The sequence below is a fragment of the Stegostoma tigrinum genome, chromosome 3, assembly GCF_030684315.1.
Source record: "Stegostoma tigrinum isolate sSteTig4 chromosome 3, sSteTig4.hap1, whole genome shotgun sequence".
NCBI classification, from domain to species: Eukaryota; Metazoa; Chordata; class Chondrichthyes; order Orectolobiformes; family Stegostomatidae; genus Stegostoma; species Stegostoma tigrinum.
Window position 1 is genome coordinate 63,839,049 of NC_081356.1, and position 60,948 is coordinate 63,899,996.

Consider the following 60,948-nt stretch of genomic DNA (forward strand, 5'->3'; position numbering starts at 1 on the left):
TAAGTACTCCTTTTTACCACTAACATTTAACCTCAAACCATTGGCCTCGTGTGTTTGTGGGTGGCGTGGTGGCTCAGCAGTTAACACTGCTGCCTCACAGTGCAGGGACCTGGGATCAATCCCAGCCTCAGGTAATCGTCTGTGTGGAGCTTGCATATTCTTCCCATGTCTGTGTGGGGTTGCTCTGGTTTCCTACGACAGGTTAAGTGCATTGGCCAAGTTAAATTGTTCATTGTGCCCAGGGATGTGCAGGCTAGGTACGTTAGCCACAAGAAATGCAGAATTACATGGATAGGGTATTGGGGTGGGTCTGGGAGTGATGTCCTTTGGAGGGTAGGTGTGGATGTAATGGGCCCAATGGTCTGCTTCCACACTGTAGTGACTTAATGATTCAATGCTCTTGCTCCACTTCCCCACAAAGTAAGACGAGGAATTGAAATTCTCATACTTCATATCTACTGTTCTCTGATCAAGGGATGAATGTGACAGATGAAAAGACAAATGGAGAACAATGCTGGAGACAATCAAATGAAAAGATTTCTATCGCTCTAGAGTAGAAATTTCTCTTTCAGTAGGTTCTGGTATTAATACTTGTTGAGACATTAGATTGTTGAAGTGCTGTCAAGTTCATCTTGAGGACTCTATAGGAGATGATTATGCCATCATGGACAATACATTAAAATGCTGATGCAGGATCAATAGAAATTTCCTGTGTGGTGCTCTGATTTTCAGATCTATTTCAATCTGCAGGTGATCTCTGTCATTAGTAAGGAAATGAAGATTACTGCTTTCTCTATCTAGATTACTTTCTGAAATTTAGACCACCATTCATCAGCATTAAGTTTTCTTTTAGCCAATCATTCACTGTGATCTTGGAGTTCTGAATATTTCACCAAAAAAAAATTTTCCCGTTCACGGGACAAGGGCATCACTGGCTAGGCAGCATTTGGTTGCCCATCCCTAATTGCCCAGAGAGCTGTTAAGAGTCAACGACATTGCTTGTGGGTCTGGATCACATGTAGGCCAGACCGTGTAAAGATGGCAATTTTCGTCCCTAAAGAACATTAGTGAATCAGATGGGTTTTTCCCAACAATCAATTCATGATCATCATTTGACTCTTAATTCCAGATATTTATTGAATTCAAATTCCACTATGGTGGGATTCTAACCCGGGGCCATAGAACATTATCTGGGTCTCTGGAGTAACATTCCAGTGATACTACTACTAGGCCATCGCCTCCCCGAGTTTTTAACCTATAATTCAAATACATAATAAGAAATGTCACAAACAATCAAGTATTGAAACAATGATTTAAACTTTACTGTATGTAGCAGCCAAAATAAGACCCCTCAAGTACGCAAGTTAAACCTCACAGTTTGGCTATTACCTGATTAATGGTGGAATTTGGCCAGGATTCCAACCAACAGTGATCTGTCTCTAGCAAGTGTCCAGTGTTCAATTTTTATGCTGTGTTGATCTTCCAAGTTTTGCTATTGACTTGTTCTGGTATTGGATTCTGATACAATTTTCTCTCTTCCAAGTTTGCAATGTGACATTGTGATGATTCAATGTATTTTTACATCCCCAACATTGATTACTCTTCTGGAATATGCAAGAACTGGATTAGTTTCATTTGACATCATGTTCAGCGCAACATCATGGGCAGAAGGACCAGTTTGTGAGCTGTTCTGTTCTATGCCCTATGCTCTATGAAATGCAACATAGTTAGTGTTGTACCCAGCCTGGCTATTAAGCTTAATTAACATCCAGTGTACTGATTATATCTTTAACTTGAGAAGTTAATTATTTAATTAACCGCTTTATAGCACTGATTCCTAGATCATTAACTGTGGAAATGCCTGCGCCATAAATGCCTGCAGGATCTCCAATCAAACTTCTGCGCTTCCTGTTTTTCACCTTAATAGTGCAGACTCTTGACTAAACAGCCTTTTTACCAATTCATTATTAATGTTAGGTAAAGGTTTCGAAGAAGACAATGGTGGCTGAGAGATTAAGAATAACTGAGTACAAATGCACGATGGACATTTTCATATAACACTTTGTACTTTACATAATTGTGCCTCCTCCTGGTCCTATTTTTCTTACAGGACACTCTACAAGGCTTTCAGTCACTTGTGAAGTGTGATCGGACATTCTGCGTATAGCATTAATACAAAAAGGGATTCTGGGTAATCCAAGATGGAGGACATGAAAAAGTTGTGGTTGTAAGTGTTGCTCCTTTATTGAGATACTTTCGGTGTTGGAGCTGAATTCTTCAAATTCTTGAAGCAGTAATTACTGTTGTGTATGCTGTTATATAGTTTTAGAACTTAGAAAAAAGAGATCAAAACAATGGCTCTTTAAGAAAGGAGGAAGGGGGAGCAAGTACGGATCATGAGAGAGTTGAAAAAATGGAGCAGTGAACCTGCACAGCTGTTAGCCTCTGCTTTTTAGTTTCAAGTATCTCTAGACACAGTTTGTCCTATGAAAAGTAAACAAACAGTGAAATTCACAGCTGACCTTGGAAAAATCTATGTGCGGGAGCTCACAGCAGGGGAGTAGGAAAGTGGCCATTTTTTTGAAAAGTGTAACCTTACTTTTTTTGTAAATCAACAATAGGGAGTAGAATTTTTTTGTTTTATGAGATCTATCTCTTGATGATACCTTAAAAATATAAAACATAGGCACTAAGTTATCCTGGAGCACTGTTTTTAGAACATTAAGACTGGGCTATTTTCAAGGTTTGTAGATTGTTAAGGTGCAATGGTGGCCTTTAGTAGAGTGTGTGCACTTCCTGTCAGATGTGGGAGATTACGGAGAGTTTTTGTGTTACTGATTATTATATCTGCAGGAAGCATGTTTGGTTGCAAATCCCATCCGATCACATGTATTGGTTGGAGCAGCAGTTAAAGACAATGAGAGATTTACAGGTGCTAGGGGATGTGATGAATGCCAGCTGCAGGAAGGGAGATAAACTGCACATACAGTCAGGTGAATGGATTACCTCTAGGAAAGGTAGGAGAGGTAAGCAGGTAGGCTCCTTTGGCTATCTCCATCTCAAACAAGTATGCTATTTTGGAAAAGGCAGGGGGTGATGGACTGTCTGGGGAATGTAACACTGACAGCCAGGCTTCTGGTACCAAGACTGCTTCTACTGTAATGGGGGGTATGCCAGGTTCCAAGCGATTGATTATAATAGCAGACTCTCTAGTCAGAAGTTCATACAGATGTTTCTGCAGTCAACAACAGAATGTTGTGTTACCTCCCTGGTGCCAGGATCAAGGATATCTCAGAGAGGGTGCCAACTATTCTCAAAGTGGGGGAGGGACCAACAGGAAGCCATTGTACACATTGGAACTAACAACACATGAAGAGAAAAAGACATGATTCTGAGGAGAGAATGTAGGAAATTAGGCAGGAATTTAAAAAGTAGGTTCTTGAGGGTACTAATATCTGGATTACTTCTGGTGCCATGAGCTAGTGAGGGTAGGAATAGGAGGATAGAGCAGATGAATGTGTGGCTGAGGATTTGGTATGGGGAGAAGGGTTCACATTTTTGGATCATTGGAATCTCTTCTGGAGTAGAAGTAACCTGTATAAGAAGTATGGATTGTACTTGAACTGGAAAGGGACTAATACACTGGTGAGGAGATTTTCTAGAGCTGCTGGGGAGGATTTAAAATATTGAGGATTTGGGGGGTTGGTGGTGGGACCCAGGGAGAGAGTGAGAAAAGGGATCAGTCTGAGATGGGTGCAGTTGGGAAAAGCAACGGGTCAAACAGTCAGGATAGGCAGAAACAAAGCAGAGACTGAGGTAGGACTGATAAATCAAACTGCAATTATTTCAATGCAAGAGGCTTAACATGTAACGCAGATGAACTCTGGGCATGGTTGGGAACATAGGACTAGGAGATCAAGTGATTACAGAGAATGGCTCAGAGATGGACCGGATTGGTAGCTTTATGTTCCAGAGTACAGAAGGTTTGGAAGGATAGAAAAAGAGGCAAGAGAGGAAGGGGTGTGGTGTTTTTCATTAGGGACAATACTATAGCTTAGGATATTCCTAGAAATACGTCCAAGGAAATTATTTGGGAAGGACTGAGATTAGAGAAAGGGATGATTACCTTGTTGGATTGTACTATAGAGCCCCAGTAGTCAGTGGGAAATTGAGAAAAAAAATTATAAGGAGACCCCCATTATCTGTAAGAATAATTGGGTGGTAATGGTAGAAGATTTTAATTTTCCAAACATAGACTGGGACTGCTATAGTGTTAAGAGCTTGGATGGAGAGGAATTGTTGTGTGTACAAGAAAATTTTCTGATTCAGTATGTGGATATATCTACTTCAGAAGGTGCAAAACTTGACCTACTCTTGGGAAATAAGGCGGGGCAGATGACTCGGGTATCAGTAGGTGAACACTTTGGGGCCAGTGACCATAATTCTATTAGTTTTAAAATAGTGATGGAAAAGGATAGGCCTGATCTAATAGTTAAAGTTCTAAATTGGAGGAAGGGAAATTTTGACGCTATTAGACAAGAACTTTTAAAAGTTGATTTGGCGACAGATATTCCTAGGTAAAGAGTTGGCTGGAAAATGGGAAACCTTCAAAAATGAAATAAGAGTCGACCGATGTTGTGTTCCTGTTAGTGTGAAGGGCAAGGTGGCAAGTGTAGGAAATGCTGGATGAGTGGAGAAATTGAAGTTCTGATCAAAAAAATAGAAGAAGCATTTGTTAGGTATAAATAGCAGGGAATGAGTGAATCCTTAGAGTATAAAGGCAGTAGAAGGGTACTTCAGAGGCACATGAGATTGTTTTGACAAATAGGGTTAAGGAGAATCCAAAGGGATTCTATAAATACATTTTGGACAAAGAATAACTAGGGAGAAAATAGTACCTTAAAGATCAGCAAAGTCGCCTATGTGTTGAACCACAGGAGATGGGGAAGATGCTACCTGAGTATTTTGCATCAGTGTTTACTGTGGAGAAGGATATGAAAGCTGGAGAACTTTGAGAAATAAATAGGGACAACTTGAAAAATGTCCATACTACATAGGAGGTGGTGCTGGACATCTTAAAACTCTTTAAAGTGGATAAATCCCCAGGTCCTGACCAGGTGTACCCTAGAACTCTGTGGGAAACAAGGGAAGTCATTGCTGGGCCCCTTGCTGAGATATTTGAACCATCAATAGCCACAGATGAGATACCGGAAGACCAGAGATTGGCTAATGTGGTACGACTTTTTAAGAAGGGTGAAATAAGAGGAATATGGGTCAAATGCTGGCAAACAGGACTAGATTAATTTATGATATCTGGTTGGCATAGGTGAGTTGGACTGAAGGGCCTGTTTCCATGCTGTATAGCTCTATGACCCTATAACTCTAAATGGACTAGACTTCCATAATGAATGTAAAATTAATGCATGAAGTTATGAGTGGAAGCATCTTCCAACATTGTCAGTCTGCACATATCAGCGTTTGGTCAGATACTCACAGTGCGTCCACCTTCTGGGCACCGGATCCTGAATGTTGACTTTGTCCTTCATTTGCAAAAGCCAACAATACAATTCCAACAGTTAGCTTCATAATTTATGTTAAGCTCAAAAATCAAAGACCAAGGTAACTTTTGCTTTTATTTACAGTTTTACCTTATGAATATCTTTAATCTGAATTTTGTTCTTCCTTTTTTTTTCTCATCGGGCTTGCTGCGTGTGAAATATTCAATATGGACACTTCAACCAATTCATTACTAGAAAAGTCGTTTACCAAGATGGTCTTACTTTATCAGAAAAAGGAGGTAGTTCAAACTTAGTTTTATTCCACTTTACTCACCCACTCTCTCTCTAGAGTTTGTCACCAGGAAATGGGAATTAATTGGTTTGAGGTCCGCTTTTGCTAAATTTCCATTCCTGTCCTTCTAAGTTGTATCAATAAAGCACATCACACATCTCTGACACTACAGGAGATAGATCTTAGCCCTTCTCATGGCTGACTCTTGAAGTTACCCCACATTTAACTGACCTAGCTTCAAATTCAACCACTTGTTTTTCTCACTTTTCAAAACGCATGGTATACAGGCTAATTCCTGTGCAATTGCCTGTATTCTCATTTGTGTCGTTGAATTTTCAGTAAATCTTTATCTTTCCTTTGGGCTTGTACCAGACTGGTATGGGTAAATACTGGAAACTTTTATCTGAGTATGGCAGAGGGGTGCCTGAGTCGGGATTATGATCATACTCCCTGCACGGAACTGAATAACATGCAGTTTTGTCCTCAACCAATCCCCAATCAGAATCATCCCATTCATTCCCCAGTCTCTGTACCTGTCCCAAAGCACAGTGAAACCAGTTGGAAAGCTGAGACTTTAAGGCGTCAGTCTCTTGTTGGCATTTAGAATAATCAGCATCCTGCACTTCCTGGTCAAGCTGTGCTTGATGCTGTAATTTAGCTGATGCCTGGAGATCTTTGCATTTACTTTCCAGTTCATAAGTCTTAATTTTTGACTCCTGAACTTGCCCCTGTGCCTTCTCAGCATTTCTTGTTCACTGTGTCAACTTGAGTTGAGTGGCAGGACTTATAGAGCATAGAACATAGAACATTACAGCGCAGTATAGGCCCTTCAGCCCTCAATGTTGTGCTGACCTGTGAAACCAATCTGAAGCCCATCTAACCTGCAATATTCCATTATCATCCATATGTTTATCCAATGACCGTTTAAATGCCGTTAAACTTGGCAAGTCTACTACTGTTGCAGGCAGGGCATTCCACATCCTTACTACTCTCTGAGTAAAGAAGATAATGGTAGGGCCCTGGGGAGTGTTGCCAAACAAAAAGACCTAGGGATGCAGGTGTATGGTTCTTTGAAAGTGTAGATGCAGGTAGATAGGGTACTGAGGAAGGCATTTGGCACACTTACTCTTTTGGTCAGTGCATTGAGTCTGAGTTGGGATCTCATGTTGCAGCTTAACAGCACATTGGTGAGGCCAATTTTCAAATAAGTGATCAATTCTGGTCACCCTTCTATAGGAAGGGTATTGTTAAATTTGAAAGGATTCAAAAAAAATACCCCCAAGGATGTTGTCATGATTGGAGGGTTTGAGGTATACGGAGGGGCTGAATAAGCTGGGACTATTTTCCCTAGAGCATCAAAAGCTGAAGGGTGCCCTCTTAGAGGTTTATAAAATCATAAGGGGCATGGATAGGGTGAATAGCCAAAATGTTCTTTCCAGGGTGGAGGAGTTCAAAATCACAGGGCTTAGGGTTAAGGTAAGAGGAGAAAGACTTAAAAGGGACCTGAGGGACAACTTTTCATGCAGAGGGAAATGCACATATGGAACAAGCTGCCAGAGGAAGTGATGGAGGCTGGTACAATTACACCATTTAAAATGCATCTGGATGGTTATATGAATAGGAAGGCTTTAGAGAAATATGGGCCACATGTTGGCAAATGGGACCAGATCAGTTTAAGATATCTGGTCAACATGTACAAGATGGGCCAAAGAATCTGTTTCCATGCTCTACAACTTTATGATTGTGTGACTTATGGTTTTAATAGCTTGAGACATAAGCTACCCTTTCTCGATTGGCAATCTCTAGGGATTTATACTTTACCTTCAACATTTTGTTTTCCAACTGGAAAATTGGCTTTTTGTGATGGGAAACCTCTGGTGTATCAAGTTTCTGTTTTAGCTGTGCATTTTCTGACTTCAACTCACTTATCTCAACATTTCTCTGCTTTAACACATACTTCACACACAAAATATCTGCAAAAAGGTAACAAATTTCCATCCTGGTTGGATGCACACTTTCTTATGAACTTCCTGACTGACTATTAACAAATGATCTGGTGTCTCAAGGCTCTTAACTTCATAAATTTCCCAATTCTCTATCCAATTTCTTATTCAAGTACTCCTTAACCAATTTTTCCCATTCAGATTGATTGTCTGCTCCGGTTTCAAAGATAAGTTCCAAAGCCCAATTCAATAATACCAAAATAAAAATCTTCCATATAAATCTGAAAATTGCTGCCTCTATTCTCAACCATCCTGACCATCGAGCAGGGCAGATGCTCTTTTAAATTGGGCCCAGGCAGGATTTCTGAGAATACAAAGCTGGTAAGTTTGACTTCGGAGTAACTTAAAGTCACATCTTATCAAAGCCCACAGAGGGACATCAAATGTTATGGAAAATTCACCATAAGTTACCTTTAATTCAGATACTTAGTAAGAAATTTCACAAACAATCAAGGACTGAATCAATGATTTAAACTTTATTGTATGTAGTAACCAAAACAAGACCCCTCAAGTTTAAGCCTCACAATCCCACTTGGCCATTACCCAATTAATGACTGAATCTGGCCAGGATTCCAAACAACAGCAATCTGCCTCTAGAAAGTGTCCAAGGTTCAATCCTTGTGATGTTTTCAACTTCAAAGTTCTGCTACTGACTTGTTTTGGTTTTGGATTCTTATAATTATACAATCTTCTCCCTTTCAAGTTTGCAGTGTGACATTATGATGATTCAATACATTCTTTCATCTTCAACATTAATTACTCTTCTGGAGATCTCAAGTCTGCAGAGTTCCTTCTTATCAGAAGCAGCTTCCCTGTTCCTTGTTCCATTTGGAGTTAGCTGCCTGTTTATAATACAGCTTTTCCTGCAATTAATCCCGTTACTTCAAAATATTACTTGTGCAGGTAGTCTCAACTGACCATTTGTCATGAGGCAGCAGATTATCAAACAATGTTATTTCTTGTCTGCCAGGAAGCAGCTTGTTTATGTTGCTTCTTACTGGAGATGATTAATTCACATGTTGAATCTAATTTCTTTATAATTATTTCTCTTTGCTCCTCATCTCAAGAAACATTTTATTTCAGAAAGAGTTACTGCTGATTTTTCCAATCCATGAATTTAATAAAGTTGCCAAGTTTACATTGTCGCAGTCATAATCCTATGGAGTTAACCTGTTTTGTAGGATAGCAAATTGAGTATTCAGCTTCTTTCCCCTCACTTGAGGTATGGTGGCCCTCAAGTTAAACTCAATCCTAGGTATCTGTCTTTCTAATAAGACAGCAAACCTAAGGTCTGCTGGAGTAATAGCAACTGTACCCATCAGCAACTTTAATGATGATACTTTACAATGGAGTGGATGGACCAGTAATTTGACAAGCCTGTATAAATGTTAACACCTCTTAAAAACACCATTATGTAAGGAATCCCTCATGTAGCAAATATTTCACACAAGACCCAAACAACTGCAAATGTGATGGTGGTGTATAACTTTTATTTACTGCTAACAAAAATAGTCAACAGCAATTAGGTAAGATCATCTGTCTGTCCTTGATTATTTCCACAGCAAATCTAGAACAGCCAGATTTTCTTCAATAACCAGCAAATCTTCTGCGGTTGTGAAATGCTACCCACACTTTAAGCAGATCATTGTTGAGCCTTTTCCCATTCTTTGACAGCAAGGAGCAGTTACACATTCTTGCTCATTCTTCCATTTGTAGTTGTTTGAGTCTATTTTGGCTTCTGTACACTACAACATTGTGGCAGGGGCAGATCATACAATGCAATTTCATAAACAAATTCGTCATGAAAATTCATCTCCAACATTGATTACTCTTCTGGAGATCTCAAGCCTGTAGCTTTCTTTTTTATCAGAAGCCGCTTGTAAAGTTGTCAACAGTCACTCTCAAGAATGTATTCATTGCCATTTGTAGCTTTGCCCATACACAGCTTGTCTCATCAGCAAACTTTATAAGGCAGAATTTGAACCTCTGGATCTATGGATGCATCCTCGTCAACTCTTTCGCATCTAACAGAAATACCAATTGTCAATATTCCATCTCTATGAACTCTTGCAGGCCTAAGATGTAACCTAGAAATTTCTCACAAGCCCAAGTAACTAAGACAGCCTCCTTCGAAATGACTGCTGAATGTGCTTCTGTCTGACAATGTTCTGAAGGTAAAATACACAAAGTTCTGACACCCATCTGGTGTGAGCAGCACTGCTTCTAACACTACACCTGAACTTTCAGCAATGTAATGGTCTGGAAGGATGCATTGTAGTGAGTTAACATCAACATGTCCTTGATCTTTCGGAAAGAATCCTCCTGATGTTGGTTCCAAAACCAGTCTTGAATTTTAGTGAGGAGTTGTCTTATGATTTCAGCCATTTGAGACAAATGAGGCAGAAAATTTCGCCAACTGTTTTACCTTTCTTAAAAGACTTCACATGTCATGAACTGATTTAAAGTGTGAAACTCCTGAACAGCCTTTGTTTCCATGGGTTTACCATTATTCTGTTATTGTTTACAATATTTCCCAAATAGTGAACAGATCTCAGAAAATTTGCATTTGTTTTTGAGGATGAGCCCTTCAGCCTGTAGACTTTATGAACATTATGGTTATAGTCCTTGATCTCTCACCATCTTTGAGGCACTTGATTCTTGCTAAACATTGCACCATATTGGATATAATGCATTGAAAAAGCATTTGGGGCTAGGGAAAAATCAAATGGCAATGTGTTGAAGCACAGTTTTCGAAATGGAGTGACAAATCCAGTATACAGTAGTGAATGCCCATCCAATGACAATTATCTAAACCTCTTTTCAACATTGAGTTTTCTCTCCTGTTAGAAAATTGGCCACATTCTCACTTACTGTAGATATCGGGTGTATTTCTCACCTCATCACCTTGTTGAGCTGTGTAAAGATCAATATTAATCTTTATGATCCCATAGCTGAATACAAGTTAATCAATTTTGACACCAGGTAAAATGATACACATTCTAGTCATTTCTTCAAGTTGCTTCTGAACTTGTTTTATTTTTGGTGTATGGAAACATCATGGCTCAGCATCTTTCTTTAATACAAAGCTGTATTCAGAATTAAGTCTCTTTAATACTGTTAACAAAGTGTGGAGCTGGATGAACACAGCAGGCCAAGCAGCATCTCAGGAGCACAAAAGCTGACGTTTCGAGCCTCAACCCTTCAGCAGAGGGGGTCTAGGCTTGAAACGTCAGCTTTTGTGCTCCTGGGATGCTACTTGGCCTGCTGTGTTCATACAGCTTCACACTTTGTTATCTTGGATTCTTCAGCATCTGCAGTTCCCATTGTCTCTTTAATACTGTTAACAGTTTAGGGTACTCCTGTGCAAAGCTGCTCAAGGTAGCACTTTATACCTCCGCTGTGTAACTTCAATCTTTTGAGTGTATCAGTTGTGAAGTATGTATGCGTTTTATATTACCTTACACCCCTTGTATTACAGAGTTGCCTTCAGAATACTTTTAATCTTGAGATCTATACTGTCTATACCATGTTGTTTCATTATTATAGGCTGTAACCAGTGTTTCTTCATCCATGGCATACGTGCTGTTAATATAATGATTGTCACCTTCGTATCAAGCTTAAAATTAATTAGATGTCCATTGACATAAACATATTCTTGCCAAAATGGCTGACTTGGTTCACTAATGTCCCATATGAAATTGATTTTTCTTGTATTGTAGGTAGCTCTATCTCACAAACATCTGTGTTTTTAGTTGTTTGATCTTTTGCTGCTCTTATTGTGTTCAACATCTACACATTTTGTAAAGCGACTCATTGTTCTGCAGCTATAGAATTTTCTAAAAGATGGGCAATGCTTATACCAGTGAGATTTCTTCGCTTTACAACTCTGATGCTGACTCTTGACATCTGCTATCTGGCCTACTCTCCTCACTGGCATTTTGTTTGCATCTTTAGAGTTTGTGTGTCTTGCAAACAGAATGGATCCTGTTACTCTCCTGTGATTATGTTGTCCTCTACGCTCTGGATTCCTCTGTTGACTTATTTTTAGTCTATTCTTGTTTTCTTTTCTCTGTTTACTCCATCTTTGTTCCCACTAATCTCCTTGAAGGATAATTTCGTTTTGCCTAATCATCTCCTGCTCTGTCTATATAATTCTGCATGTAACTCCTTTCAACAAGTAGGAGATCTGTAGAGTAATCTCTCGAATGCAAGTCTCTTCTTTAACATTAATCTCTAACTACGTTAGTGGCCTTTAAATGTTTCTTGTGCATCACAAGAATGTGCTTAAAGTTATAAAGAAATTGTGTATTTACATATGTAAAGTATTATGTAAAGGGTTTGCTTGAAAGAGAGAAAGGAAACCTCCTCTAATTCAAAATAGTCATACAGTCCAAAGTGAAAGTGAGGAAGAAAGCAAAGGTCACAAGAAAACTGTAAATTTGCCAATATTCCAGAATCTATCACTACACCAAAGGGTACTTTATTAAGACCATAAAACAAATCAATTGATGACACATTCTGAACCATTGAGTGGACTTGGTGGTCAAACTTAAAATTTAGAGCTTGACTCAGTCAAAGTTTATAGATTCCCTAGTGTGGAAGCAGGCCATTCAGGCATTCGAGCCTACACTGACCCTCTGAAAAGCATTCCAACCAGACCCACCCCATCTCTGTAGCCCTGCATTTTCCATGGCTAGTCCTGGGATACTCAGGGCAATTTAGCATAGCCAATCCACCTAACCTGCACATCTTTAGACTGTGGGAGGAAACCCTTTCAGACAAGGAGAGAATGTGTAAACACCACACAGACAGTTGCCGACAGTGGAATCAAACTTAGGTCTATGGTGAGACAGCAGTGCTAACCACTTAGTCCCAACGCTGCCTCATGTTGAAAGACCAGGTCAACCTGATGAATACAGAAGAGATATTAAGGCAGCAAGAGAAATAAGCTAGAAGAGTTTGTTGGAAGTTGGAAGAAATAAAATTATTAACTAAGAAATTCCTAGAGAATCTCAGCAGGTCTGGCAGCATCTGTGGAAAGAGTAGCTGTCAACATTTCAAGTCCAATAACTTTTCTTCAGCCCTAAAGTCCTGCTGAGTTGCTCCAGCAATTTCTGTTTCTGTTTCAGATTTGCAATAACCACAGTTCCAATGTTCTGAAGACGGATCACTGGCCTCAAAGCATTAATTCAACTTTCTCTCCACAGATGCTGCCAGACCTGTTGCTTTTCTGCAGCAATTTCTCTTTTTAATCCACAGTTCTTTGTTTTATTTGTTATTGTCATTATTTATTTTCAGATGGTGATACTTTTGTTCAATGTGGAAGAATGTCAGTGCAAAGTTTTTTTAAATGTGTGTGTTACTCTGGCACAATCAGTCATGTATGTTTCAGATGTGATTATACTAGAAACAAATATGCAACCAAACCTGTTTAATTATCAGATGTTGGTGCAAGTTTAAGCATTCTACATTCTGAAAAATCACATGCATGAACCATTTTATACTTCAAAATAACTTATTTTTAAGTGGGAAAGGAATGCAATACATATAGTGTTTCGTCATATCACCATCTCTGCTAGTGTAACTCATGCTGTTCAGTAATAAAAACAGAAGTTGCTGGAAAAGCTCAGCAGGTCTGGCAGCATCTGTGAAGAAAAAAATCAGTTAACGTTTCAGGTCCGGTGATCCTTCCGTGCAGCAATGTCTCCTAGCAAATGAGCACATTAGTTTTAACCCATGTAATACACAAGGAGGCAGGGAACAGGACCAAGGCAAACTAATCTGTTGTTCTTAAGGCAGTACTGGAAACTTGTGGATAGCTTAGGAAGACCTAAAGACTGATGACTGGTTCTGAGATCAGACAGCTCAGAGGGGAAGAAATTAGGGAGGGGATGAGCAGTTACCAAAGCACTATCCAATTTTCTTTTTGTAGTGACAGTTTGTTTAAACACCTGCACTCAATCTGTTTGCATGCCCACACATGCACTGCAAATTAAAGAGGCTGATTTAGGCACTGTCTGTGTGGGAAACTTTTGCTTAGCACACTGGTCAGTGGGAACATTTGCAATGATTTAGTTTTAAATGTGAAAACAAGGCTCAGTGGGCCTCTTCTGTACTGTGTCACTCTATATGTGGCAGTATCTGTGGAGAGAAAAAGACAAGTAATGTTTTGAGTCTAGTGTAACTCTCCTTCAGAACTGAAAGGAGCTGGAAAATCCTAGCACCAGATGGAAGGAGGAACAAGATCCTCCTTGCTGTTGAGAGATGATGAGTGTGAACAGAGCAAAAGACAAAAGCAATGATAACGATGGTAAATGAGGGATAGATGTGAAAATAGCTGTCAATGTTCGCTGTGAAAAGGAGGAGAAAGTGTCTCGGTTCGGTCAAAGTAAAGCCAACAACACAATCGATTCAAGACCTAGCTGCACAATGAATTTAACTGAAAATGTGAAGCTGCATTGCTTCTTTCAGTGAATAGTTTAAATGAAGATGAGTACAGGAGGAAACTGATTGTAGCGCACGCTGTGCAATTTGGCAACAGCACCTGAAATATTTGCAGGACTTGATGCATACATAATAGGTCTGAGGCAGTTCCAATTACACAGATCAAATACATCCTGAGCAGTATGTAAACCAAAATATGGGAAATGCACAAAAATAATACACTTTGTCAACAAAATACCCTGTTGAGGAGATTAATGACTCCTGCTATATTAATTTGCATTTAATTTTGGTCAGCTTTCCATGTTACAAACTTGTACAACTCAACAGTATAGCAGACAACTAAGCTCTGAAGATTGAAACAAAGAGTCCCGTGTTTCATGTTATGAAACAATGTCCCAGATTCTCTCAGTTGCATTGGAAACACCATCACCAACACTGATGGCCACGAAAAAGACACTGTTCTGACCTCTAAGTTCTTGGCCTGGAGCCTCGTGTTACGAAGGAGTGGAGACTAATTCAGTAATGTTTGTAGTCAGCAAAAGAGTAGATCTGCACAGAAACCACATTCCCTTTTCCACCAGCGACATATTCTGTGGTTTAAACATTCTGTAGTCACTATGAAAGGTAGTAAGCATCTCTGGAGCTAGAGTGACACATGAGTAGAGGGTAGTGCCAGGGCAGTAGGTAGGTGAGGGGAGTTGGTGCTAGGTGGGTAAGGGAGCAGGATAGCACATTGGAAAGGGAGGTTTGGTCCTATGTGGGCAAGTGTGGTAGCAAAAAAGAGGTCCGAAGTTGGGTGACAGGTAAATTGATGAACACTTAGGGCAGAATGAGGGGTCAGGTCAGGGGGTGTTGTTAGGCATGGAGGGGTTTCTTTAGATTTGAGTGTGCTGATGGAGAGCTAGGGGTGTCAAATTGATGAGGCTGATAGGATATAGGCTTATGGTAGGGTTGACTCAATTTCCAAGTTCCAGGTGAAAGGGATGAGAAAGCGCAAGAGTGAGAGAGAGAGCAAGTGAGACAGGGTGGAATCAGGTCTGGATCCTGTGTGGTTAGCGATTAGGGCAGGGGGTAAATGTCAGGTTAGGATGGTTTATCCGGGGATGGGGGTGGGTGTCAGTAAGTAGAGCTCATTTTAATAGCTACTCAAGAGTCAGAATAGGCTGTAAATTCCTCCCACCTTTCCTGGGTAACTAAACTTCAATGGAATCACAACCTTCTCATTTGAAGTCAGGGTTGAGGATATTTTTGGAAAGTTCCAAAATCAGGTAACAGCCCAAGGGAAATTTCAATTTCCCAGAGAATTCAATTCCAATAAATTCAGCTGCATTGTGATTTCCGCATGGTCCCAGAACACAACTCCAATCTGCCTAATGGAACAACTAATTCCCAGGAGTATTTCTAAGCTAAGGTTAGATTCAGTCCCCAACAGATTAATGCCTTCTTTTCTCACAATGAAAGGAGGGAGGACTTATTTGGAAGCAAAATACATGTTACGAAGATGGTTTTGATGAGGAGATCCCGACTATATCTTGTCAGCCTCACTTAGAGAAGGGTTTCTCCAGAAGTAGTGCTTGTAAGACCTATGATGCACATTATTGCAGAATAGCTCCAAATCTGGAGGTGCATTTACAGTTCAGCAGTTTATTGACATGCCGATTGTTCGGTTTCCTACACACGTATTGAAGAAATCATTCACTTTATATCAGATTTTCCATGTTCTGTGGAATACTGGAAGACAGATTTTGGCCAATTTCTGAAAATTTCCAATCCCCAAACAGCTTTTGCTTTTCTGTGTTGACTTCTTTTATGTTGAATGAGTTCTTGCTGATGGATTGGCTGCAGAAGTATGGGCAGCTGTTACACAAAAGCATGAACAATAAGATAATGAATGGGCTATTTGCTCCTTTGACATTGTTTTGACATTTGACTAATTCAAGGCTGATTTGCCAGAATCCACCTTTCTTTAAATACCCGTATTAATGTTCTTAGTAACACAAACATCCATGATCATCTGTCTTTAATATACTCAATGATTCAGCATCCATAGCTCAACGGTCAAAAATTCTAAAGATTCACAACTCTCTGGGTGAAGAAATACCTCCTTATCTCAGTCCTAACTAAGTTACTTTTGTTCTCAGAATGTTATCCTTTATTCAAGATGCCCCCCCTCCTCCCATTGGGGACCTTCATCAAAAGCTTTCTGAAAATCCAAGAATACTATATCTACTGACTAGCCTTTCATGAAATTTGTTAGTAACATCTTCAAAACTCCATCAGGTTCAACAAACATGATTATCCATTCACAAATCCAGTGGCTCAGTGGTCAGTACTGTTACCTCACAATGCCAGGGACCCGGGTTTGATTCTGCCTTCAGGCAACTGTCTACTTGGAGTCTACACATTCTTTGAGTCTGCATGGTTTCCTCTAGTTTCCCTTTCATAGTCCAAAGATATGTGAATTAGGTGTATTGGCCATGCTATATTGCCCATAGTATCTGGTGATGTGTAGGTTAGGTGGATTTGCCGTGAGAAATGTGGGGTTATGCGAATGCTGTTTGGAGGGGTAGTGATGACTGACGAGTCAGCTCCCATGCTGTATGATTCTATGTGGACTGTGCCTAATCAGATAATTTTTCACAAACTTTATAAACAAATTCTCACATTTTCTCTGTTATCGATAAAAGTTCAAGAGGTCTGTAATTCCAAGTTTTCTCCTGCCTTCCCTTCTGAAATAGAAGAGTGATATTTAGTACTTTCCAATTGGCCAAAATCATTCCAGAACCACCAATGCATCAATTATCTCAATAACTATCTCTTCCAACATTCTGGGACTTTGAATATCAGAGGCCGACAACATAACCTTTATCCTATTAATTTCTCCAACACAATCTTCCTACTTATACTAATTTCCTCCAATTTTGCATTCTCCTTAATCATCTAAATTCTGGGAGTTTTCCCGTATCTTGTTCAGTGAAAACAGACAGAGTAATTATTTAGCTTTTCTGTCATTTCTCTATTTCCCATTGCAAATTATCTCAATTCTGCCTGCAGTATTACCACATTTCAGAGCCAAACATAGCCTTTTCATGTATATTTAAAAGGTTTTGCAGCCTGGCTGTATTTTTTTTTGCTGGCTAACATTTGCATTCTATTTCTTCATCATTTTGTTAGACCTCTTTTACTGTAACTACAATTATCTTAATCTTCAGGTTTAAATCTATTTTAATTGTACCCAATCCTTAATGTCCATTAATAGCTATAGTTGGCTGACATTTTTATTATGGGGGGGGGGTGTTTCTGAAGTTTGAAGGAATGTATAATCACAGTAAAGTACATGTTAGTCTCTAAAAATTATCACCTGTGTACTTCCCGATCTACTGCAGCTAATTGTCCCCTTCATACCTTCATTTTCTTTTGTTCAAATTTGATATCTTGATTTTAGTTTGAAATTCAATTCAAACAATTTAAGACATTTTTAAACATCTTGAATAAATCTGTTTTTAATGCATCATTAGTCAACTCTCAAACCCTCTTGTCTTTGTACTGCTGGCCTTAATTGAGGGGTTTATCCCAAAAGCTTATAGCCACAAGTTCATAAAACAGAGGAAAAGATGGATTTTTGCAGAATGTGCTGGAGAAAAATGACAGTATCTGACCCCTTGTTACAAAATGATGAAATTAGAGTACCCATAAGTCCTTTCTTGTGCAGCATATGTTGTTCCCTTTGGGATTCGGTATTCTTGCAATTCCATCCTGATGAGGGCAAGATGAAAAATTTTGACAACACGGCTATCTGCAATATATAACTATATAGTCCTTAATATTTAAAGCAAGGACAGCAGCATAAGCAGGGACAAAGATGTGCTCTGTGTGTAGCATGGATTTGAATGGGTTTGTAAATAAGAATAAGAATTTTAAAAACAGTGTCTACCACTGGTGAATCTGCCTGGTGCCAGGAACAGTTGTACAAACAATGTTCAGGTCTCAATATCCATCCAGTGTTCCACAACTGCTCACATCAGTGGCTGGGTGCTACTACAGCTTTGTGACTGCACAGATTAAAATGGCTTAAATGCTTGCAATTCAGGAAAGAATGCTGTCCAACAGTGGTCCACATTCTCTGCTGCCTCTCACTTGCACCCCTTTCAATCACAATTAAAAATGTCACTTTACCAAAAACAACTTTCTTCTCTGGATTTGAGATAGCTGATCAAAAAGTTTGAGCATTTTCGTTATTCAATTAAAACAAATTTCAAGTTTTTGTTAAAGATAGAAATACTTTAAGTTGTTAAATGAGTCAGTGGTTAGTGAAGTTTAAAACTTAAGGGCACTTTATTGTACACAGCCTGATTATAAAGGTTTGACTCAATAACCGACTTCCTCATGAAATAATTCATGACCACAGAAAACTGTTTAAAACATGTTTTAATATAGCTTAATATATTCATACATAAAGCAATGTGAGAAGACAGTCAACTGAAGAGAACCCAATCAAGTAGTTAGGCTAATACGACAAAATATCAGAAATTAAAGCCGTACTTTTTATTTAACCTTTATTAGATCTGTGACTTCAAAGGTGGCACAAGAAGTGTGCCTTCTGCAGTTATAGTCAGCAAACTCAACCTTTTAAAATCAAGTCTCTCTGAACTTTACGCTAAGAGTTTAGTGGGAGTACAAAAAAGTCATGGGTGAACAGCTGCTGTTCAGGAGGCAGAGTTTTGGAAGAGAAGCTCTGTGGAGGGTAATCAGAACAGCATTGATACCTTGGGGCTTGCCTGTTACAGAGATTTGAATGAGGGCTTCAGCAACAGATGACCCCGTCAAATGCACGGATAGACAGGTCACAGAGATGGTAATTGGCAGTCTTAGAGGATGGCCTAGATATGTAACTAGACGCTCAATGGGGGTCAAATAGGAAGCCAAGAGAGTGCAAGCAGTCAGATTAATTCAATCTTGCCACTCTTCAACAAAAGGGATAAAAATCAATGCCTCAGGAATGGAGTTTGCACTGGGACCTGAACCCATAGGCTTTTGATGTCCCAATAGCTGTTTGGAGGAAACATCTATCCAGCCAGTACCAGATATTAAAAATACAAAATGCAATGAGAGAATGCACAGGAGTTGAGAGAGATGGTGGGGATGGTGAAGTAAATTGTCATAAACTGACCTTTAACTGACCAAAAACCAAAACAGAATCCCCCTTGTCCTCACACACCACCCCACCAATCTCCCAGATCCAATGCATCATCCTCCGACACTTCCGCCATCTGCAATCTGACCCCACCACCAAAGACATTTTTCCCTCCCTACCCTTATCTGCCTTCCAGAGGGACCATTCTCTCCATGACTCCCTTGTACGCTCCACACTCCCCTCCAGCCCCACCACGCCCGGCACTTTTCCCTGCAACCACAGGAAGTGCTACACCCATACCTCTACCACTCCCCCTCACTCCCATCCCAGGCCCCAAGAAGACTTTTCACATTTAGCAGATGTTCACCTGCACATCCACTAATGTGGTATACTACACCCACTGTTCCCATTGTGGTCTCCTCTAAAAATCGGGGACACCAAGCAGAGGCTTGGGGACCGCTTTGCAGAACTCCTACACTCGGTTCGCACTGAACAACTGCACCTCCCAGTCGCAGACCATTTCAACACGCCCTCCCATTCCGCAGACGACATGCCCATCCTGGGCCTCCTGCAGTGCCATAATGATGCGACTGGAAGGTTGCAGGAACAGCAACTCATATTCCGCTGGCGAACCCAGCAGCCCAATGGTAACAATGTGGACTTCACAAGCTTCAAAATCTCCCCTCCCCCTAACACATCCCAAAACCAGCCCAGCTCATCACCGCCTCCCTAACCTGTCCTTCCTCCCACCTCAAGTCACACCTCCATTTCCTACCTACTAACCTCATCCTGCCCCCTTGACCTGTCCGTCCTCCCTGGACTGACCTGACCTATCTCCTCATCTACATTCACCTTTACTGGCTCCATCACTGCCTCTTTGACCAGTCTGTCTCCTCTCCACCTATCCTCTCCTCTATCCACCTCCTCCTCCTCTCTCCCGATTTATTTCAGAATCACCTTCCCCTCCCCCATTTCTGAAGAAGGGTCGAGGCCCGAAAGGTCAGTTTTCCTGCTCTTCTGATGTTGCTTGGTCTGCTGCGTTCATCCAGTTCTACACCGTGTTATCTCAGGAACTGCAGATGCTCGAGAATCTACTATCTCAAACTGACCTTATATGCCTTCAAGAGCATTCAAGTATCATCTGAAGTTAAAGGCAATTCCATAAATTTCAGACTCTCACACTGAAGATTAATGCCCTTGGAATAGCAAGAACAGAGTTTCTTTGAACTCAGCACTAATTCAAATTGTCTTGTTGAGATTCTCCTGTGAGAATCTTGCCTGTCTCACTCCCCCACCAGTGAAAATGACATTGGTCAGTAACGGGGATGGGATGTTCACATCTGGAACCTCTCTCCAATTTCTCTGGAGATGGTATAACTTAGTAAAAAAATCTGACTCGGGTGTTTGAATGGGCTATCAAGAGATACCGTCAGACAGTTTCATATTTTCACATTCACTTTTCATGTGGAGGTAATTAATTTCATTGAATCCTCTTCAAATCTAGTAAGCCTTTATTAGTATAGCGAGAGTTATTTAATTTTCTAATCTATTTGTGCAAATTTTACTTTATTTAATATCCATAATCATAAGTTCAAACTGAGGCCTTCCCATCATTTAAAAAACATCTGTTAGTTTATTGGACACAGCTTGTTGCCACACAATTTCCCACTTCGACCCACCAACCAGAGCATAAGTTTTCCATAAGGTTCAGATAGCCGATAGTCCTGAGATATTGGAACGAGACCTGAAGAGCCCAAAAAAAAACCATGCTGGCATGTGATGTGCACCTTTTATTCTAGATTTAAGTTCAGAGCTATTTGCAGATCATTGGAGCATACAGCATAGGAAACAAATATTCAATTTTTCCAAATTAATAAAAATCAGTTTCTTTTACATTTTCTCTCCTTTAAAATCTGAGACCTAATAATGGCTACAAACCAGCCAATCAGTACTTAGGCCAACTCAACTCTTTGTGTGGGTAATAATTTGCTCACCCATTTAGCTGCCAGCTCTCACTAAAATCTTCCTTGGAGGAAGGTTGTGCCATAGGAAATCACCAGCAGGGAGTCAAGACACCATGCACTAAACCATGGAATGTGTACGGGACAGCTACTTGGCTGAAAAGTGCTTGTGCACTGGACCACAAATATGCCACAAAAGTAGTTTGTTACAATAATTCCTGCTCACTTAAAGTTGGTTTCCTTTTGCGTATCCTGCTGAAGGCAGCATGACTGTTTTTCACCTGTTCTAAAATCATTTCAAAGTTCAGATCATTCCATAACTTTCTGACAATGTCGCTTTTCTTTTAAAAATGCAGTTTTATCAGAATATTTGCTGAATTATTCTGGGTCAAATCATTCCACATACCCCTTTAAATAGATATGTATGTTTAATGTTTAACATTCATAAATTTATCCACTATTTACTCAGATTTCCACTACTAGTTATGTCATTGGATTAGATGTCAAATTATGTTTGTTTAATGCTAGGTAAGACCAGCAGGCGAGTTTGACGTGAGCATAGTTAAAATGACCTAATTGGAGTCTTACCACAGAAGAATGTCACTTTCAAGTCTCCATACAGCAATTCAAATCAGTCACAATTCTCTTTTCTGTCGAGCATCCCTTAAAGTTTATTTCCTTAAAATGCTCCTTCAATTTCTTTTTGAAATCAGTGAACATCTTCACATCTTGGGAAGCAAACTCAGATATTAATCACTGTTGGGTTAAAGGGAATGTGGCAAGGAAAAGGAAAGAAAGTTTGCGATTTTTGATGGATCAATGTCCATTTGCACATGCCAGGGAAGTTCAAAATGGAAAGTGCTGAACCTGTTTTCTTATAGTACAATTATTCATATGTGCTTTATGACCACCTGGCAGAAAATTCCTAACCTAAAAGAAGTTTCCAAATCAAATTTAACTTCAGTTCCAAGTTATGCCAAAGCAAAATACAATGTTTTAAGTAGCCTCAGCCTATCCATTTATGTCAAAATGTTTTAAATGAGAAGTTTCCAAGTTCAGTGAGCAGCAGTCAATAAAAAAAAACTAATGCAAAAGAGCTGATAAAATCTTTCTTTACATCTATTTCATTATGTCTTGAATACAGAAACTAGGAGTAGGTTATTTAGCCCTTCAAGCCTGCATTGCCATTTATGATGATCACGGCTGATCCTCTGTCTCAATGTCATATTACCACTCTCTCCCCATTTCAATGCCTTTTAAACACTAAAAATCTCATTCTTGAACATATTCAGTGACTTGGCCGTCACATCTTTCCACAGTAGAGAATTCCGTAGATTCACCACCCTCTGGAATGAAGAGATCTTTTGGTTCTGAGGAAGGGCCACCAGACCCAAAATGTTAACTCTGATTTCTCTTCACAGATGCTGGAAAAGCAGGTCTGGCAGCAACTTCTGTTTGTGTTTTTTCATCTCAGTCCCAAGCGCTCTACCCCATACGCTAAGACTGGGTCCCCTAGCTCTAGAGTCCAGAAACATGGAAAAACATCCTCCCTGCATCTACTACTTCCAGCCCAATTATAATTTTAGGAGTTTCAGTCAGATCACTTTCATCCTTCTAAACCTTGGTAAATACAGATTTGTTCAGATCTAATCAACTTCACAATGTAGAATAATATTACATTCTATCCATAGTTTTCATGTCTTATTTTACTTACAAATTGTGCAACCACAGTTTTCTCTGCAGAGTTCCACTGCCACAAAATCAGACACCTAGAAGATTAGCTCAACTTGGGACAGTCTGGATCGAAGGGATAGATAATAGAAAAAAAGCTCTGTAATGAGTTTGGTTCTTGGTTAATTCAGTGGTGGTTCCTCCACTAACTTGTCATTTATTTCCAAGAGAGAGAGCGTGATAAACTGATTGGTTTGTTCTGGTTATTCGGAAAGGAGGCTAAATTTTTAAAAATCATACTATATTAAAAGAATCTTGGATGTATTTCACCCTGACACAGGAGTTACAGTAAAAGCAAAAGTTAAAGACGCTGGAAATGTTCTGCAGAGCACCAAGGTTTAAAGGTCAATAAGCCAACATCAAAAATGTCATTAATTTAAAATTGAATGTTTCTGTAAAAAAGACAGTGTCAAAGCTTTTCATGTTGCATTCACCAGGACAATTTGCAAGAATACTAAATTAAGAGGAAAACCAATACTTACACAGCATGAGAGAGAATGGATAATTGGTAGGAGTGTTGAGAGAGAAAGTACACCAACTAATAGTTGGTTGACCGTCAACCACCAAACTTCAAACCAGGCAGAGTGACTGATTGATCAAGACAATGCCCTGAGAAAATGATTCAGTGAATGGCAATCAGCTATTTTGCTGAGTTGACAGTCATTCAAGGTTCATTTCTCAGGACAATGTTATCAGTCAACCTGTCTGGTTTGAAATTCAAAGAAAGCATAGCTGTTAACTGCCAACCAATTGGTGCACTCTCCATGGCAATGTTTTATCAATCAGCTGCCACTTGCCAGTCAGCCAATCAGTGCTCTCCTCATACAACATTATGATTTTCCCTTAAAGTGGTATTCTTGTAAGTTTTGTGTGCAAGGAGAAAAGCTTTGTCAAAAAAATGCATCTTTTTAGCGGTATTCAAGTTCTATAGTTGTGTAACCAGAAATGCTAAATCAAAAAGAAGTTTCTCTTTTTGCCAACGACACCAAATCTGTACTTTTCCAGTATTTCCTGAAAACCTGGAAGTCTGTTGTAGGAATATAATGCATCATTAAAACCAAAACTGAAATATCTTAAATATGATGTTCCTTCATAAAGTCGATCATAAACTCTGCCAGTTTTTGAGCTTCTTCCACTGTCACAGCGTTATAGAGGGAAGCACGAATTCCACCAACAGACCTAGCACAACACAGCAGACATAATTAGTGCTATTTATACAAATACAAAATTTATAATAAACATCAGATCCCACATTCTGGGAACCCATTTATGTAATCACATTCTTAAAATGTACTTATTACACAGCATTCCTAAAGATGTACTCAAATATCAAAATCATGGTTGCACTATACCTTAAGTCATGGAATTTGTAATGATAGATTTACCTGTGACCTTTTAATGACATCATGTTACGTTTAGCAGCTTTGTCAAGAAACTCAGTTTCAAGACTACTGTCCCCATTAGCATTTCCAATGTGGAATGGAATATTCATTCTACTTCTGTAAATTGAAGCAGGTAAACTCCTAAGATTAAGAAAAATAATTATTGTATTGAGCAGATTTCAGAATGACACCCCTCACTGTCAAAGTTTCATTTGTATGATAATACCATCAACAACCCTGGCAAACTGAAGTCAACGGCAGTGGTAAGGGAAAGAAGGTCTTGGAGAAACTGCGTGGAGACATAAAATGCTAATGTTTGTAAGAGACTGATTAAGCTTAACCCCACGATATTACAGCAGCAAATCCTCAGGGCAGAATCCGAGGATCACCCATGATCAGCTCCAATGACTAGGCTTGATGGGCCAAATAGCCTGTTCCAGTTCCCAAGTTCTATGCCTTTCCCATTATATAAGAAAAAAAGTCTGAAGTGGACCACTGGGATGTGGCAGTGCATTATTTCTACTCCTCCATTCTACAGAACAGCTCCAAGATCGGTAAAGCATTCACATCTGTCATAGTTTGTATATTTCCTTGCCTTGCCAAGTTAACTGATGTACTACATCTATACTGCGCCTTCTCAATAAACTCAAGAATTCTATACGTCATCAACTGCCGACAACAGTAATCACTAAACCTCTAAAAACAAACAAAACAGCCTGTTCATGTGCAAGGCAATAACCATCTTCTACAAAAGAGAATATATTTTTTTCTCCCCGCCTCGACTGGTCATGATATTACCAATAAATTCACAGGCATCAAACCCTTAGGGTTCAGCAACCAGAAATAGGACTGGACCAGTTTTATTAACCTTGTGCCTACAAAACAGGTCAGGGACTAAGAACCCTGTACAGGGTACTTCTGACTCATGAAAGTCAGTCTGCTCTCTACAAGGCATAAGTAAGAAGTATGATGTCATGATCAACAGAGTTCAAACATTCAAAAATCTTAAAACCCCAGGACACAGCAGCCCACTTGATCAGTGCCCTAAACATCTTAAGCAATCACTCCTCTAACTCTGGAACAGTGCGCATCATAATGATGATTACTCCAACAACTCAGTGGTTCTTCAATAGCACCCGCCAAACCCAGAACAACTATCACCGAGAAAGACAGGGGCAGCAGACAAAACACAGACACCTCCATTACAGTTGTCCTCCATGTCAGGCATCACTCTGATATGAACTTTATGGCAATTCCCTCACTGTAATGGAGTCAAAACCCTGGAACTCCCTCATTACGAGGCAATGAGCGAACCTGCATACAAGGGCTGCCATGGTTCAGAAAGGGCACACACCACCTCGTTCCAGTAAGACTGGAATCTGTTATACTCCCTAAAGAAAAAAAGCACAGATAACTGTATCTTGTTCTTGCACTGAACACCGTAGTACTACTCTCATTGCAAATACTCACTTACCAGGAGGGTATTTATATTCAGGTAATTTAAACTTCTGCAATTCTTAAAAGGGTTTACAAATTGGATTTGTCATCCATTTATACTCTACTATTTTCCATTAACTGTATAGCAGATTAACAAAACCTGGTATCACACATTCTAGACCAACACAAAATCACAATTCCATCTAGAAGGAACTGGAAATCACAATGCCAATCATCTTACGCTAACCCACAAACTCAATTTTTTGTTCAGACTACCAGCGCTATTTTCTTGCGCTAAGCTTAGTTTAACGTTCTAATGTAAATTCTCGATTTAGTGTTCAAGGTTTTGCATAGCATAAAAAGAAAAAAAACTTACACATAGAAGCCCTTGGATCGATCAATTACATCGTAAATCAGCTTTGACTTAACAATACTCTGTTGTTCCATCACTTCTGCACCACCACATTTCTTAATCCATTGCAAGACCAAGCCCATAATGTAAATGCTGAAAGAAAAGCAAATCTAAGTTATTACACTGTACACATTTTGTAGACATGGCAAGATACCAGAGCAAACAAGGCTAAAAAGATAATTTCGGATTCAGTAGATAAATATTTACTGATTCATTTACAATGAAACAGCTTAAGGTAGTTGCCACCATCCTTTTGTTTTCACACCATTCCGAGATGAACGTGCATACACTTGGAACATCAAGTTCCAACCTAATAAAAAACTAGTCACCCAAGATAAATACAGTTAATGCATGAATACGCTGGATTAATTTTTTGAAAGCTGGAATTACAAGTCCTAACTTTGTTCAGGAATGAAAGTGCAAAAGATGTTAATAATAACTATAAATTTTCCAGGGACTTCATACCAACTCTATTTTACCCTGGAAGCAAATACAAGTCCTTCATGAAACTTACTTTCAGCACTGTTTAGGGTATATTCATTGTGTTCAGTAAGGAAACATGCTTGAAAGGGCTCAGGTTTTGCTATGGAGAGCATCAATGTGGGAGCCTTTAAAAACATATAACACGTCGAGGATTTATTTTAAAGCTGCTGAATGTGGGAGCTGCTAGAAACTGAACAAGTGGTTACTCGTAACCTCTCAGGTTAAGTATTGAGATTTTTTTCAAAAAGGAACAATGGGACATCAAAAAGTGAAAAATAATAAAAATCAGTTCAATTCAAAATCAGAAAAATACTTTTAAAAGGAAATAAACATCTGGTTGAGGCAAACTGGAGATACTTTTAAATTCTCAAGTTATTAATGTTTAAAGGACTTTTGGCATGTCCAGAGTCTCTTTCCAGTTGATTGACAGTGGTTTAAACATGGAGATTTTAAAAAAAAGTTGAAGTGACAAGAGTTAACATGTCTCATGACAGTTTAGTTTGTATTCACTGTGCTACTGCAACAAATCCAAATTCAATGCACTGCAAACAAATAATGAAGCAGCCACTGAAATGCCAAGTAGTAGTGCAGGGCTACTCAGACTACTTCTTCTTGGTGCTGGCATCTCACCAAGTATTTGTAGTTGCCCTACTTGTTTTACCACCTATACACAATACAGAACCTGAGCCTCAATTTTGCCAAAAATCTGCCCTTTTATACAAGTTGTTGCGATGTCTCAAAACAAAGCTGCAACATAGAACAGCTTATGTTAACACCATTAACAGAACCAATAACTGCACTAACAATTTAGACACACAAGATAAAATAGAAACTATTTACCTGTAGGTTGAAGGAGTGTTGTAAAGAGAATTGCTACTCTCTTGTACTTTGTAGTCAAACACCACTGGACATTCCTTTAGTGCAAATCCCAAGAGATCCTCTCTGAGTATTACCACTGTCACTCCAGCACAACCGATGTTCTTCTGAGCACCAGCAAAAATCAAACCAAACTGTCAAAGAAAAAGTGCAAAATACTAATAGTTTTGATGTTCTGCAAGACTGGAAATTTACAGATTTTCCAACAGCAAACTAAATAAGTGACTCAAAAGCTGAGAACTCCTTTCCCAACAGTGCTGTGGCTACACCAACCATATCACCGGCCCCCATTGAGTACAATGGTTTAAAGCTGCAGCTCAGCAGGCTTAAAAGCAATTAGGTAAGGGCAACAAACGTTAGCCTAGCCAGTAATATCTACTTCCCATTAACAAATAAGAAAAGTTGAAAAGTTAACTCAAAACTTCAGCAAGTTGGATTCAGCTGCCAGGTATTCTGACTGTGCTTACTACTAAACATAGGTTAGAAAGGATCCATGGTTACTGATGCAAGGATAATACTCCAAGGCAAAGAAGAAAAAAAAGAGGAAAAACTACATTGCATTTATATACACTGATGTAAGAAGCGCTATATCAAAAGCAAAGTATGTAAAACCAATGTATTTTAAAGTGAAGTGGCTGTAGGGCATTCTGGATGGGAATAGTGAACAACCCTCTCAGTTTTCGTATGCATTGGTTTCAAAGACATGGGTAATGAAAAGAACGAAGTCCTGAAAGCACAGTAGAGAGAGTTAGAAAGCAAGTTTAAAAAAATAGGGCTTTAAAAATGGTGGTGTCAAGGATTGCTACCAGTGTTACATACTAATCAGAGTAAAACAGTGAAATATGTCACATGGATACATGGCTGGAGAAATGGTGAAATAGGGAAGGGTTTTAGGTTCCTGCAGCATTGGAACCACTTCTGGAGAAAGGCAGGACCAGAACGGACACCCTGAGAAGAATATCTGCTGACGTAGTCGGGCAGAATTTAATACTAAACAGAGGGATGGGAAGCTACTCCAAAACCTTAATGGAAACCTATCCAAGGAGACAGTAGAGAAAGAAACAAAAAGACAACTGCATCAGAAATGAGCAGAAAAAAAAGCAACTGGCTTGAATTCTCTGCCTCAATGCAAAAGATTATGAGCAGGACTAAAAGATATTAAGGTTACAACGATGTCCCCTAGAATCTGAGTCACCGCCCCTTGCACCATTTCTCCAGGTACGAGAGGTATTGTATCTATTGCAAATGCTCAATGTATTACAAGTAGATGAATTGGTCGCAAAAATTATTATGAGCTAGTATGCTATAATTGAGATTACAATGATGTGGCTGCAGGGTGACCAGAGTTGGAGATTGAATATTCAGGATGTCTATCCTTTCTAAAAACTGAAAGAAGGAAAAAAGGTGAGGTAATATTAAAGAGAACATTAAATGCAATAGTGAAGAAGGCTGTTAGCTCTAGTAAATTGGAATCTGTATGGGCAGACGTTAGAAACACGAAAAAGGGACAAGAAAACGATAGAGGATGTTTTATATAGATAGTCAAATTGTAGTGGTAATGTTGGAAAGGCATGCAACAGGAAATTACAACTGCAGGCAAAAAGGTACTGCTGTAACTACGACCACCTCTAATCTGCTTATAGATTGGGCAAATCAAGTCAGTTACAAGACCATAGAGGAAGAATTCCTGAAGCGTGCACAGGATGGTTTTCTGGATCAATATATCGAGGAGCCAAGTAGAGAAAAAAAGTCCATCCTAGTCTGGGCGTATTGTATAATGAGAAAGGAATAATTGGCAATCAACTATGAAAGGCCCCTTGAGGAAAGATGACTATAACATTATTGAATTCATTAGGATGGAGAGTGATGTAAAATTTATTGAGTCTAGGGTCCTGAAACTAAAGAGGAAATTGAGGGGGGCAATCTGGCTCCAATAAATTGGGCTACATCTCTTAAAAGGGAAGAGGGAGAATAGGCAATGGCAAACCATTTAATGACTCCACAGAGGAACTGCAATTATTGTTCATTCCGATCTGGCACAAAAGGAAAGATGGGAAAAGCTGGGCCAGCCATGGCTAACAAGGGAACTCAGAAGTAGTATTAGCTCCAAGGATAGGACATATAGAATTGGACTTATAAAAAGCAACAGATGAGGTTTGGCAGTAGTTTAGATTTTAGCAAAGAAGGACAAAGGGATTTATTAAGAGGAGGCAAAATAGAGTATGAGGGTAAGCACGTGGGGAACACTCAAACTCATAAGAACTTCTAAATGGTACGTGAACAGAATGGAAGGACGAAGACAAATGTAGGTCCCTTACAATCAGAAAAGGGGGACATTCTAAAATAAAGACGGTACACCACTTCTGGAAGTGATGCCAACCACCCCAGCAAACCAAACCATATAAACAACAAAAGGGACAGAGTAGCAACATGTTACCAGAGGCACACTGATGATGTTAACTCACAGGGTGACGAAATCTCAGCAATCAAACACACCGGCTCAGCAAGCAAGTATACAACCCCAATAAAGGCAATTATACCTTGAGTATTAAAAAATGCATTAACAGAATTTGATATGTTTAGACACTACCTATTTATGAGCATTCAGATGGACTTAACCAAAATGTTTTGGCTTTTCACTGTTTTCGCCAATTTACTTTATTTTTGCTCATTTTTTTTTTTACAATAAACTTCACAACCTCAAGGCTCTGATCTTTGTAACCTGATGTTTATTTATATGCAAGCCTGCAGTGACCTGCCATGACAAAACATTTCCACTTGTAATTTGATGCCAAGTTGTATTGAAGGTTTAGAGAATTTGTTGGACAATAATTGAGAGTTTCATAAAATTTTATAAATTTTAACAACAATAATGATCTTTCCATTCATACTAAAGGCCATCAAGCGTTTAAATTCAATCCTTGAACTTTTTGCAAGCCAAGTAAGTGGGGATATGTTGCTCAATTTTAATAAGCAAAAGGATTTGTTTGAAGTGGTATCTGATTTTAAAGTGTTTCCACTATTTTGTGATGATAGTGCTATTAATGGCTGTACACAACCTTATTGTTGTTTAAACATTGAGCTGCCAATACTGGAGTGAAAGCTGATTACATGATTGATTGATCTTTGTTACTTTATGATATCTGGTTGGCATGGACTAGTTGGGCCAAAAGGTCTGTTTCCATGCTGTACAGCCCTATGACTAACTTTACAGCTGACAGACCATTTTATTATCTTCTTTAACATGGCCAGTACAAATTTTTGTTAACACCAAACCTCAGATCGAAGTTAGCTTTCTTAGCGGTTATTGCATTCTGCAGTTTTGGCAAACTGTCAATATCCCCGAATTCTCTTTAGCGTCCTATAATCTACAGCTACTAATTCCACTTGTATTATTTGCTGTATAAAAAGAGAATAGATAATACCAGTTACAGAAAATTATCTATCCTTTCATGTAAGCATCCACACCAACCTTAAAGAACATCAAAATAAACAACAGTGTATTTTGAAGCATACTTTGCATCTCATGAACAATAGGATAAGGTTGTCAAACAACTCAAAATGATACAAAACAAAAAGCAATTCAGTCCATCATATTTGCGCATGCTCAAGGGAAAAATGTTCCATTTCCCGACTCATTCTTCAGTTTGTCCAAGGTATTTCCACCATGCTAAAAAGGAAGTTTAATGAATACTACTTTTAATATTTCCACCACCTTTCAAGATCATAACCTTTCTCTCCCCAGTCAGGTTCTTTGGTTCTTTTGTCATTTACCTTAAAAGCACCATCTTCATGCTATAACCAGAAGTGATTTCATCTCCTTTTTTCTTTCAAAAGAATTCACATTTTCATATACCTTTATCTAACCTTTCTCATAAGCCAAACAATTTTTCCTGATCCCTGCATGCAACTAAAGTATTTTGTTTACTAGAACAGTTTTTCTAGGCATACCCACTGCAGTTTAGAGACAAAGGTGGTCTTAGAAGTTAAAGGAAAAAAGGGCCTACCTTGGAGACATCTACTGGCTTTGAAAGAAAACATGATGACATGTCACAGACCAGCACAGTTCCTTTTGTGTCTGGGACAAAGGGAAATTCCACACCATGCAAAGTCTCATTGGCACAATAGTAAACATAAGAAGCATTTGGATTCAAATTCCAACTACTTGGACTTGGAATTGCTAGAAAACAAGATTTTCGGTTTTGTTTTAGAAAGAAATAGAAGATCTTATATACACAGTTGGCTGTAATGGATTAATTAAACAAAAAGGTTCTTACTTATGTAAGCATCAAGTTTGGGGTGAACAATATTCACTTTTCCATATTTTGCTGCCTCAATGGCTGCTTTAGCAGACCAGGATCCAGTCACCACATAATCGGCACACCGCTCTTCTTTCAAACCAATAAGGTTTAAAGGAACAGCACTGAACTGACCAGTTCCACCTCCCTGGAGAAAAATTACCTTGTAGTTTTCTGGAATATTCCTGCATCAAAGATATATAAACACAGGTGAATCTTTTCCCTTCTGGAGGGAGAACTCCAAACACAGTCGTAAAAACTTTGGCTGAGAATAACTTTGAAATAAAATTAGAAAACTAATAATCTTAGCGACAAGTGCATTGAAAGATCACAAAAGGTTAAATAGTTGTTTGCCCGACTGTAGCACTACATATCAAATTACTCGAACAATCTCAATGTTACGGAAGCACCTGCTTCGATGTTGTGTAGAATATTCATGAATTAGAAGGCGGAAGTTAGAATTTTTTTGTAAAAATGATAGTGGGAAAAACAGTGTGTGTGTAAAAGATTGTGCTTTGTATGTGGTCAAAAGTTTAAGTACAGTACAGAGTGCCCCAACTGGAAACAAGTGTATTAAAAGACCTTATGGTTGGCAGGCTGAAGAATTTCTGAAAGCGTTTATTGCTGTTGGAGTTCTGTGCCATTGCAATACCTGGAACACTACTGCAAGTGTGCAGATAGTACGCCATCTGCAACTGGGGAGTCCACAAGAAAATGCAAACAAAAAGATTTTACACTATTTCTGAAGAAGGGCCCCGACTCAAAACATCAACTTTTCTGCTCCTTTGGTGCTGCTTGGCCTGCTGTGTTCCTCTAGCTCCACACTGATCTGACTCCAGCATCTGCAGTTTTTAGTATCTCTGAAAACAGCAGTCTTGTTTTGGTGTTTTTGGCAACAAGCTGGACTCAGCCAATTAATTTAAAAATCAAGCAACCAGTGGTTGGAAGTCAATTGACAACCCAAAAACCAATCATAAGAAATTGATGTGTCACTGGAGGTATATAACAAATGTTTTTTCAAACAAAAAAGATTGGGGTGACAGCCAACTGCCATCTGACGCAAAAGCAAATATGCCATCTGAGAAATAAACCTAGTTCTCACACAAAATCATTAAGCTCACTTTAAAAACAAAAGAGGTACCATGGCACTTCTAGCAAAGAGTCCCCATAGAAGAAATTACAGCGAAAACATCCCTGACAGCAGGATCAGGAGAAGAAAGGTGTTTATGACTGCAGAGCCAACGAAGAAGGCAAAGCATTCCATAAGTCACATTCCATGTGAGCTTTGACAGACTGAGTTTTAATTTATTGTTTTCTTATTAATTGGATTTATGTAAATGGGACCTGTGTTTATTAGAACACTATATGATTAGAATCTTATTTTGTTAGGAGATAGTTAGTAGTAAGAGGGGAATTGTTCAGTTTGTTAGAAGTTCTGTTAATTTGCTCACCATTAGGATTAAATAAATGAATTGTCATGTTGCTTATGAAGCGAACATCAGGGTTTCCTTCCATTTAACTATTCTTAACATATTACAAGGGGCAAGGCGAGCTTCTCTGGGTGTTTCAGGTTTAATTCATAGAAGGGAACCTCTACTCCCACCATAACAGATTTGGGCTGGTGTTTTGGATTAGTAATCAGAGGGGTTTGACATTTCCCCGCCTTTGAAACATACTTCATACCAATAAGAATACACTCATCAATTCCTGCCACTGAACAAGCACTTGGTTTCCCCCACACCCCCATCCCTGCTACATGCACCATTTCTCCCAAATTAGCAAACAATAGTAATGTCTGCAACTCACCATCTAAAACCTTAGGCTCCCCTTGCCATTCAGTCTCACTCCCTGCCAGTCAAGCCAAAAGGAATGGGGAAGGGAAGCAGAAGTGACAGTGGCAGAGGGCAGGAAATAGAGAGAAAAGATGGTGTGTTTATTACTGTCAGAGCCCTGTGCCACTGCAATACCTGCAAATGTGCAGGAAGCACATCATCTGCAACTCGGGAGTCAATCAGCAAACGCGAACAAAAATATTTCTATACACTAAATCAGTTTTGAACAGAGGGAAAGGCAACAGCCATGACTTTGTTAATCTTTGAGAAGTGCCTTGTGATAATTTTTGGTCCACCCAAGGAGGCTGGTAGAGCAATGTTTAAAATCACAAAGACAATACAGCAATTCAGTGAGCAAAGGCTGAGACTTTGAACTAAGTAATGCAAATCACTAAAATGCTAGTCTCTGACTGTTTTACTACAATCACCAATTCTAAGCAATGCAACTTACAATTGGAAAGGACAATTATTTAGTATAGTCACAGAAGGAGCGACACAGTGGATAGCACTGCTGCCTCATAGCACCAGGGGCAGGGTTCGATTCCACCCTCAGGTCACTGTCTGTGTGGAGTTTGCACAGGTTTCCTCCGGGTGCTCCAGTTTCCTCCCACAGTCCAAAAGGTGTGCAGGCAAGGTGGGCTGGCCATGCTAAATTGCCTGTAATGTTCAGGGACATAGGTGGGTTATGGGGGTATAGGTCTGGGCAGGATGCTCCATGGGTCGGTGTGGGCTTCTTGGGTAGAAGGACCTGTTTCCACACTATAGAGATTCTGCCCTCTTACAAGCCTCAAATTCAGCCTGCCTCTACCACATTTCCAGACAATGCATTCAAGACCACAAGCACTCACAGCAAGAATTCTCATCTCGTTATTTGTAAAAACATTAAGACTGCGCTCTCTGGTTTTTGATCCATGAGTGAAAACAGCTTTTCCCCCCAATCTACCTGCCCAGAAGCCACATGATTTAGAAATTCTATTAAAATCTCTTCTCAGCCTTCTTGCCAAACAAATAAGAAATGCACTTTCTCCAATCCATCCTCATAACTGATGCTTCTTAGAAACCTCTTAATTCTCTCCAATACATTTAGATCTCTCCTGAAGTAGTGCACAATTCTCCAGCTAAGCTCTAAATAGTGCTCTATACAAATTCAGCACGACCTCCTTACCTCTTATACTCAAATTTAAGTCTAGAATACCATACGATTTCTAAAACTAAAATCCCTACCTATCCTGTCACCTTTAGTGATATATGCATATATACACACTCAGTCCTCATTATGTGAGGCATGGATAGGGCATAGAATTCTGTTGGTCACAAAAAAACTGCAGATACCACTAAAGGCCCTCTCTTTTGTACACAATACACCCTGAAATAAAAACAACACTAAGGCATTAAAACTACCCAAAAGAAAATACTCAGTTAATAAAAAAAAAATTAAAACCATAAAAATACACATGCATTTATCAGAGTAATCTTAAGGAAGACAAGACGAGAAGCAATTGCAGTATACTGTACATTACAATATGCTACAGGCACCAATGAGTACACAAATCCACAGATAGCAAATCAGTGAATAACGAGGACTAAATGTACATCCAGATCTCTGCTCTTGCGTACCCTCACAAATAGCATGCTACAGTTTCTCCATGTTCTTTGTATCTCACACCACCACGTGGACCATCTGCCACCTGTCTGCCCACTCCATCAACTCATCAATGTCCTTTTGAAGTTTGACACGGTTCGCTCACAGTTTACATTTACCAAAATGGTCAGCCATCTGAAAGGTTTGAACTTGCCCTGACTGTATAAATAGCAAGTGTATTAAAAACCCTCACTCAGCAAACAAATTCTCTGGTTAGCCACTTAAATGTTTTACATGTTCCATTAATGCATGCATGTATCAACTGAGTGATTGGACAGTGAGTTTATTTAAATAAAACTGTTCATTGGATGTGGATGTCACTGGATAGGCATTTATTGCCCATTCTTAAATGCCTGAGTGCAGTTACCTGTCAACCACAGTACTGTGGGGCTTGGAGCTGCATATAAGCCAGACAAGGCAGAAATGGCAGTTTCCGTTCCCTAAAGGATATTAATGAACCTGATGGACCTTTGTTTATAAGAAAGTGTTCTGCAATTTTTTTTAAACCCAGATTTTTACTGAATTCAAAACTTCATCATCGCCATGATGAGAGTCAAACCTATACCTCCAAAACATTGAATTAAAACCTAGAGATGCTGGAAATGTGAAACAATAAACAAACTGCTGGAGAAACTCGGAGGGTCTGACAGCATCTGTGGAGTTAGTGGTGAGTCAAATTTCAGGTCTAGCAACTTGGGCCCAAAACATTGATTCTGCATTCTCTCCACAAATGCCAACAGAACTGCCGAGACTCTCCAGCAAAAAAGTATTTTCATGGCCTGTAAACTACAAAATAAAAATCAGGGTGATTGTGAAAATGTTGTCATATTCTGTAAACTTTTATTTACAGTATGTGAATCTAAATTCTCCTTACAGCAGTTCTCGCAGATCATTTTCTGTTGTGTTGACAATTTTGATGAAGTCTGAAGATCTGTGGCTCATTTCTGTTTGAAACAAAAGGAGAAAAAGATGGAGTTAGAGTATAAACACATGATGGTGTTGTTAACATAATTTAAGAGACTTGCAGGCTCACCTAGAACACTAATTCCAAGTCCCTTGTAATCCAGCAGTTCTTTTTGTGCTTGGAGCAAGACCTGGAGACCCAAAACATTATCCGTCAAAACAATGACGCAACAATGTATCAAATTATAATATTAATCACAACAGCAAATTAAACACCTGAGTTACTTACAAGCATAATGAACTTTTAGGTAAGACAGGCTACTCTTGTTTTTTGTTTTAAAGGCGGAGAATGCAATTCAGGAACTATTTAGAAAATTCCTGTGTGGATTACTCTTAGCTTTGAGAGGTATTCTGGAATATTATACCCTAAAAAAGGTGTTGAGAAACTTCAGAAAGATTATTTCTGAAGGAAATACACAATACAAAAACCTGAATCACCTTCTGAGAGTTACACTGACAGGTTGTAACAATAATTAGATAAAAGAAAGCAGTCTGGATGAAAAGATGTGTGCACCCCTGGAAGGGCACAGACAAGAGAAGGGGTTAAAAACCAGTTGTGTGGCCTAGTCTGATGCTCTGGTGCTAGTGGGCTAGTGCATGCGGTGAGGATTACTACTGAAAACATCTACTGGCCTTTCTTTTGCTTGCAAGTGAGAAAAAAAAGACAGAAATCCAGTTGCTGGAAGCAAGGCTTCAGTCTGAAGCCATAATAGAACAAACTAGATAATTCCTCACAAAATTTGCTGAAGCCAGAATCAGCAAATCAATTGTTCAACTGTCACATAGTCAGTCAATGGCACTAGTTCAGCCGTTGTGGTTACTCTCCTTAACCAAGGCCACAGGAGGACTCAGGTGTTCGGGTTAAATTGCTGTTTATTGAAACAACCGTAGTCTTGGGCTGGCTAAACTTTGTCCGTCCAATCTCAGCCCGGTGTCCATCTGATACAAACAGGAAATCATTAGTCCTTAAACATACATTGTACAGAAAGAAATGTGGACAGCAAGAAATCTTTTATTTTCAGTCTCTTATACTGTTTCTAGGAATCTCTTTATACAGTCTAGTTTGTTGCCAAGGTTGATACAGGCCTTTGGGTGTACAAGGTTCCTGTATAGTCATTTCTGCTGACACGGACACTTAGCAGCATAAACCTTTAACATCTTAAAGTGTGCCTCACAACACTTTTCAGCCTAGCTTATAAAAAAAGCTGTTACTTTACTCGTGTTGGAATCACCTTTCGTAAAATCTTACTTAATTCCCACTGTACACAACCTAAAACAGCCATTGACTTCTCAGGCAAACTGAAGGCTCATTTGTATTTTTGAAACCTCAACTTTTTTACTCATTTCTAATTGGTGTTTTGTTTTATCCCATTTTAGTAACCAGTACACTCTAAATCATGAAAACCTGGCTAAACTGGCTCCATTTTAAACAAATACATTTGAACTAGGAAAAGTCTCCACAAAAATAAAAATGTTTTAAGTTAATATTTTGTGGCCAATAGAGAGGGCAAGTCAAATCGTGAAAGGAAGCCTGTTTCCTCACCAAAAACCATAATGAACTAGAACCCTTGCCTGAGGACCAGTCATAACAACGTACACAATTAACTACAAAAACTGGAGACAGAATCTTATAGGGGTCTATGGGCTACAGTGGGATTTGTGGCAGAATTGCACAAGAGGTCCCATGAGGCCTATTTTAACATATGGAGCAGCCCTCTGCATCTTTTACACTTTTGAGTGGAGAGCCGAGTTTCCCGCTACCTAAGGCAAGTTGCCAAAGGGATTACAGTTTATTAACAATATAAATCAGCTCATTAATATTCAGCTTCCTCTCTCAGCAAATGCACCAAGAAAGCATGATGATGGGAATTCTCAACAAAGTCAGAGTGGGTGCCTGGCAACTTCAGTTCACTGCTTACTCCAAAAGAACGTCTATGTTGGAAACCAGGCACCAACATCTTAAGGCACTTTTTTTTTTCTCCTCCCACCTCCGCTTTATTCATTAACGGAATGAGGGCATTGCTGGCTAGGCAGCATTTACTGCCCATCCTTCATCGCCTAGAGGACATTTCAGAGTCACGTGTAGGCCAGACCAGATAGGGACATTAGTGAGCCACAAGGATTTTTCCTGATAATCGACAATTGATTCATGGTAATCATTAGGTTCTTAATTCCATAAATTTATTGAATTCAAATTCCACCATCTACCTTGGTGGGATTCAAACCTGGATCCCCAGAATGTTATCTGGGTCTCCGGATTATCAGTCCAGTAATTATACCACTCGACTATCGCCTCTCGATGTTCCCATGCAGCAACACATGCTCCATGGATATCAACTATACCTCATATCCACGTACATTGGCATCTTACATAGGACAGCCTGCATAAATCTGCAAGGGACGTCTCCAATACATTCAGAAGTATGCTTCTCTGCTTCACTGCTGAAGCAGCAGCTAGCATTGTAATGCAACAGCAAAGACCCAGATTGCTCACAAACACACTTCCAGGTCATGGACTGGATCTGGTTGCACCTGTGGGACCCTCACTTGCTGTGGTAACATTCATTAACTCTCCAAGCCTACTCACCAGCTAACTCTCAGCATCCCGGTTGTCTTTTTGCACTTTGCTCCCTCAGCAAGAGGAGCCAGGCTCAAAGTATTGCTGTGTTGTAGTATTGCCAGGCTGTTTCACACAGCCCAAGCCAGGAAGCTGATCCTGGTTGTCAGTAGTCCTGCTTTATTTTGGTCTGTTTTCCTCCTGGATCATAAGAGGCAGGTATTAAGGGAGAAGAAAGTGACTGGCACAGCTGTTACTTTTGAAGCAGGTGGGGAGGTGTCCCGAGCAAGCAAATAGGCAGTGCAGAGGACACAAAGGGGTGTCGGAAATTAAAATGGGTAATAGCAAGCAAGGGAAGATGTTGCAGCACATATTGACCTTCTGCTTACATTGCTGTGCATTCCTCTAAACTGCCAAGACTGAACTGTACTGGTTGGTAGCCTCGAGCCAGATTGGCATGGTCTGGTGTTGGGGCCCCCTCTGTTGGCCCTGGGAGGAGAGGACATCAATACTATGCACCTCCAGGTCCCTACCAGCAAAAGGTGGGGGACAAATTTCTCTTGTCTTCCACATCTGGAGCAAACATCAGGAACTGTGCAGGGTAGCTGAAGACTGACATTGCTCATCCAGGTGCACTCCAGCCTTTAATGACATCTCCAACACTACAGACTCCAGTCAAATCTGCGATATCCCAGGAGTGGTGAGCTGTTCCGAAAATGACCCACAGTAAAATGGGATAGTGTTGGACATAAGAAATACATCACAAGGAAAGGAAAAGAAAAATAGTTAAGAGGCAAATTTGGCAAGAAACAGCAAGAAATCACTAGGCCTCACAGCAAATAAGTCTAAAAAAAATGCTTTATGCAACTTAGCCAAAATAAAAGGATAAAATCCAGCCCAAGTTATTTTTCTCAAATACAACAAAAAACAGAAGTTGCTGGAGAACTTTAGCAGGTACGCAGGAAAGGCGATGGCCTTGTATCGTCATTGGACTGTTAACAAAGAGACCCAGATAACATTCTGGGACCCGGGTTCAAATCCTGCCACAGCAGATGATGGAATTTGAATTCAAGAAATATCTGGAATTGAGAATCTAGTGATGGCCATGAAGCAATTGTCAGGAAAAACCTATCTGGTTCACTAACGCCCTTTAGGTAAGGAAACTGCCATCCTTACCTGGTCTGGTCTACATGTGACATGTGACTCCAGACCCACAGCAATGTGGTTGACTCTCAACTGCCCTCTGGGCATTTAGGGATGAGCAATAAGAGCGGCCTAGCCAGCAACACCCTCATCCCATGAATGAAAATAAAAGATCTGGCAACATCTCAGAAGAGGAAGCAGAGTCAGAGTTGCTGATCCAGTGACCCTTTTTCAGAGATAATTGCACCTTTTAAAAAGTGGAGGGTAGTATATGTGCTGAAGACAGGAGGTTTGAGACTGTTTGGGGAGGGTGGCAGTGGTGGGAATCATGGTGAGCCAGGAAGAAAAGAAAAAGCTGAAATCAGGCACCATTAGATGATAAAAATGGGTTGGCTATGATGAAGGCAGTCCATGTCATGACCGACCAGGGGTATGGGAGTGGGTAAGGGACATAGAAACTGGTGTTCAGGCCCAAAAAAAGTTATTCAATTCAATACTGAGTCCTGAAGGCTGTAGGGTCCCTAATGGAAAACGAGATGCTGTTTTTCCAGCTTGTGCTGAGTTTCGCTGGAGCACAGCAGCAAGCCTGAGATGATGATCTACAATGTTTCTAAAACCATTTCTCATTACAGATTTCTAATAACTACCCCATCCCCCCGCTCTCTCTTTACAGAGAATGTTTACGTTAAGATGCTATCATTCAGAAAAATTGTTTAGTTGGGTTTTAAATATACTAAGACTGTAAAAGCTTATATTTCAGAACCAAAACATTTTGTTCTTAAGTTCAAAGACATTAAAAATAAGATCTTGCAGTTGAAAGTCAATTGCTGACAACAACAAGACTTCACAACAAGGCTTCCCAAAATCCACAAACCTGCCTGCCCTGGTCGACCCATCGTCTCAGCCTGCTCCTGCCCCACCGAACTCATCTCCACCTATCTGGACTCCATTTTCTCCCCTTTCGTCCAGGAACTCCCCACCTATGTCCGTGACACCACCCACGCCCTCCACCTCCTCCAGGACTTCCAATTCCCTGGCCCCCAACACCTCATATTCACCATGGACGTCCAGTCCCTGTACACCTGCATTCCGCATGGAGATGGCCTCAAGGCCCTCCGCTTCTTCCTGTCCCGCAGGCCCGACCAGGCCCCCTCCACCGACACTCTCATCCGCCTAGCGGAACTCGTCCTCACACTCAACAACTTCTCTTTTGACTCCTCCCACTTCCTACAGACTAAGGGGGTGGCCATGGGCACCCGCATGGGCCCCAGCTATGCCTGCCTCTTTGTAGGTTACGTGGAACAGTCCATCTTCCGCACCTACACAGGCCCCAAACCCCACCTCTTCCTCCGGTACATTGATGACTGTATCGGCGCCGCCTCTTGCTCCCCAGAGGAGCTCGAACAGTTCATCCACTTCACCAACACCTTCCACCCCAACCTTCAGTTCACCTGGGCCATCTCCAGCACATCCCTCACCTTCCTGGACCTCTCAGTCTCCATCTCAGGCAACCAGCTTGTAACTGATGTCCATTTCAAGCCCACCGACTCCCACAGCTACCTAGAATACACCTCCTCCCACCCACCCTCCTGCAAAAATTCCATCCCCTATTCCCAATTCCTCCGCCTCCGCCGCATCTGCTCCCACGATAAGACATTCCACTCCCGCACATCCCAGATGTCCAAGTTCTTTAAGGACCGCAACTTCCCCCCCACGGTGATTGAGAACGCCCTTGACCGCGTCTCCCGCATTTCCCGCGACACATCCCTCACACCCCGCCCCCGCCACAACCGCCCCAAGAGGATCCCCCTCGTTCTCACACACCACCCTACCAACCTCCGGATACAACGCATTATCCTCCGACACTTCCGCCATTTACAATCCGACCCCACCACCCAAGACATTTTTCCATCCCCACCCCTGTCTGCTTTCCGGAGAGACCACTCTCTCCGTGACTCCCTTGTTCGCTCCACACTGCCCTCCAACCCCACCACACCCGGCACCTTCCCCTGCAACCGCAGGAAATGCTACACTTGTCCCCACACCTCCTCCCTCACCCCCATCCCAGGCCCCAAGATGACATTCCACATTAAGCAGAGGTTCACCTGCACATCTGCCAATGTGGTATACTGCATCCACTGTACCCGGTGCGGCTTTCTCTACATTGGGGAAACCAAGCGGAGGCTTGGGGACCGCTTTGCAGAACACCTCCGCTCAGTTCGCAACAAACAACTGCACCTCCCAGTCGCAAACCATTTCCACTCCCCCTCCCATTCTCTTGATGACATGTCCATCATGGGCCTCCTGCACTGCCACAATGATGCCACCCGAAGGTTGCAGGAACAGCAACTCATATTCCGCCTGGGAACCCTGCAGCCATATGGTATCAATGTGGACTTCACCAGTTTCAAAATCTCCCCTTCCCCCACTGCATCCCCAAACCAGCCCAGTTCATCCCCTCCCCCCACTGCACCACACAACCAGCCCAGCTCCTCCCCCCCACCCACTGCATCCCAAAACCAGTCCAACCTGTCTCTGCCTCCCTAACCGGTTCTTCCTCTCACCCATCCCTTCCTCCCACCCCAAGCCGCACCCCCAGCTACCTACTAACCTCAGCCCACCTCCTTGACCTGTCCGTCTTCCCTGGACTGACCTATCCCCTCCCTACCTCCCCACCTACACCCTCTCCACCTATCATCTTTACTCTCCATCTTCGGTCCGCCTCCCCCTCTCTCCCTATTTATTCCAGTTCCCTCCCCCCATCCCCCTCTCTGATGAAGGGTCTAGGCCCGAAACGTCAGCTTTTGTGCTCCTGAGATGCTGCTTGGCCTGCTGTGTTCATCCAGCCTCACATTTTATTATCTTCACAACAAGGCTAATGCTATTAAAAGTCTAAAAATACTTTGTAAGCAAATTACATATTAAAAAATTACAGAACAGAACTGTTCCTTTTTACACAAGGAAAAAAAAGGGACTTCACAGGTTCCAACGGTTTGATTGAGAAGTATAACTAATTAGATAGAACACATATGTACAATTAGTTCAATTTATATTCAGAGGCAATAAAATGTATGAGAGAACACTTTAAAAATCTCTAGAAAGCCAGGAAAGATGCATGGTAACACTACGCACAAATGTAAGATATTGGTTAAACAGGAGGATTACTAGAACCATTCAACAGATAAAAATGCCAAAAATCACGATTACATGAATTCTAAAAGGATAAGCATTCAGTCAAATGAAATATCTTTACCGATAAGTCTTTAAATAAAAGTTTGTTTTCAGATTGAACTGAAAGGGAGAGTTGAAAAAAAATCACAAATCAATTGATTAAATTAAAGCTTTTATCGTGAAGGAATTTTCACCAACTAATTGAGGAACAATGATAAAGTATCACATTGAAGTAAGGAGACTTTGGCTAACACCTATATTTGCAAAGTAGCTGGTAATCAAATAACAGTGAAAACCGAGACCTCTTTGAAATTTCATAAGTATCAGGATCCTTTATAAAAATGATAAAGTCATCATAGGCCTATAAACCAAAAAGCTGCTCTATGAGAGAAACAGCTATTTTAACTGGAGGGTCACCACAGGCAAAAAAAAAAGACAGGTGGGAGGTGGGTGGTGACTATGGGGCAAAGAGATTGAGAAGGATAGTCCTTCATGGTAACCTCAACTGATGCAAGAATTGAACTGATGCTGTTGACATCACTCTGTCACAAATGAGTCATCCAGTCAACGGAGTTAATCATAACCCTATAACTTCTAAAACTGTCAAATGATATTTTCACCCTTCAGGAGACGATGCCTTCCTCACTCAGGGCTTTAAAAACAAAGGTAAAACTTTAAAATGTTGATGGATATATTCTATTCTTTGAAATTGAGAGATATTCCTCAATATCTATGATCATAATCAAGCTGGATTCTGAGATTTTTGATCGCTTTTGACATTGTAGTTTACATACCCACTTGAAGTAGTATTTATTAGTTTGTGAATAAAATAGTAAAATTAGTAAATTACTCATTCAGGTTTTTCTATTACACTGGAAATGAACACCACAATCCTGTAACAAAATTCCTTAAAATTGTGAAAAGAGAGCAATTCCATACTTGTAAAAATCTGGGATGTTTATGACATTTTTTAAATAACTACCTATGAAAATTAAGCAGGCTATTTGGAGAATGGTAACATTCTCATGTAGCTTCTCCTCCTGTGGGGCAGTTATCAAAAATCTTATAAACCCAAACCTAAGTATAAGAATGCACTGCATCCAGAATGGGTCCAAAAGCAATTCTTAGCGGCACAGAATTTATTTCTGTTCCTACTCCTCCACCCCACTTTTTCAACTTCGTAACAACTTAGACTTTCAGTGAGGTTCCTGACCCTCGGATATTCCTCCTCTAGCACGAGTTGTGAGCATCTTCTATCTTTGTTTTATCTCCTAATGAATTTGGTCTTTCTAATTCAAAGTGCAAACTCTCACATGTGTTCCTTTGCAAATGAACCAAAGAAAAGACTTTCGGCCTCTAGCATCTGTGCCTTATATCCTTGAAATCCCAACCTCTACCTGGGAATAAATAGGCAGATTAAAGCCCAACTGTATACAACCTGAAAATTCAACACCTTTCTGGTACTCAAATGCTCAGTCTATCCACTGCCATTGTCTCCCAGTGTAAAATCCTGAACATCTTTCTCAGTAAAATAAATCAAGATCCTCTTTAAAAAAAACACCAAACTGTCCAGACTTGATGGCACCCCTCATTTTCACTTAAAGACAGTCCCAAAGTAACAAAATGTTAAACATGTAATGTTCACTAAATGTTTCATAGGTTTGGCAATTTCACAATTTGCTACATGTAACATTTAACTGGGATGTTTACAACCAGCAACATTAATAAATGCTGACTTTTCAGATACTAAGGAGTGATGTAACACGGTCTGCAGTTTAAACAAAGTAATTTTAGCATACAAAAGTTGAACTGAACTAAAATAATATCACTACCTTAAACAGATTAAGTAACTGTGTACATTACACATTTATTAGTGCTCCAAATTCAAAATGTCTTAACTCTTTCTCTGTCCAGGCTTACATTTCAAACCTCTCAAGTCAGATTTAGCAAAGTTTGGAAGGCTCACTGCATCATGTCTCAATCACCTTTTCAGAGATATGCTTGTAATATCACTATCCATAACATATGACCTGAGGGTATAATTGCCTCAGATGCCATCTAACCCAGCATCACTTAAAGCATGAACTGTAATAAAATCATCAACATTAGCCCAGACACTTGCCAACGATTGTGATTGTTCTTATAATAGCCAGCTGTAATAAGCAAATGGATTGTTCAATCACACTATCTACACCTAGTTTCTTAAATTATGGAGGGACAAAAGTCAGGTATCATATCTAGCTGGAGGCAAAACCCACATCATTAACCAAAACGGAAATGGTTGGGAAACACTCAGCATGTCTGGCAGCATCTATGGAGAGAAGGCAGAGTTAATGTTTCAGTCCAGAACTAATGGAGAGTCACTGGACCCAAAACGTTAACTCTGCCTTCTCTCCACAGATGCTGCCAGACCTGATGAGTTTTTCCAACCATTTCTGTCTTTGTTTCGGCTTTCCAGCATTTGCAGTTCTTTGGTGTTTAACAGACATACTAACTGCTTGATCTAAGTACGGTGACAATGATCCATAAAAATATTAATGGAAGGAGCAAGAAACTTAGAGCAAGTTTGTCCCATTAAACCTCCTCTAAACAGCACAAGATTGCAAGTTCTGCATTCAGCTTAAAAAAAGGTGTATCTAGTTGAGACCGAAGAGAGTTGTGTTACAGAGTCTAGTTATGAAACACTAAATGTAAATATAGGTCCAACTACTCAGTGTAATAAGATTAAATTGTTTTCCTTAATCTAGTTTCTTCCCCCATATCTCCACAACTCTACGATATTTCCAGCTCTAACTAGCTTCTTTTCATCAATTGTAATGGCAATATCATTGGACTAGCCGTTCAGATGCCCCAGTTTGGGATGAAGTAAAATATCACCACGGCATCCAGTGAAACTTAAAGTCAACTAATAAACTTAGAATATCTAGCTAGTTTCAGTAATGCAGACCATGACAGCTATCATTAACTGCAGGAAAACCTTGTTCAATATTATTTAGTGAAGAAAATCTGCCTATGCAATTCTGTGGTTGACTCTTAATTGTGCTTCGTAATGGCTTAGCAAGTCATCTCAGTTCAAGGGCAATTAGGGGTGGGCAACGAAAGCTGTCTTTGCCAGTGACACCCACATCTCATTAGAATACAAGAAAATTTCCTCTATATCTCCATCCCCCATCAGGATTGCCAAATACCTCTTAACTTCTCCCTTGGGAGAAAGTTCAGCCAATCCCCATCTCCTAACACATTGAAGACACTCCCCTTTGGCTCCTCACTTCTTCCAAAAATCTCTGTGGCTATGAATCGCTGCAGGAGAAGAGCTATTTTTGCCCTTTGTAGGATAGTGGAACATTCTTTGTACTAGACCTATGCCGATCTATTTTCTCAATACACAGGTAACTCAAACGGTGCCACTCCCGAACTGTGTACCAAATTGAAAAACACAAATTTTCTTCCAATTGTCACCCTTTCCTCCGCTTCACATGATCCATTCCAGATCTAGAGTATGAGTATCTACTTCAGTTTACAGTCTCAGTTCCTGACTCCACATTGACAGCTATTTTGAATATGTTTCTTCCCACTTCACCTCTTATAGGGATTCTATTCCACTCTTCCAATTTCCCCATTTCATCTATTTTGAAGATAGGAACATTTGGTAGAGAATACTGTATAATTTTACCTTAACTGAAAAACACCCTCCAGTGTGGGTGACAGGGTCTTTGACTAAGTCTGCTTCAATGTCTGCACTCATTCTTGTCATCCTCTGCTGGAAACTTAATGCTTCCCCTTCTACCATTCCCCACATAAGCCTCCACATTTAAAATGATCATCTGTCGCCATTTCTACCCCGTCCAAGCACATCTGCCCTTGCACCACAAGACTAAGTCACTTCTCAATCATCTGCAAAAGCTCTTCTTGTTCAACTTTTGTTCTTTTACTTTTTCCCTTCCTACTACGCAGAGTCACTGACATCCAAACTGAAAGAGGAACTTATTGGTCCTAAATATACATAATCCAAAAACAATCCACAATCCATTATTCTCTACATTGAGGAAATCAAAGTGTATGAGACCATGACCAACCAATCAAGGGAGTCACAAGGATACTTCAGAATAGTAGTAGAGATCATTGCATGAAGTAGGCTTGAGTGACCTATTCTTTCTCCAGACAGCAGGGGTGTTTTTCTTCACAAATCCACTTATCCATGCAAAAATCTGACAGACAATTTTGCTCATTGTGGGTCCAATGTTTGATTATCCACAATTTCCAGAAAAAAAAACTTAAGTTAAAAAAAAACTTAAGCACCTAAATTAGATATGAAAAGGCATTCATGGTATACTGCACTGTACTTTCTGGACAAGCAAGTACACACTATACATGCAGAGTTTGCCATGTTTCTTTCTGGAATACCTACATAAATATCTATACAATTTGCATGTTAAAAATCAGCATGTCATGCTGGAAACGCTTAATTGTCACATGCCATTATGATACATTTCTTATTTTATTATGGTTTCTCCCCCCCCCAGTAGGGAAACTGTTTAGCATACTAAGCTTTTGGACAGGCGTGGTACTTATCCAATTGGGTCCAAAACACATTCAACATTTGCACTATTTTCCAAGAATATAACTCTTATGTACAGTGGGACTTCCCTGTATCTCAGTTCACAGTTTTAACTAAGTCTGTCATTGACATCTCTACTTCACTCCGACTACCTACACTGTTTAAATAATAATAGAACATAGAACATAGAACAGTACAGCACAGAACAGGCCCTTCAGCCCACAATGTTGTGCCGACCATTGATCCTCATGGATGCACCCTCAAATTTCTGTGACCATATGCATGTCCAGCAGTCTCTTAAATGACCCCAATGACCTTGCTTCCACAACTGCTGCTGGCAACGCATTCCATGCTCTCACAACTCTCTGCGTAAAGAACCTGCCTCTGACATCCCCTCTATACTTTCCACCAACCAGCTTAAAACTATGACCCCTCGTGCTAGCCATTTCTGCCCTGGGAAATAGTCTCTGGCTATCGACTCTATCTATGCCTCTCATTATCTTGTATACCTCAATTAGGTCCCCTCTCCTCCTCCTTTTCTCCAATGAAAAGAGACCGAGCTCAGTCAACCTCTCTTCATAAGATAAGCCCTCCAGTCCAGGCAGCATCCTGGTAAACCTCCTCTGAACCCTCTCCAAAGCATCCACATCTTTCCTATAATAGGGCGCCCAGAACTGGACGCAGTATTCCAAGTGCGGTCTAACCAAAGTTTTATAGAGCTGCAACAAGATCTCACGACTCTTAAACTCAATCCCCCTGTTAATGAAAGCCAAAACACCATATGCTTTCTTAACAACCCTGTCCACTTGGGTGGCCATTTTAAGGGATCTATGTATCTGCACACCAAGATCCCTCTGTTCCTCCACGCTGCCAAGAATCCTATCCTTAATCCTGTACTCAGCTTTCAAATTCGACCTTCCAAAATGCATCACCTCGCATTTATCCAGGTTGAACTCCATCTGCCACCTCTCAGCCCATCTCTGCATCCTGTCAATGTCCCGCTGCAGCCTACAACAGCCCTCTACACTGTCAACGACACCTCCGACCTTTGTGTCGTCTGCAAACTTGCTGACCCATCCTTCAATTCCCTCGTCCAAGTCATTAATAAAAATTACAAACAGTAGAGGCCCAAGGACAGAGCCCTGTGGAACCCCACTCACCACTGACTTCCAGGCAGAATATTTTCCTTCTACTACCACTCGCTGTCTTCTGTTGGCCAGCCAATTCTGTATCCAAGCAGCTAAGTTCCCCTGTATCCCATTCCTCCTGACCTTCTGAATGAGCCTTCCATGGGGAACCTTATCAAATGCCTTACTGAAGTCCATATACACCACATCCACAGCTTGACCCTCATCAACCTTACTAGTCACATCCTCAAAAAACTCGATAAGGTTTGTAAGGCATGACCTACCCCTCACAAAGCCGTGTTGACTGTATTTGATCAAGCCATGCTCTTCCAGATGGTCATAAATCTTATCCCTCAGAATCCTTTCTAACACCTTGCAGACGACAGACGTGAGACTTACCGGTCTATAATTGCCGGGGATTTCCCTATTTCCTTTCTTGAAGAGAGGAATTACATTTGCCTCTCTCCAGTCCTCAGGTACGACTCCAGTGGAGAGCGAGGATGCAAAGATCTTCGCAAGTGGCGAAGCAATTGCATTTCTCGCTTCCCAAAGCAGCCGAGGACAAATCTGATCCGGGCCTGGCGACTTGTCAATCTTAATGTTTGACAAAATTTTCAGTACATCAGCTTCCTCTATCTCTATCCATTCCAGCATGCACACCTGCTCTTCAAAGGTTTCATTCACTACACAGGTCGTTTCTTTCGTAAAGACAGAAGCAAAAAACTCATTTAGGGCTTCCCCTACCTCCTCAGGCTCCACACACAAGTTCCCTATGCTATCCCTGATCGGCCCTACTCTTTCTTTGACCATTCTCTTATTCCTCACGTAAGTGTAAAATGCCTTTGTGTTTTCCCGGATTCCTTCTGCCAAGCCTTTCTCGTGCCCCCTCCTGGCTCTCCTCAGACCATTTTTGAGCTCCTTCCTTGCCTGCATGTAATCCCCTCTAGCTGAACTTGACCCTAGCTTCCTCCACCTTATGTAAGCTACCTTCTTCCTTTTCACTAGAAGCTCCACCGCTCTCGTCATCCAAGGTTCCTTTATCTTACCCCGTCTTGCCTGTCTCAGAGGGACATATTTACTCATCACTCCCAACAACTGTTCCTTAAACCATCTCCACATGTCTATAGTTCCCTTACCATGGAACAACTGCTCCCAGTCCATGCTTCCTAACTCGTGTCTAATCGCATCATAGTTTCCTCTTCCCCAATTAAATATCCTCCCATTCTGCCTAATCCTCTCCTTCTCCATAGCTATGTAGAATGAGAGACTGTTATGGTCACTATCACCAAAATGCTCTCCCACCACAAGATCTGATACCTGCCCCGGCTCGTTTCCGAGCACCAAGTCTAGAATGGCCTCTCCCCTCGTCGGCCTGTCAACGTACTGCGTTAGGAAACCCTCCTGAACACACCTTACAAAAACAGCTCCATTCAAATCTTCTGCTCGAAGGAGGTTCCAATCAATATTAGGAAAGTTAAAGTCACCCATTACAACAACCCTACTGCGTCCACACTTTTCCAAAATCTGTCGACCTATGCTTTCTACAATCTCCCTGCTGCTATTGGGGGGCCAATAATGAAAGTAATGAAAGTAAGATGAGAAACAACGCTTAATCTTTCAATTAAGTTCTTTACAACCTTCCAGAATCAACATGAGCTGCAGCTCCAGGTTCTGATTTTGCTATTATCATTTATCCCAGTTCCATTTTTTGCTTCCTGATTTATCGCATTACCAACTCCCTTTGCCATTTAATCACACTGCACTGAATCTATTATCATGAACTGCTTTTTTGTGCATACCCATACAATACCTCTGCACTTATTTTTAATAGTTTTACAAAGTAATCACTTGCAAAATAAAATCAATCCTTATATGCACATGCACCAAAACGGAGAGCCTGAAGACTATACTGAGGCTGTACAATTTTAAAAAAGGTGCTATCAGAAGCCCACAAAACAAGTAGATTTTTGAAAAATGAAATTCATCTGGTTCACCATATCCTTCGGGGGAGGGAATTTCCTGTTCATACCAAATTTGGCTCATTCAAACCTAGACCCATAGCAACTGTCTTCTGCAATCACATAGCATCCACTGACATTTTCAAAACAGATTTAAAAGAGTGTAATAACTTGGCATCAATCTTGGCACCAGACAAGGCAGAAGGTGTATCCAGCGTAGTGAACCCTACAGCCCCACCAACTTCAGTGTGCTTATCTGAAATTGAAACATTGTCCTACACGCCCCTAAAATCAGATTCCTATCTTTCAGCCAACTCTCCGTTACCATCCCTGGTATCCCCAGTTTCAGAGTGGGTGGTAGAATGGCGTATGGAAAATTACAAATCTGCCCCAGGAGCCTTCAACTGGGAATTCAGACTGCCTGAACCATGAGCAAGGAAATAAAAACAAACTCTGCGCTTCTGGCAACATTTAGCAAGAGAGAAACAGTTCATTGAGTCAATTATGAATCTTCAGAAAAAGACGACAAGAAAATCTCCTCTTCCCTTTCTCACATGAGGGATCAATAATCCTATGTTGAATTCCAATTGGAAGGAGCAATGGAGGCAACAGAACCAGAAGTCTGCTCTGCAGAACCCCACGCTGAGCATCTTAGTAATTTCATGACTGGCTGAATGGTGGAGTTGCACCTACCAGACTCTGTTCTCGCTATATGGTCTGATGCAAAAGAAGTGAAAATCTACTTGACCTCTCTCATTCCATAACACCTGCATTTTTTCAGTACAGAATGCTGAAGAAATCAGCAGCCGAGCTGCATTTGTGGCGAGAGAAAGTCAAAGGTCAGCACTGAGTCCACAGCTAGTTGCGAAGAAGGTCATACAAGACTCGAAACATTAGCTCAGTTTCTCTCTGCACAGGTGCTGCCAGATCTATTGAATTCTCCAGCATCGTATGAGAGTTTCAGATTTCCAACATCTGTAGTATTTTGCCTTCGTTCATGGTAGTGATGGTATAAGTGACCACTGCACACAAACATCTGTCTTCATAACGAAGACACTTTATTAGGGCATTCATTAGAGCTAAAACCGGGAAATTTTTCAAAACTGATCTTGCAGTTCACAAATGGACACCTATGAGGCACTGTAGATGAAAGTTACACACCATCATAATCTAAGACTTGTGCGTTGGCTTGTCCCTGACTCTTCTATTACCATCAAGTCAGGGGATCAATCCTAATTCAATGGAGTGTAGAAGAGTTTGCCAGGAGCAAACAAAAGAAATGTCAACCTAATAAGGCTATAAGCAGAGGACTACATGCACACAAGGAAGAACCCTTACCACAAACAGGGCAAATCTGTTCATCAGATCCAACGCTATCTTCAAGTAATGGAAAAAGCAATAACAACTCATTGTCAACTTCAGTTTCTGGACTGCCTTACCAGTTTTTGTTGCGCACCACTGGACTTATCCATGGCCCAGCTTAGATTGATCCATGTCTTTTTATATATGGATATTTACAGCACAGAAGACAGCACATTCCAGACTCCCAACTCAGAAAAAATAAGTTGTCAACACTTCTTTCAGCATCCCACTTTTTACCTCATGCCTATGCTCCCTGTTACTGCCTCCTCTACTAATGGAAAAAGTGAGTTCTTATCCACCTTATCTAAGCCTCTCAATCTTATACACCTCTATCAGACCCTGCTCAACTGCTTCAAGGAAAACAGCACTAGCCTATTCAATCTTTCCTCAAAGCTCAGACCCTCTACTTCAGGCAGCATCCTAGTAAATCTTTTCTGTACCTTCTCTAGTGTAATCACATCCATCCTATAACTGAACAATTCTTTAATTGACCAGCATTTTATATAGTTTCGGCATAACCTCCCTGCTCTTGAATTCTATGCTTCAGCTAATATAGGTAAATGTCCCATATTGCTTCTTTACCATCTTATCTACATGCCCTGCTACTTTTAGGAATCTACAGCAATGCATATCAAGGCCCCACTCATATTCAGTAATTTAGACTCCTACCATTGTGCATTCCCTTGCCTTATTAGCCCACCAGAACCACATTAACTCATGCGATTTTCTCCAATAATTTTTGATTTCCAAGTCTCAGCCATTTTCTGTTAGGATCTGCAAACTTTAAAAGCAGGAGATTTCCGATGTGATTTTCCCCTCTAGATTGGAAAACTGTACATGTCACTCCATTTTTAGGAAGAGAAAAAAGGGGAAAACCAGGGAATTACAGTCCAGTTAGCCTAACATCTATGGTGGAGAAATTGTTCAAGTCTACGGTCAAGGATGGGATAACTGAACAAATTGAAAATTTTCATTCAACCAGGGAGCGACAGCACAGTTCATTATAAGTAGTCATGATTTAAACCTCATTTGAATTTTTCCAAAAGGAGTAACTAAGATAGTGGACAGGCGACTGACGGATGTTGTTTACATGAGCATCCAGAAGGCATAAAGTCCCAAATAAGAAACTTAACTAAAAGGTAAAAGCCCACAGAATGGAAGGAAAACTACTGACATAGCTGGGAAATTGATTATGTGGCAGACTACAGAAAGGAGGGATAATGGGCAGGTACTCAGATTGGCAGGATGTGACCAGTTGTGTATAACAAGGATCTATATTAGGGCCTCAATATTCACATTATTAACAACTTGGGAAACTGCATCAAAAGTCATATCCAAATTCCTAACAAGAAGTTAGGCAGTATTGTAGATGACTGCATAAAATTATAAGGGCATATTGATAAATTATGTGAAAGAACAAAACTATGGTAGATAGAGTTAAATGTAAGCAAGTCGAGGTTATCCATTTCAGACTGCAAAGGAAAAATCAGGATACTTTCTTGATGGTATTAAGTTAAATACAGCAGATGTCCAAACAGACATGGTGGTCAGGTGCGCTGACCTTTAAATCATCACAAACAGGTGCATAAAATAATCAAGGAAGCTAATAGAATGCAAAGATGCAAAAATTATCCTGCAGTTATACAAAGCCCTGGTTAGACCCCAATTTGTAGTACTGACAGGAGGTCTGGGCACTACACCTTAGGATGGATATATATATAGTACAACATAGGCTTACAAGAATGATTCCTGGACTCCAGGTGTTAAGTTATGAGGAGAAATTATACAAAATAGGCCAGTCGAGAATTTAGAAGGTTATAAGCCCATAAGATATAAATATAGGAGCAGAATTAGTCCATGTGGCTGATGCCATTTGCTCCAGCGTTTATTGAATCATGACTGATATTTTTCTCAATTCCATTCTCCTGCCCTCTCCCTGTAATCCTTGTTCTCCTCCCCAAATCATGAATCTATCTAGCTCTGTGTTAAATGCACTCAAATGATTTGGGCCACCACAGCACCTGCAGCAATAATCTCCACAAATTAACCACCTTCTGACTGAAAAATTTCCTCTTCATCTCAGTTCTCATGGATCATCCCTTAATTCGGAAGCTAGGCCCTCAGATCCTAGTCTCAACCTACAAGTGGAATAGTCTTCTCCAAATGCACACTATCCAAGCCTATCAATATTCTGTACGTTTCAATCAGATATCCCCCTCTTCCTCCAGAAAGCCATTAAGTTTAGACCCAGAGCCCTCAACCACTCTCCAAATGACAAGCCCTTCATCCCAGGATCATTCTTGTTAGCCTTCTCTGGACCTCCTCCAATTCTAGAACATCCTCCCTCAGAAACAGGGCTCCAAAACTGCTCACAATATTCCAAATGCAGTTTGACCAGAAACTAGTCCAGCCTTATCCCCACTTTTGTATTATTGCCTGCTTGAAAATGAACGTTGACATTGCATTTGCCTTTCTAACTGCCAACTGAACCTGCTCATTAACCTTATGATAATCCTGAACTAGGCCTCCCAAGTCCTTTTCTGCTTCAGATTTCCAACACCATTCCCTGCTTGGAAAAAATAGTCTATGATTCTATTCCTCCTACCAAAGTGTGTAATCTCTCAGTTTCCCACATTGTATTCCATCTGCCACTTCTTTGCCCACTGTCCTCACCTGTCCAAGTCCTTCTGTAGCCTCCCCACTTCCTCAACACTACCTCTCCTCCACCTACCTTTGCTGCAAAGTTTGCAGATGACAATGCCCTCAGTTCCTTCAGAACATTAGCGTATAGCGTTAGGTTAAGGGGTGATCTGAATGAAGCCTTGAGGATAAGACAGTTTTATTTTTATTTAATATTTCCACTGGTTGGAGATTCTCCATCTAGACAGCATAGTCTGACAGTTAGAGACAGACTGCTCAAGAAGGAAGCCCTTCTATACAAAGGATGGTAGATGTTTGGAACTGTTCCACAAACGGCAGTGAATATAGGATCAGTTGTTAACTTTAAATCTGATAATATCTTTTGTTTAATTAAAATTAAGGGATATGAACCAAAGGCAGGTATATGGATTTAGATCAGCTATGATCTCATTTATATCCTAAAAATTCAGGAGAGTCAGGGGCAGAGCTGAGTATGGTGGCCATCACCAAGGAAAAGATGCTAGTAAAACTGATTGGGCCTGAAGGTGGATAAATCATCTGGACGAGATGGACTACACCCCAGATTTCTAAAAGTACATGGCTGAGAGCGTTAGTGGTGATCTTTCAGGAATCAGAGAGGGTCCCAGAGGACTGGAAAATTGCTAACGTGACATCCCTGTTTAAAAAGGGAGTAAAGCAAAAGATGGAAAATTACAGGCCGATTAGCCTAACCTCGGTCATTGTGAAGGAAGAGATTTCTGAATATTTGGAAATGCATGGTAAAATAGGGCAAAGTCAAAGAGAGGTCAAGCCTGACAAATCTGCTAGAATTCTTTGAGGAATTAACAAGCAGGGTAGACCAAGGAGAGCCAATGGATGTTATCTACCTGGACTTCAACAAGGCCTTTGACAAGGTGCTGCACAGGAGGTTGCTAAGTAAGATAAGGTACCATGGTATTAGAGGCAAGGTGCTAGCATGGATAGAAGATGGCTGTCTGCCAGACAGCCAGAGAGTCAGGATAATAGGGTCTTTCTCAGGATGGCAGCTGGTGACAAGTGGTGTTCCGCATTTGTCCATTAGTTATAACCAGCTTATTTTAATGGGGTTGAGTAGCCAATGCCTGCTCCTGTCTTCTCTGTTTCTAGGAAACATTTCAGTTTCCTAAGAGGATGATATGTAAAGTAGTTCCTGTTGTGCAGAACTAGTATTCAGCTGGGTTTTAACAATGATGCCAACAGCTTGTGCACCGGAGGGGATCAGCAGGAATTTTGTTTGATTTACCTCATTCACAAAAGTGAAAAGGTAAGGAATAAGATGAAATGTGGAAGTTCATGTGAGAAAAGTTGCTGTGAGCTATGACAGCAATTACAGACCAGTCAGTTCAACTTTGGCTGTGGGAAATTTTTAGAAACAAATATTTTGGATTTAATTGACAGTCATGTGGAAATGTGTGGGATAATTCAGAAGAGTCAGTATTGATTACTATGGAAAAAGACATTTGATACATTATCACACAATAGGCTTCTGAGGCAAGTTAAATGCCATGAAATGAAAGATTCATGGCAGCACGGAGACAGAATTGTCTGAGAAAAAGGAAGCAAAAAGAATATTGGTTAATAGGCACTATTTTGGGTGCCACACAGGAGGCTGCCGAGTAAGATAAGGGCCCATGGTGTTAGAGGCAAGATGCTAGCTTGGATAGAAGATCGGTTGTCTGGCAGAAAGCAGAGAGTGGGGATAAAAGTGTCTCTGTCAGGATGGTGGCTTGTGACAAGTGGTGTTCTGCAAGGGTCAGTGTTGGGACCGCAACTTTTCACTTTCTACATTAATCATCTACTTGAAAGAATTGTGGGCCTTCTGGCTAAGTTTGCAGACAATACAAAGATAGGTGGAGGGACAGGTAGTATTGAGGAGGTGGGGAGGCAGCAGAAGGATTTGGACAGGTTAGGAGAGTGGACAAAGAAGTGGCAGATGGAGTACAACGTGGGAAACTGTGAGGTCATGCACTTTGGTATGGAGAATAAAAATATGGGCTATTTTCTAAATGAGGAGAAAATTCAGAAGTACAAAGAGACTTGGGAGTTCTAGTCCAGGATTCTCTCAAGGTAAGCTAGCAGGTTGAGTCAGTGGTCAGGAAGGCAAATGCAATGTTGGCATTTGTTTTGAGAGGACTTGAATATAAAAGCAGGGATGTACTACTGAGGCTTCATAAGGCCCTGGTCCGGCCACATTTGGAGTATTGAGTGCAGTTTTGGGCCCCATATCTCAGGAAAAATGTACTGGTCCTGGAGTGGGTTCAAAGGAGGTTCACGAGAATGGTCCCAGGAATGAGAAGCTTAACATATGAGGAACGTTTGAGGACTCTGGGACAATAATTATTGTAGTTTAGAAGGATGAGGGGACATCAATTAAAACTTACAGAATACCGAATGGCCTGGACAGAAGGGATGCAGGGAAGATGCTTCCATTGGTAGGAGAGATTAGGACCAGAGGGCACAGCCTTAGTGTAAAGGGAAGGCTTTTTAGAATGGAGATAAAGGAGAAACTTCTTCAGCCAGAAAGTGGTGAATCTATGGAATTCATTTGAGACGGAGACAGATAGATTCTTGATTATCAAGGGGATCAGGGGTTACAGGGAGAAAGCAGGAGGATGGGGTTGAGGAACTTATCAGCCATGATTGAAGGGAAGAGCAGAGTCAAATGGGCCAAATGGCCTAAATTTCTGCTCCCATGTCTTATGATCTTATGAATGGTGGAAAGGCTCAAGGAGCTGAATGGCCCAGTCCTGTTCCTACATTCCTAGATTCACTTACAACACATTCAAACTTTTGCACTCCTGCCACATCCAGTTGTGAATTTTGGTGGGCAAGTAACAGCGGCTCCATGAACATCCTCACCTTGAAAGAAGGCACAGTCCAGCTTGTAAGTATTTACAATTAGCATTTGTAACAAGCTTCATCCAGAAAAACTGAATTAATCATCTTGGCTCCACCAACACAAGTCAATCTGATTCACTTCACAAGACATCAAGAAACAGCTGAACACAAAGCAGGGAAAACAGAGTTTTCAGACATTGCAGCCAGAATATTATCAATGCTGAAGACTTGTACTCCAGAATTAACTGCATTCCTGGTCAAGCTATAACACAGGCATCTATCCAAAAATGGGTAAGGCTGCCAGGCACAGCCTGTGTGCAAAAAGTCACTCAACTCTATTTGAATCATTAACACCCTGTTGGTCCATTCTCAAATGGCAAAAATCAAAAGACAAGTCACTGTACATATTTAAAATAGATATATTTTTAGATTTTAAAAAGGTATTAGTAGTATCGAGAGAAAACTGATCAGCAATGATCATATTAAGTGGCAGAGCAGGCGCAGAAGGCCAAACAGCCCACACCCACCTCTATTTCTGTGTTTCTGCTAAGTATTTTCACAGTACTTAAATGATCAATTTTATGTTTAGCAGGATTACATTATAACCTTTCTGCAAAAACAAAGAGTAAAGAGCTGAATTCAATGAATAGGAAGAGAATGAGGGGTTGATGGCTGTCAATGTCTTCATCCAAGGACATCATTGCAAAGTTATCCAAAGCAGTGTCACAACCAAATTCAACAACTCAGTGGCCTTCACATCATCGTAAACAATGATTTTGGAACATAATTGGTGCAAATTTCTATTCAAAATATTGGGTGTCAACAAACAGGCTGACAATTTAAATATACAAAACGCAGAAACAGACGGCCAAGAGGGAGCATATAGATGAGAAATAGAATGAGTCAAAGATAACAATCCATAATTGTACTTCTTAAAAAAAACCCCACAGCATGTGATCCACTGGCTCTTCTCCAAGAAGCAGGAAAAGCGAATTCATAAGGAAAATATAAAAAGTCCTTTTTGGAGCTTACTACCAATGCATTCAACAGCAAGGATATGCATCAAATATGTCCTTTAAACAATTAAACATTGCTAGAATTTATTAGGAGTACATCAAACAATATTCATTTAGAAGATGGATTAATACACTTACAAGTACTCCACTTTTACCATTAAATGAAACAGCCAGAGGGAAATACTTCAAAAAGGAGGCACAGAAAGACATCTGATTTGAATGAATCGCTTACTTCAGGAGGTAACAAGCATGGGCAATATATAATACACAATGCAAATGTGTAATGTAAAACAATCTGCTCTTCTCTCTTGTAGTCAGTTGCTGCTTATCAAAATCTATGTGGCGTTAACCTCGATCGCACAATTCTTATGGAGCACCCCTTTCCATTCATTTATTGTGATGTTAGCTATTCGTCTACACATACATCCCAAGCACAAAACAATTTTCTGCTCAATTCCCGACACCCCAACCTCAGCGTTAATCAGTTTAATTCTCAGCACGACTAGCACAGAATAACTCACCGGCTGCGGGAGCTTGGCAGGGCCAGCTCCGAAGTTGATAACTTGCTTCCTCCCACTTTCCATTTCAGGTTGTGTGTGTTTGCCCGTACCTGTATATTTAGATGTATCTATAAACGTCCGTGCCTCGCTATTAAATTGTATCCTTAATTCTGAGCATGCGTCTCTATCTCCAAACTCTGCTTCACTGCAAACCCTCTACGACATCGCTCGCTGCTTATTGGTACATCTCACATGGCGATTGTCAGCTAGCGCTTTCTAATTGGCTACCCCACGGTTGATGTTGCATCCAATTGGCTGCTGGCAACAGCACGAGCTGGCTGCGTGAGAGCAGGGGCTTGGTGCAAGAACGGTCCGGATTGCAGCAGACAGACGGCTGAGTGGTGAACGCTGTCACTGCCACTCAAGTCACTCAAGTATCTAACAAACATGTTACACAGATAGTAGGAACTGCCGATGCTGGAGAATCTGAGATAACACGGTGTGAAGCTGGATGAACACAGCAGGAAAGTTTGACGGAAATCAAGAAGGGTCTCGACCCGAAACGTCAAACTTTCCTGCTCCTCTGCTGTGTTCATCCAGCTTCACACCGTGTTATGTTCAGATTACACTTTGGGGGAGATGAACTGCAGATTTCTGTTAATCAAATATGCAAAGAAACTTCCTTTCTGGAATCCTAGATAACAAAGTGTGGAGCTGGATAAACACAGCCCAGATGTGGAGGTGCCAGGCTTGGACAGGGTCAGAAATCATATTACACCAGGTTATAGTCCAACTGGTTTATTTGAAACCACTAGCTTTCCAAGCTTTGCTCCTATCTCAGATATTATGAGAGATGAGGTATCAAGACACAGAAATTATAAGTAAAAGATCAAAGGATCATACAACTGATGCAAATGTATTGAATAAACCTAAAATGGCTGCTGACTCCCTCTTGTTAAATTATTAATCAGTTAGAAAGGCGATGCAGGCTTAGATTGATTAACATGCAAATTCCAGAATTTCTTTCAAGTCACTGCCCTGATATAACAAAAGGTTTAATCAGTATACAAGGAATCTGATGTCTGAAAATATTCAATGCTTTCATTCATGCTCTGTATTTTCATTGTAAGTGTATGAATATATCATGAAAATTATATATATTTTCAAAGAGGTGGCTAAGTTCACTACATTATGTTCCTGTGGTTGCAACAAATTGTGGAATACTATGTCTTGAATTGAGTGTGTACATCAGCTGGAGTTATAAACATGTTGGCTGTAAATAATACATGACATCATCATGTTCCTTTCTCATTTTCTGCTTCCCAGTGAGATTTCTGTATTTGCTATTCCAGGCACTTCCAGCACACCTGTTTGCAGCTTCAATGCAAAATTTGTGCATTTTACATCATCTGACCCAAATCTTCCAAAAAAGTCTCTAATAGGTTTGCCATGCAATTATAAGAGCAGATGCTGGAAATATAAAGATGTTACAAATGGTCAGCTGGTCTGACAGCATCTGCAGAAACAAAGTTTGCACCTTGTTGGCCTACTCTGCCACATGTTGTGGTTTAGGAGCCTCACCATAACACGGTAATCTATGCCACATTTGCTGCACAAAAGGACCAAGTGCAAGCTCCTACTTCAGAAACCT

The 60,948-nt window shown here is 40.5% G+C and overlaps 1 protein-coding gene across 2 annotated transcripts; it reads right to left on the reverse strand.

Moving 5' to 3' along the window:
- Positions 1 to 18,647: 18,647 nt before the first annotated feature.
- psat1 (phosphoserine aminotransferase 1) lies at positions 18,648 to 59,533 on the reverse strand. Of its 2 annotated transcripts, none has more exons than XM_048527860.2 (9): positions 59,319 to 59,533; positions 36,459 to 36,519; positions 36,300 to 36,369; positions 31,931 to 32,136; positions 31,661 to 31,833; positions 27,618 to 27,787; positions 26,259 to 26,387; positions 24,449 to 24,586; positions 18,648 to 24,242 (listed from the first exon to the last, which is right to left on the reverse strand). In XM_048527860.2, the coding sequence occupies exons 1-9, from the start codon at positions 59,379 to 59,381 to the stop codon at positions 24,137 to 24,139; spliced, it is 1,116 nt and encodes a 371-aa protein (XP_048383817.1). In that variant the 5' UTR covers positions 59,382 to 59,533; the 3' UTR covers positions 18,648 to 24,136. The 2 variants fall into 2 exon arrangements, with proteins under 2 accessions (XP_048383817.1, XP_048383818.1); XM_048527861.2 differs by having other exon boundaries at positions 59,408 to 59,511.
- Between the last annotated feature and the right edge of the window lie 1,415 nt (positions 59,534 to 60,948).

Excerpts from the sequence above, each read along its gene's own strand:
- psat1 (XM_048527860.2), bottom strand. The coding sequence starts at position 59,381 with ATGGAAAGTGGGAGGAAGCAAGTTATCAACTTCGGAGCTGGCCCTGCC. Across the intron at positions 26,388-27,617 it reads AACACTCCTTCAACCTACAG|CATTTACATTATGGGCTTGG; the intron begins GTAAATAGTTTC and ends CTTTTCTTTCAG. Across the intron at positions 24,587-26,258 it reads CGATCCAAGGGCTTCTATGT|GAGTTTACCTGCTTCAATTT; the intron begins GTAAGTTTTTTT and ends TCTTAATCTTAG.